The 68,340-nt window shown below is 40.9% G+C and overlaps 1 protein-coding gene and 1 long non-coding RNA gene across 2 annotated transcripts in view; one reads left to right on the top strand and one right to left on the bottom strand.

Moving 5' to 3' along the window:
• The first annotated feature begins 7,673 nt into the window (after positions 1 to 7,673).
• LOC128685004 (mitochondrial enolase superfamily member 1-like) lies at positions 7,674 to 45,043 on the top strand. The gene is made up of 11 exons (XM_070103578.1): positions 7,674 to 7,811; positions 15,442 to 15,669; positions 21,055 to 21,157; positions 22,791 to 22,906; positions 23,272 to 23,426; positions 25,518 to 25,636; positions 30,375 to 30,532; positions 34,892 to 35,026; positions 35,290 to 35,461; positions 35,735 to 35,916; positions 44,616 to 45,043. Exons 2-11 carry the CDS (start codon positions 15,568 to 15,570, stop codon positions 44,781 to 44,783), a joined length of 1,410 nt encoding a protein of 469 aa, XP_069959679.1. The 5' UTR covers positions 7,674 to 7,811; positions 15,442 to 15,567; the 3' UTR covers positions 44,784 to 45,043.
• A 14,890-nt stretch (positions 45,044 to 59,933) lies between these two features.
• Positions 59,934 to 68,340, bottom strand: part of LOC128685003 (uncharacterized) — a 12,688-nt gene continuing 4,281 nt past the window's right edge. Inside the window, exon 3 of the long non-coding RNA XR_008406460.2 lies at positions 59,934 to 67,778. This is a non-coding gene — a long non-coding RNA (uncharacterized lncRNA). The remainder of the gene's footprint in view (positions 67,779 to 68,340) is intronic.

Genomic DNA, 68,340 nt, shown 5'->3' with positions numbered 1-68,340 from the left:
TGATAATGAGGTATCCTTACAATGGATTCGTAATGGAAACAGTAAAATTGTGTACGTACAAAACAGAGTCGCTGAAATTAATCAGATGCAAGAGAAGTATAATAGTTTGGGTCAGCATGTGTTAACATTTAATCATATACCTGGTGAGGAGAATCCAGCTGATTTCTTGTCTCGAGGTTTACATTATGCTAAATTTGTAAATGCTGTATCATGGTTTAAAGGACTGAGCTGGTTGGTAAATAAAGCTAATTGACCTGTACAAAAGGCGTATATTGCTCCTGTTGAAATTACTGTGACCACCGCTCCAATAGTTTGTCCTCCCTTAGCCATTGATATAAATAGATATTCTTCTTTACCCAAACTAATCAATGTAACTAAGTTGGTGTTTAAATTTCTAAACAATATGAATATTTCATTTAAGTTTTCACATCCTCTTGAATATTGGATAAAGAGGGTGCAGGAGGAAATCTATGGAAATGAGATTAAAATGATGATGGAAAGAAAAATTGTGACAGGTTCCATAATAGAGAAATTGGGACTGTATTTAGAGAACAGTGTAATTAGGTGCAGAGGTAGGTTACAAAATGCAGAATTGGGTGATTATGCTAAACACCCTATCTTACTGCCCAAAACTCATCATCTAACAAATTTGATTGTTCTAAATGCCCATAAAAATGTAATGCATGGTGGGGTACAAGATACCTTAAATTATATTAGGGAAACTTTCTGGATTCCACAAGGACGGCAAAGTGTAAAAAGGGTGATTAAATCTTGTGTAATATGTCGCCGTGTTAATGCCAGATCCTATATGTACCCAGGTCCTCCACCATTGCCAAAGGAGCGTGTACAATTAGTGAAACCATTTGATGTAACAGGTGTAGACTATAGTGGTCCAATAATTTTAACAGGTACATCAACTGGTGTTCCACTGAAAGTGTATGTTTGTTCACCTGTACTGCTACTAGGGCAGTTCATTTAGAAGTGGCACAGGTCATGTCTGCAGAACAGTTTATACAGCTGTTTCGAAAATTTGCAGCTAGGAGATCCTGTCCGAGGTTGATGATTTCGGATAATGCCACAAATTTTGTAGCAGGTGCTCAACACTTGATAGAATTAAATAATATTAACGATGTTCAATCTCTGTTAACCCAGCGAGGAAATTTATTACTCCTAGAGCCCCTTGGCAGGGGTGCTTGTATGAAAGACTGATAGGCACAGTGAAGAGGTGTCTCCGCAAAGTACTACACCGGAAGAGAATTAATTTGGAAGAATTCCGTGCAGTGTTAGTGGAGGCAGAAAATCGTATAAATAATAGGCCTCTCTCGTACATGAGTGATACACCTGATGCAGATCTATTAACACCTCACCTAATATGTGGAAGGAAATTGGAAGCTGCCCCTGTCTATAGAGATAATCTGGAAGAAAGTGATGAAGATTACAATGATGCGGCAGTGGTGTGTAATAAATTTAAAATGTTAAATAAAGTAATTGATCATTGGTCTAATGTGTGGCGTAAGGAATATCTTCTTACACTACGTGAACACTTTTATGGTGCGACAGAGGCAGTAAATCGACAGACCATTCAAATAGGTGACATTGTGTTAATTGACACTGAACAACATCGAACATTGTGGTCTCTGGGCAAAGTATTGACATTGTACCCAGATGCACAAGGTGTTGTCAGGAATGTCAAAGTGTTGTGTCGTGGCCAGGAAAGTTTACGCACAATTAATAAATTGATTCCCTTGGAATTAGGTGTTCATTCAAACGTAAATGAAAATCTGAGGGAAAGTGACACGAGTGATATGGAAGATAACGCAGACCAAGTGATGCCGGAAGATGAAATCATTGTAAGACCTACTAGGAGAACAGCCACTCAAGCCAGAACTGGCTGGAATCATCTCCTAAAGGAAGGAGTAATTTGAATCGTTTAGCAACGAACTCCAGCCGGCTGCAGTGTGGAAAATACTGTATATATTTTCCAGAAATTCAGTATTTATATGTAAATAGATGGCCATACTGTATTTAATAATATTTATGTCATAGAAAACGGAAAGCCTGCGTCTGTGCAGATGAGACTCGCCATCTTGGTTTTGAATTTTGTACAATTGTTGGTGTAATGGGAAGAATTTTTCATGCTTTAGAGGTTAAAATTGTGTTGACACCTCTCAAATAGGAGGCGAAACTGGTGGATGTGCATTCCTCCATAACTTGAGATATCAGACGACTGGACAAGACAGCTCCAGGAACCTCAGATAAGCTCTCTAGATTTGTGTGTAATTCTGGCCAGCATTATTTTCATAGATTTAGTTAGAGGGAGGTTTTCTGAGTATGATACACATTAATCTCCAGTCAAATTGGTGAGTGATATTAAGATATATTTTCCTTCTGTTATGTAATTGTGTATATATATAACCATTTATTATTTTTAATATACAGTCCACAAATTTATATATTTACCAGTATTCCTGGTGTATGTATATTTCATTTAATTAATAGGTCCAGAGCAACTTGTGGATATGACAGTGGTAGGTATCGAAGGGGGACATTTTTGTGACCTAGGTGTCCCAAATTCCTACTTGTCTAACTGATAAATAATAATTATCATTGTTATTTACTGTTATGTATATAATGCTACATACAGATAAATGCAATTTTCCACAATTACCTCTTACCATACTTCTTTCTATACATAGTTCAATAAGAGGCCTTAATCTTAAGTTAATTTTAAGTTTGTCCGAAATACTCTGCGTATTTAAGAGTTTTCTGCATGCACACCTAAATGTCATTCATCTTTGTACAAACACTGTATCATACTGAAATAAAATATTATTATTATTATTATTAGTTACCATTATCATTTACTCCTGGCACTCCGGAGTAACTCGATCACTAGTGCACTCAGCTCACACACTGACTGCCGGAGATGGAATCCCCGGTACAGCTGGAATACATTAGAACGTGTTTCCATAAGACACTTGTTGTCCATGTTCATCTATCAGTATAAAATGGGTACCTGGGTGTTAGTCGACTGGTGTGGGTCCTATCGTTGGACAACACGATGCCCCGTGTCCTGGTGGCAAAAGCTCTTGCTTCACACGGTGAGGGCCCGGGTTCGTTTCCCGGCGAAGGGGTGGAAACATTGGACGGTTTCCTTACACCGGTTGTCTGTGTTCACTCATCAGTGAAATGGGTACCTGGGTGTTAGTCGACTGGAGTGGGTCGCATCCTCTGACAAAACTGACCTAATTTGCCCGAAATGCTCTGCATAACAAGGGGCTTTCTATATAGTAGTACGTCATTGTATACCTTGTACATGTACTTGTAGAAATAAAGATATTATTATTATTAATTTAACCACTTCGCCATCTACAACAGTTTCTCTGAACAGACTAGACAAAAGATGGTCAGCAGGGATACAACGGCAAGAAAATAAAATTATTGACCCTGTCTCTAAGTAGTATAAAGATTATAAGCCTGAAAACAAAGTAAGAAAAACAAATAAGTGATGATCTTTTAACTGAAATTCACAATATTTGTAATCTACGATATCAAATGAAAAGCTGGAAGAATAATCATAAAAGAACTGATTAAGCTCGGATCAAAAGTAAGATAAATAGGAAGTGTTTAAGGTACTCAGGACTCCGGTGTTGCGAGGGAAATAATGACTTAGTTTACACAATAAGAATTAAAAAAAAAATTGAAATGCTTTCTTTCTGATTTCCTCTTCATTGAAGTTTATTCTGTAATTTAGAAGAATGAATTTTTAAATTCAGGCGAGCAATATCAAAAGCAATGTTAGTGAGAAGGTTACAGAGATCTTGTGGAAGAGAAGCAAAGAGAGCACTGACGTCAACGTGCTCTCTTTGCTTCTCTTCCACAAGATCTCTGTAACCTTCTCACAAACATTGCTTTTGATACTGCTCGCCTAAATTTAAAAATTCATTCTTCTAAACTACAGAATGAAGTTCAACGTTCCTCTACATCCAGAGGCAACAGTGAATATTACACAGCTTTCACTCTTTAGCCAGTTGAAAAACTAATATAGAAAATTTTCAATATACGGTATACCCCAAATATATAGTAACAACAGTATCGAAAACTACTTGCATTACACAGAGAAGAATAAGGGTAAGTGAAATTACGTAGATAAGATTATCTGTCACTATGATATTACGTTATCACAGCCAATGGTAATCTGAGGACGATAAGTTGCGTCTATTGGAGAGTCTTAGCGTACACTCTACTGTACGCTAAGACTGTACTGTACTGTATCACTCTACTGAGTGATATCGTAAGTGTTCCACTCACAATTACAGCCATCTAATGATTTTAGGGGTTCCACTTATCCCACAGAGACCAAAGCATCCCAAGATACCAGTTTAGTGATTGTAGGCGTTCCAACCACTGTATAACGTTCAAATCTCCTCATACACAAGTTTGGTGGGTGTAAATGTTCCATTCTGATGTGTAGTGATGATTAGTAATGTGAAATGAATTGTGATTTGCCAAGCCCATGATTCTCTTCAAATTGCTTATTGTCTCTAGGCTGGAATATTGCTGTACACTAACAGCCCCTTTCAGTGCAGGTGAAATTGCAGACCTGGAGAGTATACAGAGAACTTTCACGCACGTATAAGTACAATAAAGCACTTTAATTATTGGGAACAGTTGAAGTCCCTTGACGTGTACTCCTTGGAACAGAGGCGAGAAAGATGCATGGAAAATACTAGAGGGACTAGTCCCAAATCTGCACACGGAAATCACTCCCTAGGAAAGCAAAAGAGTCGGCTGGCAGTGCAACATCTTAGCGCACTCATGGCACAGGGACACCATGAGTGCGCTAAGAGACAACACAGTAAGTGTCAGGGGCTCAAGACTGTTCAATTGCCCCCCAGCATACATAAGGGGGGTTAATACTAGACTCCTGACTGTCTTCAAGAGGGAGCTGGACAGGCACCTGAAATCAGTATCTGATCAGCCGGGCTGTGGTTCGGACGTCGGTTTGGGTGCGGCCAGCAGTAACAGCCTGGTTGATCAAGCCCTGATCCACCGCGAGGCCTGGTCATAGACTGGACCGCGGGGGCCTTGACCTTCGGAACACCCTTCAGGTATGGGGTAACTACCGTCCACATGACGGGTTTGCGGTGACTACCGTCCACATGACGGGTTTGCGGTGACTACCGTCCACATGACGGGTTTGCGGTGACTACCGTCCACATGACGGGTTTGCGGTGACTACCGTCCACATGACGGGTTTGCGGTGACTACCGTTCACATGACGGGTTTGCGGTGACTACCGTCCACATGACGGGTTTGCGGTGACTACCGTCCACATGACGGGTTTGCAGTGACTACCGTCCACATGACGGGTTTGCGGTGACTACCGTCCACATGACGGGTTTGCGGTGACTACCGTCCACATGACGGGTTTGCGGTGACTGCCGTCCACATGATGGGTTTGCGGTGACTACCGTCCACATGACGGGTTTGCGGTGACTACCGTCCACATGATGGGTAAGAGGAACACATTAAAGATAACCAACTGACCCAAGAAAGCTAGTGTCACCTAATTAGTGTACTTGATGGGTGTTTGAAGGGTCAACGTTCCTGCGGCCCAGGCCTGGAGGTGGATCAGGACCTGATCGACCAGGCTGTTACTGCTGGCTGCATGCAAACAGACTTACGAACCACAGTCAGGTTGGTCGGAAACTGAGTTTAGGTGTCTGTCCAGTGCTTTCTTGAAGATACCCAGGGGTCTATTGGTAATCCCCCTTATGTAAGCTAGGAGGCAGTTGAACAGTCTTGGGCTCCTGACACTTACTGTGTTATCTCTTGGTGTACTGCTGGTTCCTCTGCCGTTCACTGGGCGGGGTGTTGCATCACCTACCGAGTCTTTTGCTGTCATACCTGGAGTTTACCTGGAGAGTTCCGGGGGTCAACGCCCCCGCGGCCCGGTCTGTGACCAGGCCTCCTGGTGGATCAGAGCCTGATCATCCAGGCTGTTACTGATGGCTGCACGCAATCCAACGTACGAGCCACAGCCCGGCTGGTCAGGTACTGACTTTAGGTGCTTGTCCAGTACCTGCTTGAAGACAGCCAGGGGTCTATTAGTAATCCCCCTTATGTATGCTGGGAGCCAGTTGAACAGTCTCGGGCCCCTGACACTTATTGTTTTGTCTCTTAACGTGCTAGTGACACCCCTGCTTTTCATTGGGGGGATGTTGCATCGTCTGGCGAGTCTTTTGCTTTCGTTGTGAGTGATTTACGTGTGCAAGTTCGGTACTAGTCCCTCTAGGATTTTCCAGGTGTATATTCAAATTCAATTCAAATTCAAAGTTTATTCTCTATAAAGATTACAATGTTGAATTTACAGAATTTGGTTGTTGTGTGGTTTACATGTAGTTAAATAATGATTACAGTGTACCACTAGAACGCCTAGCATGGCTAGGCATTTCGGGCATACTTAGTTTAATTTTTTATTTTAAAATATTACAAATTATGAGGTAAGTTGGTATTATGGCTAAGTGACTAAATACTAGTTTGTGAGTTTAGCAATGTGAATGTATCTCTCCCGCCTGCGTTCCAAGGAGTACAGGTTCAGGAACCTCAAGCGCTCCCAGTAATTGAGGTGTTTTATCTCCGTTATGCGCGTCGTGAAGGTTCTCTGTACATTTTCAAGGTCAGCAATTTCACCTGCCTTGAAAGGTGCTGTTAGTGTGCAGCGTAGGGAGTGATTTTTCCACTTCCAAATTCACATTCAAATTTTTATTTCTTTGTGTAGTGTATAATGTGTGGTTTACATGTTGAAAAATATTGTTGGGATTCTTTTTGATATTAATAATAACAATAATAAAATCACTAAGGACGTCACTAACATGCCTGAGCATCTCGGGCAGAGATGAACAATTCTCGGTTTAAAAACACCATAAATTAATTTTGTTCTTTCTAACCCCTCAAGGAAGGCTCCTTGACGCTGGTGAGGGGCTCTTGATCTAGGGAATTGGATCTGTGCTCCAGTTAGATCTGTGCTCCAGTTCCCTGAATTAAGCCTGAATGCCTTCCATCCCCCCATAGGCGCTGTATAATCCTACGGGTTTAGTGCTTCCCCCTTGATTATAATAATAATGTTCTTTCTAACAACACAGAAACAAGCATGAACTATAAATATCTGATTCAGTTATTTTTGTTTAGTTTCAAAATACATCGACTATCATATATAGTTCCCCGGCTGGAGAAAGTTTTGTGCAGGATTTTATGTGACTGGGGTTTATTAACGAATAATTTATTATGTTTTTTTTTTCAAGTTAAAAAATTGTAAACTCATTATGTTGTGTATTAGTGGATATTATTCTTAAGAGTAGATGAGAAGAATAAGAAAAATAATGATTCAAATGGCAAGGGTTGTGTGCGGAGTTGTCATCTATTTCCAACTTGTATTTGTTATTACCTAATTAACAAACTTTTCGGTGCCAATATTATCATTTATATGCGTTTTATACTTGTACTAAAAGCATATAAGAATTTATTTTATTACCTTATAGAAATTAAATGACTGGCATAAACTGTGCAACGGAGGCTGTATTTTTATCAAAATTTGACTCAGCATTTACGCGGATTTTTTTTAAATTATCACGGTTGAGCATAATGGATGGTGTGTGTGTGTGTGTATGAATACATATGGCAGTATGTAGCAGCTGGAGTGAAACTGTTGGCGTGGCAACTGGTGGCGTCACTGTGGCTGTGACTCTCAGCCTGGCAGAGGTGAAAGTGACCCACCCTGGTGGCGGGCGCAGCACTGCTAGCAAGAGGTACAGTACATATTTAAGTTTTCTACCTCCCAATAGCAGGGAATAGTTCCCCCAGACATCACACTAGTCTGCATGCTGTTAATTAATCGCTGGGTTGTGTTAATAAACTGGTGATGTCTGACAATTCTTACCTCAGAAAATATATCAAAAATTAAGTGTTGTATAACAATGACGGGGGTTTACTAAGCTTATTACTGTCATCGAACCCCTCAAGGAAGGTTCCTTGATGTTGGTGAGGGGCTCTTGATTTAGGGAATTGGATCTGTGCTCCAGTTCCCCGAATTAAGCCTGAATGCCTTCCACATCCCCCCCCCCCAGGCGCTGTATAATCCTCCGGGTTTAGCGCTTCCCCCTTGATTATAATAATAATAATAATACTGTCATCGAATATTATGTATGGTAGAGGACAGTAATCAACAACATATCGCGTACACAACGAGACATTAAAGAAAATCATATAAACAAATAGTTTAAAGAGAGTATTTCGTAAATGCATAACATATACCAAAAGTAATGCTGTGTGATGTGCATCCCTGATGAATGGCTCCAGAAAGGCAGAGGAATGATTTTTATTTTTTTTTAGCTAACACGCGTGTAATTTTACCTTATTCCTAGTAATGACCCTCGTATTGTAGATAGTCTTAATGACCCTCATGTAGTAGTCTTAATAGTATGATAATAAGATATTATCTCCTTTATAGAATAATAAGATATTGTTTCTTTTATATTACAATAATATTATCTCCTTTGTTATAATAATGTAAAAGGACCCCAATGGAAATAAATCACTGTCTGATTTTTTTGGGTTATCCTTGGTACTTTACACATATGCTGTTATGTATGATAATCTGTGTAACTGTGCATACCTGAATAAACTCACAAGATATGATTACTGATGGGTGCAAATCAGTATGTCATAGAAAAAAAGTTTTGGACAGTGTACTTACTGTACTGACCTAAGTCTGCTTCCCAGCATTTGTTAGTTGTGTTGCAGCTGCTGGGCTGCAGGTATCTGTAACATACCAGTTAGTCGTGCCTGTGTGTAAATTCATGTATGAGAGGTGCAACTAGTACGCCCTTCCCTAATGAGTAGGGCTATTTTCTTACTACCAACCTACACATTGTGTGTATGTGTGTGTGTACTTGTGTATTTATATTCTTTAATTTAGGTTTGCAGAGGTCGAATGTCTGTTCCTGGCACCGCGTCTCCGCTGGGTTTATTCTAAGTTACATTAACCCTGTATTAATATGTATTGGTAGAATTACCGACAATATATATACTATCATACCTATGTATGGATCCCGCCTCTGCCACTTCGTTGTCTAGGTCGATCTCCTTCCTGACCTTTCTAAGGCTGAAGAAGTATTTCCTAACATCCCTGTGATTCATCTGTGTTTTTAACTTCCAGCTGTGCCCTCGTATTCCCGAGACCCGCCTCTCAAACAAAATACCTCTCTTCACCCTGTCAAATCATCTCAGTATTCTGTATATTATAATCATGTCATGTCTAGTCCTTCTGTCCTAGTGTCGTTAAATTTAGTTCTTGCCTCTCCTCATGGCTTATACCCCTCACCTCTGGGACTAGTCTCCTAGCAATCATTTTTGCTTTCCAGCTTCTTTACGTGATCTTTTAGATGTGGGTTCCATGTTGGCGCTGCTTACTCCAAGATGGGCCGTGTTAGGTTCGTGAACTCCTCCTTGTTGACATTCCTGAAAACTGCCTTTACTTGCCTGTCTCTCATTTACTGCAGCGGTTATCCAGTTGATGTAAACTCATCCTGAGGTCCTCTATCAGGATTTTCATAACTGCATTTACCGGGGTTACATTCTAAAAGCCACTTTTCAAATTAATCCTGTAACTTGTTCAGATCCACTTTTAGCATTTCCTGGTCTGCTCCTGTTTGTATTATCTTTATTAGTTTTATGTCATCTACGAACAGGGACACCTCTGACTCGATTTTTTCTATCGTCATTTACATTAGCAAGAAACAGTACTGATATAAGTACTGACCCTTGTGGAATCCCACTCATTACATTAGACCATTCCATTACCTCCTCCTAGACAATAACTCGTTGTTTCCTTGTTAAATATTCCTTGAACCATTATAGAGCTTTTCCTGCCTGCTCCTGTAGCTTCTGTTCTAGTCGAACGCCATTTTAGTCCCAAAAATATACAGTCCACTCATCTCTCTCTCTCCTGCCTAACTTTGTTACCTTGTTATAGAACTAGCAGATTTGTGAAACAAGATTTGCCTTCTTTAAAACTGTAATGTTTGTTGCTTATGACTCCACTCCTTCCTTGGTGCTGCACTGTGCACTACTCTTCTGATAATCTTCTCCATAACCTTACATAATATGCATGTCAGTAATAATGGCCTGTAATTTAATGCTACCCTTTTTAAAATGTCCAGACTGCCTTCGCTGTTTTTCAGACATCAAGCACCTGCCCTGTTTTATGTGACCTGTTGAATATCGCTGCTAGTAGTTCGAACATTTCTCTGTTCCTTCTTATACAACCCATGGAGAGATTAGTACCTGATCTCATTGTCATCGATGTATTTACCTTATTAGCTTCAGTGACCAAAAATTAGTAAAGAATTACTAGTTTCATTCCCCAAGTATGTTATTAACACAACCATCTCAAAGAATAATTTATATTTGCAAGACCAAATGCTGAATAACTCGACTAAATTTCCAATGACAACCAAATAGTTTATATCACAAATAATTGTTATTATCACAAGTAAATGGCTACTATCACAAGTAAATTGTTACCACGAGTAAATGGCTACTATCACAGATAACTGTTATTATCACGAGTAAATGGCTACTATCACAAGTAAACTGTTATTATCACAAGTAAAATGGCTATTATCGCAAGTAAACTGCTACTATCCAAAGAAAAATTTTATTATCACGAATAAATGGCTACTATCCCAGGTAAATTATCACAAATAAATGGCCAGTATCACAAAACCGAGAAGACTTTGAAGAAATTATTCAGTTAACACGAAAATGTGATACTTAAATGTAAATATGATTGGAGAACGAGGAGTGCAAACAGAAGTAGAAGGAGAGGAAGAAGAGTGTGATGAGATAAGAAAGGTAGAAGAGGAGGGAGAGAGGAGAACTGAGATCAGTACAAAGACTAGGCGAGAATAATTGGGAGGACAAGAGGAGGAGGAATATTGTGAGTAGGAGGAGGGTGACGACCACTAGGAGGAAGGTGACGACAACTAGGAGGGTGACGACAACTAGGAGGGTGACGACGACTAGAAGGAGGAGGAGGGTGACGACGACTAGGAGGAGGAGGGTGACGACGACTAGAAGGAGGAGGAGGAGGGTGACGACGACTAGGAGGAGGAGGAGGGTGACGACGACTAGAAGGAGGAGGGTGACGACGGCTAGGAGGAGGAGGGTGACGACGACTAGAAGGAGGAGGAGGAGGGTGACGACGACTAGAAGGAGGAGGAGGGTGACGACGACTAGGAGGAGGAGGAGGGTGACGACTAGGAGGAAGAGTGAGAGTACGGGAGGAGAGAGAGGGTGCGGAGATCCAACATAATTACGTGTTACGGTTACTGTAGATACCTTTCTGCGTCATGAAGTACGAGTTAGAAGCAATATTTTACTATATATTATACTGATACGTGACGGTATCTTTACCAGAGATGCATATACGGACATTATATGGACGTATATGTATCTCTTGCAAGTGACGCTCTAGACCACTCGGCCACAGATGCTGTTGGGATTTCCTGCGAAGTGCCTCCTAATGTGCATCTAAACTAGTTAATATTGTTGACACAAATATCCCGAGATACTAACTCGGGCACGCCAGTGGCTCATACAAGAGAAATCCACAAGAATTTTTGTTTGCTATGTTTCCTAATAGTACACGGCAATTCTACTTACTTGAAATAGAGGGAGAGCTTCACTTCCTCATTCGATACCTCAAAAGTTGACGGGCTACGATGTTACCTTTTGCCATTTATCTCCTGACCGTGGGTGTATGATCCACTTAATATTTGTATTTATAACTCATTACAATTGTGACCAGGTGTGACGTATCAGTGGTTCATTACTTTGTAATTTGTTCATGACTGTAACCATGTATAGGAGTGAAGCTGATTCATTACCTCTGTAACTTGCCATGATTGTGACCAGATCTACCTGGAGTTCATTACCTTTGTAACTAGTTCAGCTGTCATAACTTTGGGGTCCAGTCACTGGACCCATTATGTACCTTTGTAATCTTTTGACTACCGCCCACAGGATGGGTATGGGGTGCATAAAGATATTAAACTAAAGTGTGTGTGTGTGTGTGTGTGTGTGTGTGTGTGTGTGTGTGTGTGTGGGTGTGTGTGTGTGTGGTGTGTGTGACTCAACAATCAATATTTGCACCAATAACTCATTACAGTTTGACCGGGTGTGGAAGTGTGAATTGCTCATTACTCTATAATTTGTTCATGATTGTAGCCAAAGTATAAACGTAAGTAACCATTCTACAGAATTCATTACCTTTGTAACTTGTGAGCTCATTGCCTTTGTACCTAGTTCAGCTATCAAAACTTTGGGGGCCCAGTCCCTGGACCCATTACGTACCTCTGTAATCTGTAAATACCTTTGTAACTTGTCATGATTGTGACCAGACTTACCTGGAGTTCATTACCTTTGTAAATTGTGAGTTCATTACCTTTGTAAATTGTGAGTTCATTACCTTTGTAAATTGTGAGTTCATTGCCTCTGTAACTTGCTCAGCTATCAAAACTTTGGAGTCCAGTCCCTGGACCAATTATGTACCTCTGTAATCTTTTGACTACCGCCCACAGGATGGGTATGGGGTGCATAATAAACATATTAAACTAACTAACTCTCCTGACAGGGCATCCACATTCCATGTTTTAACAGTAAAACTGGCCAGTAATGCTGAATAAAACGTAGACCCGGTTTGCTGGGGCTTGAAAGGATATTAACAGTTATCCTCGGGGTTTGAGGAAGCTTCGTTGGCAAAAAGTTCCTCGTCTTTAGTAAGTATTGCCAGTGTCTGGCTACTTCTCTACCACACATCCTAACTTCTCGACGTGTAATTTTGACTAACCAGCGTCTCTCCTGATCTCAGATTGAATTTTTGAAACACTGGCTACTATCTATACTACTATTTTTAACCTATTTCTAACTATGCTAGGTCCTACAACGATGTCACTTTTTCCTAAGATTATTGTATACTCTGTGTAACTACTTAAATCTGTAAAATGTCAAATATTATATACAAGTGTTTATGTAAGCGGTTATATTAAGAGCTGCTTATGCTTACACTATAAACGATTCGTGGAATAAGTTCCCACAGATGCCTCAAAAGCTAGGCAGTTTGGTTACAACTTACAAGCCATGTTTGTTCCCAGCCCTGACACACCAGTCACCCTCAAGCATGGTTTCAAACTATGTTTTTCTCTATTTTCTGAACTCACCGTGAATTTATATTTTTCCAGTTTACTTTTCGGAGTTACATTCTATTTAAAATTATCCACAATCCTTAAAAAAAGGTATTTTGTTTTGATAAATTTAAAAATCTAATTCGATAAAATTATCAAAATATGGAAAATTGGCACCCACACCGCTCAGTATAAACACAAAAATAATTCTTTTCAAGATACACCAGTACATTTGATGTTTGAAGCTGATCAGAAGAGACATTCACTAGTTATTATATGGGGAAACAATTTACTTAATAAATTTGGCAAACTGGGACTCATGCCACCCAATAGCAGCGTGAGCCTTGTGTTCATCACAACCACACCATTGTTGAAAATTTGAAGCCAATCGGATGAATCATTCTCCAATTATGGCCATGGATTTTAAAGTTTTTACTATTTTCCGCATCGACAAATTTACCTACTTGGAAACGAAACTTAATGGGCACGTAAGTAATTTTTCCCGTATAATCTACCTTGTCCATAATTACTATCGCATTTACTTTGTTTCGTAAGGTGAAGTCCAGGATCTTTCCTTAATTCATGGTTAAGGAAAGAATGAAATAAGGAAAGATCCTGGAGTTCACCTTATGAAACAGACAAAGCAAATGCGATAGTAATTATGGACAAGATAGATTATAGGGGAAAAATAAACATGTTATTAGAAGACAAGGGAACTTACGTGTCTCTTACTGGATACTATCCTGACCCTCAGATACATTACTCATTAAATATCGCAGTCGGTGACGACGTATAATTATATTTACTTATCGTGATTTAACGGGAATAAAAATTTTACTGTTTTACACATTATGGTCAACTCTTCATCCATACATTTGAATTTGAATTTCCACCATCGTTATATTTCTTGGTATTTTTTTTTTTTTTTTTTGCATTTTTTTTAACGTCACTGAGGCTTTTGTAAGATATCCTAGCCGTTCCAGGCTGTGAATTCAACAACTTTGATCATAGATCATATGAACATACAAATTGTTCCATGAATGTAGTCCTCGTTACCGTACACTAGTGTTGAAAATTTGAAGTCAATCGGATGAGGGATTCTCGAAGGAAAAAAATAATTCAGTCAATCACTTAGTGGTTTTCCCTCTGGGATACCTAATAAATTGTCAGATGATGTTATGCAATGTTCTCTACGACTTATAATTACGATTAGCTCAAATGGCAAAAGTTTTTAACTTTTATTATTTGATTCCTGGCTCTCTATAAGCTAGTATAGTGTATCAGTATACCAGAATGTGATGTAAGTCTGAGTACGTTGAGCTCTGTGCTCGAACTGCTGAACACGCGTTAAGAACAGAACACCTGCGTCAAGAACAGAACACTTGCGTTAAGAACTGAACACTTGTGTAAAGAACTGAACACTTGCGTAAAGAACAGAACACCTGCTAGGTAAAAAACACGATTTTCCGTCATTCGAGAGCACACGCATGCGCGAGACCTCAATATTAGTGTGACCACATTCATGGTGTTAACCAGTGTAACTATGATTTTTTTATTTTGTTTTAAATTCAACTTTATACATTTTCGTAATTAGACTTTTCTTGTATTTATAGCCATGATGAGAATCGATATTTATTGAAAGGCTGTCCCAATGACTGTGCTTACCATCCCATTAATTATACTGATCATTTAGTAGAATAAACGAAACATTTATACTATCATACCAGAGGAGGCTCGAACCTATGAATCTTGGAACAAAATATGCAGTAGTATCCACACCAAGACTGGCTGCACCTGACTAGACTTATACACCAGGGATGTTTTGAATTATTTACCTATACACCAGGGTGCACCTGAGTGTACACTTGTGGTGCAACACTTGTCTTGTAACACCATGTCATGTTTCCCACACCAACATAATACAGTCGACAAGCAGCTGGGATGTTTCCTCCCCCCCACCCCAAACACACACACACACAAGGCTTCGTCGTTTTCAATAAAATATCAGATGATGTACTTTGCAGGTGTGTGTGTGTGCATGTGTGTGTGTGTGTAGTGTAGTATAGTGTAACGTAGTGTTGTAGATTTAAATGTTTGTTGTTATTCAGCTACTTGCTACTGCTTTTGATATTTCCATAATTTAAACTCAGCCATGGATGAGGGACGAAGCGTCTCATGTATTTAATGATTTCAGGAGTGTGCAGCATCACCAGTCGTCCCACTTACCAGACGAAGGACGTATAGGAACCCATTCACCCTACGACACACAATTTAATGGTAACTCTTGCAATAGCATCAGGAGACACCTAAGCAACACAAGATGTCATCTCAAGGTGCCTACAGTGCCACTCGTATCAGAGGTTTGTCAGTGAGGGACATCCGCTTTCCTACCTCACTAAAATCAGATGGATCAGATGCTATTGTGAGTACCATACCAAGTTTAATATATATATATATATATATATATATATATATATATATATATATATATATATATATATATATATATATATATATATATATGCAATAAGATCACAGTAAACAGGTGGTTTTAAAATATGCAAAACAACCACTGTGAAAGAGTAGTGAAATTCCAAGCGCTTTTGTGACTACTCACATTGTCAAGGAACTATGACATTGTGAGTAGTCACGAAAGCGCTTGGAATTTCACTACTCTTTCACAGTGGTTGTTTTGCATATATATATATATATATATATATATATATATATATATATATATATATATATATATATATATATATATATATATATATATATATATATATATATATATATATATAATTATAGTGTGAAAATAAATGGTATAAAATACCATCCGATTGACTTCATTAAACTACATATGTGTTTATGTTTCCATAATTATAGTGTGTGCAGGTTCAAATCCTGTTGTGGCCTGCGAGATAATGTTTGTTAAAAATTTCGCCCGTGTGTGTGTGTGTGTGTGTGTTCATCAAGTTACGCTCATTAATTTGTATTTGAGGGGGCGTCGAGACTCGCCTCCTGATTCTGCCTCGCTCTGATCTTCATCATTGATGTCTGGCCTCTTTGGCCTTATCATATCTACTCCTGAAGTCGTGTATTGAGTTTGCCTCCACCTCTGTCTCATCCACGTCATTCTACCTTTCAACTACATGGATACTAAACAAATGCTTCCTTATCTGTTTCGTCCCCTTGATTCTGGTTCTCTTAATTCAAACTGTTTGTCCCTGTCTGCCTATCAGATCCCTTTAAGATTTTGTATGTTGTTATCATGCCTTTCCTTGTCTCTACCAGTTTCGCCAGGTTCATTTTCTTCAGTTCAGTTCCTCCCTGTAATTCAGGTATTAGTCTGGTTGTTCCGTTCCTCCTTGTAATTTAGGTATAAGTCTGGTTGTTCAGTTCCTCCTTGTAATTCAGGTCTGGTTGCTACTCTTTGCTCCTTCTCAACCTTTCCACGTTCATGTCCGAGTGTGGACTCCATGCTGAGGCTATATACTCAAGGATTTGCCAGACATACATTATAAATAAGGTTCTGAAGGTTTCTTTATTTACGACCCTGAATGCTGCTCTATGATTTACTTGCGTATGTCGCTCATGCCATACAATTCATATGTACTTCAGGCAATATGGTGGGTGTTGTATTCACCCTCGGTTCCTTTGTGTCTATTTGATATCTGCTGCTTCTCTCCTCCCATGCTCTGTGCCTGGTCTTTCCTCACCTCCAGTTCGCAAGACCTTGTATTTGTTTGGGTCGAATTCGAGAAGCCACTTGCTTGACATCCTTAGCCTGTCGAGGTCTTCCTGGAGTTTATCACTGTCCTCTCCTGCTTGTTATTCTTCACATTACTTTTACATCATCTACAAACAGTGACCCATGGCACTCGATTCCCTCTGGTGGGTCGTTCATGTATATCAGAAACAGTGGCAGTCTTAAAATTGATCCTTGTAGGAACGCACTCGCTACTCTCCTTCTCCATTTGTTTTTGACCTCTTCTACATTTGTTGGTGACCCCTTTTACAATTCTTGGTGACCCCCTCTACATTTGTTGATGACCCCCTCTACATTTCTTGATGACCTCCTCTACATTTGTTGGTGATCTCTACATTTGTTGGTGACCCCCCTCTACATTTGTTGATAGTCCCCTCTACATTTGTTGTTGACCCCCTCTACATTTGTTGTTGACCCCCTCTACATTTGTTGTTGACCCCCTCTACATTTGTTGGTGACCCCCTCTACATTTGTTGGTGACTCCCTCTACATTTGTTGGTGGCTCCCTCTACATTTGTTGGTGGCTCCCTCTACATTTGTTGGTGGCTCCCTCTACATTTGTTGGTGACCCCCTCTACATTTGTTGGTGACTCCCTCTACATTTGTTGGTGGCTCCCTCTACATTTGTTGGTGACTCCCTCTACATTTGTTGGTGACCCCCCTCTACATTTGTTGATAGTCCCCTCTACATTTGTTGGTGACTCCCTCTACATTTGTTGGTGGCTCCCTCTACATTTGTTGGTGGCTCCCTCTACATTTGTTGGTGGCTCCCTCTACATTTGTTGGTGACCCCCTCTACATTTGTTGGTGACTCCCTCTACATTTGTTGGTGGCTCCCTCTACATTTGTTGGTGGCTCCCTCTACATTTGTTGGTGGCTCCCTCTACATTTGTTGGTGACCCCCCTCTACATTTGTTGATAGTCCCCTCTACATTTGTTGGTGACCCCCCTCTACATTTGTTGATAGTCCCCTCTACATTTGTTGGTGACCCCCCTCTACATTTGTTGGTGACCCCCCTCTACATTTGTTGATAGTCCCCTCTACATTTGTTGGTGACTCCCTCTACATTTGTTGGTGACCCCCTCTACATTTGTTGGTGACCCCCCTCTACATTTGTTGGTGACTCCCTCTACATTTGTTGGTGGCTCCCTCTACATTTGTTGGTGGCTCCCTCTACATTTGTTGGTGGCTCCCTCTACATTTGTTGGTGACCCCCTCTACATTTGTTGGTGACTCCCTCTACATTTGTTGGTGGCTCCCTCTACATTTGTTGGTGGCTCCCTCTACATTTGTTGGTGGCTCCCTCTACATTTGTTGGTGACCCCCCTCTACATTTGTTGATAGTCCCCTCTACATTTGTTGGTGACCCCCCTCTACATTTGTTGATAGTCCCCTCTACATTTGTTGGTGACCCCCCTCTACATTTGTTGGTGACCCCCCTCTACATTTGTTGATAGTCCCCTCTACATTTGTTGGTGACTCCCTCTACATTTGTTGGTGACCCCCTCTACATTTGTTGGTGACCCCCCTCTACATTTGTTGGTGACTCCCTCTACATTTGTTGGTGGCTCCCTCTACATTTGTTGTTGACCCCCTCTACATTTGTTGGTGACTCCCTCTACATTTGTTGGTGACCCCCCTCTACATTTGTTGGTGGCTCCCTCTACATTTGTTGGTGACCCCCCTCTACATTTGTTGATAGTCCCCTCTACATTTGTTGGTGACCCCCTCTACATTTGTTGGTGACTCCCTCTACATTTGTTGGTGGCTCCCTCTACATTTGTTGGTGGCTCCCTCTACATTTGTTGGTGGCTCCCTCTACATTTGTTGGTGGCTCCCTCTACATTTGTTGGTGACTCCCTCTACATTTGTTGGTGGCTCCCTCTACATTTGTTGGTGGCTCCCTCTACATTTGTTGGTGGCTCCCTCTACATTTGTTGGTGGCTCCCTCTACATTTGTTGGTGGCTCCCTCTACATTTGTTGGTGGCTCCCTCTACATTTGTTGGTGGCTCCCTCTACATTTGTTGGTGGCTCCCTCTACATTTGTTGGTGGCTCCCTCTACATTTGTTGGTGGCTCCCTCTACATTTGTTGGTGGCTCCCTCTACATTTGTTGGTGGCTCCCTCTACATTTGTTGGTGGCTCCCTCTACATTTGTTGGTGGCTCCCTCTACATTTGTTGGTGGCTCCCTCTACATTTGTTGGTGACCCCCTCTACATTTGTTGGTGGCTCCCTCTACATTTGTTGGTGGCTCCCTCTACATTTGTTGGTGACCCCCTCTACATTTGTTGGTGACTCCCTCTACATTTGTTGGTGACCCCCTCTACATTTGTTGGTGACCCCCTCTACATTTGTTGGTGACTCCCTCTACATTTGTTGGTGACTCCCTCTACATTTGTTGGTGACCCCCTCTACATTTGTTGGTGACTCCCTCTACATTTGTTGGTGACTCCCTCTACATTTGTTGGTGACCCCCTCTACATTTGTTGGTGGCTCCCTCTACATTTGTTGGTGACTCCCTCTACATTTGTTGGTGACTCCCTCTACATTTGTTGGTGGCTCCCTCTACATTTGTTGGTGACTCCCTCTACATTTGTTGGTGACCCCCTCTACATTTGTTGGTGGCTCCCTCTACATTTGTTGGTGACTCCCTCTACATTTGTTGGTGGCTCCCTCTACATTTGTTGGTGACTCCCTCTACATTTGTTGGTGGCTCCCTCTACATTTGTTGGTGACTCCCTCTACATTTGTTGGTGGCTCCCTCTACATTTGTTGGTGACCCCTCTTTACATTTGTTGGTGTTCCCCTCTACATTTTTTGATGATCCCCTCTACATTTGTTGGTATTCCCCTCTACATTTGTTGGTGACTCCCTCTACATTTGTTGGTGACTCCCTCTACATTTGTTGGTGACCAAATCCCTCTATATTTGAGTACCAGACGCTGGTTGTCGCGTGTTGTTTTCTGGTCAAGCAGTTTTCTTGCTTCAAGATAAGGAGTCTCTGGATTTTTAGAGTATTTTTTAAACTTCTCCCTGCTGGTCCCTCTGTTCTTCAGCAGGTGTTTTGTTCCCTGTTCCAGTTCTCTGCTGCTTCCTTCTTCCTTCCCATGTCTCCCTTTCTGCCTTTGTTTTCCTTCGTACAGTCTTCTTAGTGTGTATATTCACCTAATTGTGGTTGCAGGGGTCGAGTCACAGCTCCTCTGTGTGTGTGTCCTGAAAATTCATAATAAATGGATATATTCATTCAGTTGAGTGCTTAGCCTTGAAGCTGTTGTCTAAAAAGTGTTTTACCGGCAGTATCACTGCACTTCATCTCAAAGTACTCTAGCTAAACAAGCAGCTGTAAAAATCTATTGTTTACACGAGCAGTGCATTCAGTCTCAAAATCAATAACGAGAACAATGAACGAGATATCTTCAGAGTCTAAGCATTTATAGAGTATTATCAAGTGCATTATGGTGTATTACGAAGTGTGAACTGAATTGTGCATGTTAAGTCGTGGTGTGGCCAGTGATCGCCCTCCTCCCTCACTTTGACTCAGTCATACATGGCTCAAGTGAGTCTTCTTTTGTTTTGTCTTACTCACGAGCTCCTTTAACTCAAGCTTTTTTTTTAATATTTCTTATAAATCTTCTTGCCTGCTGTTCAGTCTCTGTTCACTGCTTCTTATTCCCAATTTCTTCTTTGTCCTACATTAATTTTCGGTCTCATTACCTGCACTCATTCTATTTACTTTGGTCTTCCTTGTATTTACTGTTTTATGTAGTCCATTTGTTTTTCATCTTCGTTCTCTACCTCCTTGGAGTGTGTCAAAGAGGACTTCTCCTTCAAGAATATTAAAATATATTCTTCATTCTGCTCCTCTACTAATTTCTTAATTAGTTTCCTACCTTTTCTATTTATCATCTAATACACCCTTTCCTCCATTTCTATCGCCTTCTTTTCATCCAATTCTACCTTCATCACTTATTTCCATTTTTACCTCCATCTTTCTTTTAAATACCCATAATAAATCCTTGTCTCTCGTGGTGGGCAGCACACTGACCCTGACTACTCGTGCACCTACGTCGTCCTCTACACAGATACCAACTTCAAGGGCTTTGGCCTCTCATTCACCATCGGCCGAGGCAACGAGCTGGGTAAGTCTCCTTGAAAAATCTGAATACTATTTCTCAGGCAAGAAAATTTAAATTATAGCTCTAGAAACAATTATTTCTTATAGTTAGTTTAATATCTTTATTATGCACCCCATACCCATCCTGTGGGCGGTAGTCAAAAGATTACAAAGTTACATAATGGGTCCAGGGACTGGACCCCAAAGTTATGATAGCTGAACTAGTTACAAAGGTAATGAACTATATTAAGTCAATTATCTACTAAAGAAAATTTTTTTGTGTGTGTATAAATGTTCATTTCTTTACCGAGAATTGTTAAGCCAGTCAGATCAAACATTTCAAGCCAGGTCATTGCAGCTAATACCTTGATTATCTTTTGAAAATTCATTAGAAAAATATATGAGTCAAATTGGACAGGTGTAAATAGGACCTGCAAGCATTGCATGGGCCAGTAGGCATACTTCAGTGTTCCACTTTTCTTATGTTTTTAGGCTAACCAACCTTTTCAAGGCCTCATTGGTATTGCTGTTTTACCTTGTGAACGTAATAACCAGTGATGTCTCCCACAACCGTGACATTATTTGGTTCAGGTTTCACTGTTGGGTTATATTTCCCTTAATAAATCATGTTCACTACTTAATCCTCTATATCATCGTTTGACTGATGTTTGAGTAGTAAAGTTGACTGGTGATATGAAGGAAAAATTAACAGAGGTTAGTAGTGAAGATGAATCCACCTGTGAAATTGAAATGAGTTGGGTTAAACAGATTATTGGTGTTGTGAAACAGATGAAGATCTGTCCCTCGGTCTGACTCGGGTAACTCGGGTTACGACAGAGAAGCATCAATAATATGTACTAGAATTCAACAAAGCTAAACACTGTCGCTAGCATCGCCTTTTCCTTCAGCTAATTTTACTATAAGTGATATAGGTAAGAGATGGTTCCTATGTGATGCCGTAAATGCTATTTCTCATTATCTCTTGGGAGATAGATGAGCTGCTGATACTCATTTATGAGTTGCTACATGAGAGCAACATACTGTACAAGATATAGAAACAAAATAAACTGACTCCCTTATCCTGAAGGTAACTCATAGATTTAACAGACGAGCATTACCTCCACTGGTTATTTAGTTTATGTGTGGCCTCCAGTGATATGTTTACCTCTGTGCATATCCTTAGGTGAAGTCTACACCTTCTGTCCGAGTCTATACTCAGTGTCCTCATTGGTCTTTATTATTCTCGTTAATTTTACGTCACCAGTAAACAGAGGATATATCTGACCCAATCATATCTGGTATGCCATTCACGTATACCAGTCAGAAACAGTATTGGTCTTAATACGGATCCTTGTGGAACCTTTCTTGTTACTCCTCCCCATTCCGACATCTTAGACAATCACTCTTCATCTCTTTCCACTAAGCTACTCTTTGAAGTACTAGAATACATACCCTGTTATTCCTGCCTGCACCTCAAGGTTTTATCCCAATCTCGTGTAAGATACAGTGTCAAAGACCTATCACTCCAAGATTATGCAGTTCACTCTGTCCTGTTTCATTTGTCTCTGTTCTGTCGTACTTCAACATATAGTGAACCGGAAACTCTTCTTAAAGATCATTTTTACAACTGTTATGCTAAGTGTGTGGTTCCCTGACAGTGGTGGAAGCTGTGAAGTCCCTTTCGTACCTGGTGGTCGGCAAGAACCTCAGTGATATATATGATGACTTCGCGGCCACCTGGAGGTCTCTCACCTCGGAATCGCAGCTAAGATGGGTCAGTCTCCTTTAGTTGTAATGATATTACTAGAGGCAATATTATTTTTGTTATAAAATGTTCATAACAATAATAATATTTGTACTGAACAACAAATATTAAATTAAAATTTAATTTGAGTATTTCAGTCCTCTAACGAATATCACCTCTTAACGTCCACTTTGTACCTTTGATTCTCTCCTCGTTTCAAATCAACCTTGACTTCATAAGGATCAAAGATGAACCAAAACGGTAACCAACTTCCACTTACATTTTAAACCTGTGGACTAGCTGTGATCACATTAAAGTACTCTCTCTTGTTATGCAGTCTTTACCATTATGAGGTTTTTGTAACTTATAGTAAGCTCATAACGTGAGTTTGTTAGGTTGGGCCAGAGAAGGGAGTAGTGCACCTGGGAGTGGCTGCGCTGGTCAACGCTCTCTGGGACCTCTGGGCACGTATTCAACACAAACCTCTCTGGAAGCTGCTTGTGGACATGGAGCCAGAGCAACTCGTCTCCACCATAGATTTTAGATACATGTGAGTCTATGGGCTGTGCTGTGTATATCATGGTGACATGGGTGATGATACCAGGACTAGAATTCAGAATTATAATAGTTAACAATTAGAAGTAATTTATTCTTTATCTTTTTAATTATATTGTGTTTTTCTTTTTTTACCTTTTCTAGTTTTATTTTTATTGCAAGAGTGTCGAATATGCATGACAGTGTCCTCCATCGAAGACACTGCAAGACTCCAAGGGGACATCAACCAAATCTTTCAATGGGCCGCAGAAAATAGTACGAAGTTCAATGAAGACAAATTTTAATTACTCCGATATGGAAAACTTGAGGAAATTAAAACTATATCAACCACACAACAGAGCGAAAAACTAATGGGAGTGATTAATGTCAGAGGATCTCACTTATAAATATCACAACAATTTATCTACCTCATCTGCTAGAAAAATGATAGGATAGATAATGATAATCAAAACTAGGGATGCCAAGCCCATGATAATTCTCTTCAAATCGTTTGTTCTCTCTAGGCTGGAATACTGCTGTGCACTAACGGCCCCTTTCAAGGCAGGCGAAATTGCAGACCTGGAGAATGTATAGAAAGCCTTCACGGCGCACATAAGTACGATAAAGCGCCTAAATATTACTGGGAACGGTTGAAGCCCCATGACTTGTATTCCCTGGAAGGTAGGCGAGAAAGATATATGAGGGATTAGTACCAAATTGGCACACGAAAATCACTCGCTACGAAAGCAAAAGACTCGACAGGAGATGGAACATTCCCTTAATAAAAAGCAAGGGCACCACGAGTACACTAAGAGACAACACAATAAGTGTCGGGGACCCAAGATTGTTCATCTGCTTCCCAGCATACATAGGGGTATTACCAATAGACCCATGGCTGTCTTCAAGAAGGCGCTGGACAGATACCTAAAATCAGTACCTGACCAGCCGGGCTGTGGTTCGTACGTCGCTTTACGTGCGGCCAGCAGTAACAGCCTGGTTGATCAGGTCCTGATCCACCACTAGGCCTGGTCCCAGACCGGGCCGCGGGGGCTTTGACCCCCGAAACCCTCTCCAAGTAGGAGGGTTAGAGCCTGTTTATCAGGAGAAATCTTTGAATTTATCTGATTCTCTATCCTTCACCCCCCCCCCCCCCACATCTGAAGTTGACACCTTAATATTGTCATTACCTTTGATCCACAAATGCTCTAAACTCAATGAGTATCATGTGTCATGTGTCACGCGCTTGTGTTTGAACCCGGACACAGGTATGGTAGAAATGTAAGCAGCAACTGGCCAGTAACTGCATAATAAAACTGGTGGACTGGTTAAGGGAGGGAGTATATTAACGATTCTGAGCTGTCCACATGCAAACTGAGGACAATAATACGAAAAGGATTTCAACTGAACTTCATTAACTTGGAACAGAATGGAACTGACACTAGTAAGTCTTATCTTTCTATCATTCTAGAGTTGCCACATGTCTGTGGCGCATTCAACAAAATGAACATACTTTCGGATATCATTACAGCCCAGCTCCGGCTGGAATACAAGTATACCCCTGGAAGTTTGCACTACGACTAAATGTAACCATTGCCAGAGGAACCATGATTACATCCTGTGTCGTCATGTGCTGGAATGCGAAAAAATTATGAATTCAGAGGCAATTCACTCACAAATGTTCAAGAAATGTCAATGTATTTTATCCACAATGGCATATTACCAGCCATTCAGGGAAAATACCCTGACTTTGCCCTCTGAAAATATCCACTTCAACTTGTTTAAATTCAACCATACCTTGCTAAAATAATTTATAGTGTGTAAGCTACATTGTAATTTTTGGGGACTGAATTCATGTCTGCATAAACAACTCATTACAATTGTTACCAGATCATTAATTTGTAAATAGTTCATTACCACTGTAACTTGCTAAGTTATCTAAACCTTAGGCCCTGTTATATGCGTCTTAATCTTTTGAGTGGGTCTAAACTAAACCACGTAGCTAGTAACAAAACATTATGGGTAATGAGAACCATATAATATACCATATACCATGGAAATTTGTTAATGGTAAAAGTATGACACTGTTGAAGTTGACCGGACTTGACAGAGAGGATGTGCTGACGAGGGAGGAGGCGGTGCAAATGCTGAATGAGATGCAGAAGGGTAAGGAGGCGCGAGAGGAGAGGATGCTGAACCGCGGCTACCCAGCATACACCACTGGCGCAGGTGAAGCTAAAGTATTATTATTATGTAGGGTATATCATTATCTTATGACCCTCTCTTTCACGTAGGGTATCTTTATACTAATCAGTAGTTATTGATCCGAGGCATTGGAGCTATTCCCTTCCCTACTTTATAATCCAGTCTGATGACTTCAAAATCACCAGGCGCTGTATGACCCTAAGGAATTATAGATCAGATGTGACTCAGACACAAGGTACGCCACAGTCATGCTACTGTGCATTTGTAGTTACAGTGTGGTCCATGCTAATATTCTCATGGTATATATAAATATACGTAGTTGGATGAATCTTGTTAGGCCGGCATGGTCCAGTGGTTAACACATTGCCTGCCATGGGTTCGATTCCCAACCGTTCTATGATTTTTTTTTTTTTTGCAAGCATGTAATTACGATTTCGCGAGACTAACGAATTTAGCTCTTCGGTACTATTGTAATAATTATAATAATTGTCAATGATTCCGTCTTTGCATATTAAATCATACTATATCCATTGTAATATTCTTAAATATTTAGAAATTTCTTCACATAATCATCTTATTTTTATGAGTTGTATTATAGTTCTACTTATTCCATTTCTATTTGTTTTAACTGAGATGAGGTTCTCAACCCGTGAGCCGCGGACTCCTAAGAGGTCTTTGAGTTATTCCAAGGGTTCGGAAGCGTATACCTCGAGTATAACTGGAGAGGGTTCCGGGGGATCAACACCCCATCGGCCCGGTCTGTGATCAGGCCTCGCGGTGGATCAGGGCCTGATTAAGAAGGCTGTTGCTGCTGGCCGCAGGCAAGTCAACGTACGAACCACAGCCCGGCTGGTCAGGTACTGACTTTAGGTGCCTGTCCAGCTCCTTTTTGAAGACAGTCAGGGGTCTGTTGGTAATCCCCCTTATGTATGCTGGGAGGCAGCTGAGCAGTCTTGGGTCTCTGACACTTATTGCGTTGTCTCAGCTTTCTCGTGGTGCCCCTGCTTTTCATTGGAGGGATGTTGCCTCGCCTGCCCAGTCTTTTGCTTTCGTAGGGTGTGATTTTCGTGTGCAGATTTGGGACTAGTCCCTCTAGGACTTTCCAATTGTATATTATCATGTATCTTTCTCGCCTGCATTCCAGAGAGTACAAATCAAGGTATTTAACCGTTCCCAGTAATTTAGGTGCTTTTTCGTATTTATACGTGCCGTGAAAGTTTTCTGTACATTCTCCAGGTCTGCAATTTCACTTCCTTGAAAGGGGCCTTTAGTGTACAGCGATTTGAAAAGAATCGTCATGGGCCTGGCATCCCTAATTTTGAAGGTTCTCATTATCCATTGTTGTTGACATGTTTAAGTCACCCGCTCCTCTCCTACTATCCTCACTCTGCCTATATATTCCCACGTTTATACACTATAGACTCAAAACAAGTTTGGAGATCAAGTTTGGCTTCGAAGCTTTGCCTTGAAGCTTGGTCTCAAAGCTAGGTTTTGAAGCTTGATCTCAAAGCTTGGTCTCCGTGACTGTCCTCTAAGCTTAGTCTCCATGCGTGTTCTCCAAGTTTAGTCTTAAAGCTTGGAAACCTTGAATACGTGTGGGGTGGGCGAGGGTAGGATGCATTAAGTGGGTCCTATCCAACTCTACCCTCACAGGGTACCTGTGAGGGTAGACGTGGATAGGATCCATGTAGGAGTGGGCATGGGTGGGGTGATTGTGGAGGTGGGGTATCAACCTCTATGGTCAACGTGTCAGATGAATGAATGGATAAGTTTACTGGTGTATTGGAGTGGGAATGGATGGATAGGAATGTGTGTGGTCTGACAGTGGCGGGTATGAGGCTGTAAGAGTATTGGCTTTATGGGAAGGTGAGAGGGAATGATGGAGAGTGAGATTGTGAGGGAGGGTGGGGGGGGAGAATAGTTCGATTGGTACGTTGGAGGGGGAGACTGATGGAGGGTTGGCTAGCGAATTGTTTGTGTGAGGATGTGATCCTGATGAGTATAAGGGGTTAGAGATGACGTTTGGAATAATTGTGTACATGGGAACGAATGGTCAGGGTAGATTAGTGGTGGGTTAGGCAGAGAGATGTAGTGCTGGTGGGCAGAGTGGGTGGCCGGATAAAGGCTTCCTCTGGCACATAGTGTAGAACGAAGATGAGCAGAGAATGGCGAGTCGTGCTATTTCGTTGGTATATTTGTTTTTAAGCTGGTCTTCCCCTCAAAGGGACGTTCCTAGATGCAGGTGAGGGGCTCTTGATCTGGAAAATTGGATCTGTGCTCCAATTCCCCGAATTAAGCCTGAATGCCTTCCATTCTCCCCCTACAAGCGCTGTATAATCACTACAGTTTAGCGCTCCCCCATGATAATAATTTAAGATAATCTCGGCTCTTTCGAAAGCATTCATTTCTTGAAGATTGTATCAAGCATTATATGTGAATGGAAATTAATTTTATTTTTGAATGTCCAGCCCATTCTTGCACCACGAGTGAAAAGCTTGCTTATTTGAGCATTTCCTTGTTGCTTTACGCCGCCACCTCATTCCCAGATGTACAGTAGCTTGTAATTAAGTAAACCTGTAAGTATTCTAGAGAGTAATAGAAAATAATCAAACCCAATTTAATCCCTACTAACCTAACTTAAAATTAAGAAAATAGCATTTGGAAGTTTAGAGAAACCATTAAAAATTAACACTGGGAACAAGTGATAGTAAAATGAAGATAGTTTGCATTTTCTCAGGTTGCCATAGACAGCAACCACCCAGGGAGGTACTACCGTCCTGCCAAGTGAGTGTAAAACGAAAGCCTGTAATTGTTTTACATGTTGGTAGGATTGCTGGTGTCCTGTTTTCTGTCTCATAAACATGCAAGATTTCAGGTACGTCTTGCTACTTCTTCTTACACTTAGGTCACACTACACATACATGTACAAGCATATATATACACACACACCCCTCTGGGTTTTCTGCTATTTTCTTTCTAGTTCTTGTTCTTTTTTATTTCCTCTTATCTCCATGGGAAAGTGGAACAAAATTCTTCCTCCGTAAGCCATGCGTGTTGTAAGAGGCGACTAAAATGCCAGGAGCAAGGGGCTAGTAACCCCTTCTCCTGTATATATTACTAAATGTAAAAGGAGAAACTTTCGTTTTTCATTTTGGGCCACCCCGCCTCGGTGGGATACTGCCGGTGTGTTGAAAGAAAGAATAATAATAATACATATCTAGATATAAACGTAATACAAATAATCACTGATAATAAATGTACATATATATTATTACAACAGTGTTTATACACATAAACAAAACTGCCTAGCCTTGCTGCATACTTCTTCATGGCACTTTAACTCCCAGTACCAAAATAATCAGGTCTCATGTCAGTCTTGTAGTCAGATATACCTCAACATTCCGCCATAATTCTACTAGTCTATAGTAATAATTGTTACGGACTAAAAGTATAATACTTGTACATAAATAAACTAGTCCCCCTCTCCAGAATATTGCTGATAATCCTTGAGTATACCTGCATGGCATTACTGCTGATAATCCTGGAGTATACCTGCATGGCATTACTGCTGATAATCCTGGAGTATACCTGCATGGCATTACTGCTGATAATCCTGGAGTATACCTGCATGGCATTACTGCTGATAATCCTAGAGTATACCTGCACGGCATTACTGCTGATAATCCTGGAGTATACCTGCATGGCATTACTGCTGATAATCCTCGAGTATACCTGCACGGCATTACTGCTGATAATCCTCGAGTATACCTGCACGGCATTACTGCTGATAATCCTCGAGTATACCTGCACGGCATTACTGCTGATAATCCTCGAGTATACCTGCACGGCATTACTGCTGATAATCCTCGAGTATACCTGCACGGCATTACTGCTGATAATCCTCGAGTATACCTGCACGGCATTACTGCTGATAATCCTCGAGTATACCTGCATGGCATTACTGCTGATAATCCTGGAGTATACCTGCATGGCATTACTGCTGATAATCCTGGAGTATACCTGCATGGCATTACTGCTGATAATCCTCGAGTATACCTGCATGGCATTACTGCTGATAATCCTGGAGTATACCTGCATGGCATTACTGCTGATAATCCTCGAGTATACCTGCACGGCATTACTGCTGATAATCCTCGAGTATACCTGCATGGCATTACTGCTGATAATCCTCGAGTATACCTGCACGGCATTACTGCAGTTTGCGCTGTGTCTGAAGTTAGAAGTACAGAGTTCACTATTATATCAAGAATTTTCCTTCAAGTCTTGAAGGGGCCTGGAGATGCCAACTGTTTATTTTGTGGTTGTACACGTAGTTTATTCCACTGGTATTTATAGTAGCCAAGATGACGACCGTGAAGACTGACACTCGCCAATACTAAGACTATCGTTAGTAGAATATTTTATACCGTATATAGTGGAAAATTGAACTTAAAGTATATCCCAGATGCAGAAATGGTCATTTATTTTTTCTTCCCTGAAAGGCATTGATGTAGGATGGCCTTTCTGTATTATAAGAATATGTAAGTGCAGAAAATAGGTGTTTTGCATCATGTCTGAAAATGTGTCCTGGTTTGAGAATGTGTTCCGTTTTATATCCAATAATTATTGGATGTAATTATTGGATATAAACCAGAACACAAATTAAATTTTGTGTTCTGGTTTGAGAATGAGTGTTTTGCACTGTGTCTAGTAATGCCCATTTTATTCTCAGAATGAGTGTGCTGTTTCTCACTACCTACAGGATGGCTAGGGTACTCGCAGGAGAGGACTCAGACGCTCCTCAAGCAGTATTTGTCCCAGGGCTGGACGCATTTCAAGATCAAGGTGGGACAAAATCTGGAGGATGACAAAAGAAGATGCCAGTTAGTCAGGGATATCATTGGCGAAGATAAAACACTGGTCAGTATTGAGATTAGGAAGGTATGAACGTGGTGCTGTGGTAGTGCCTTCGGCTCACAACTAATGAATCCATGTTCGATCTCGGGGAGGGTGAAAATGCTGAACATGTTACCCCTGTTCACCTAACTGCAAATAGATATTCGGGGGCTAGCCAACTGCTGAGGCTTGCACAGCGATGGAGAGTGGTGTTGTGCATGTCATAGTGGGCTGGGCGGTTCTGACAGCAGAAGCGACAGTAAAATAGTTCCTAGCTTGAAAATTCAACAGAGTATAAAAAAATATACCTCGCTACTGAACCTAGAGGGTAGTTCAAGAGCATGTAGATACACACATGATCTACGAACTAGTCACTTAGTTTTTCTGCTACAATACAATTTATTTTCATTAATAAGATACCTTAACATATATAGGTTAGTGTGCTGCCTTTCTCCATATTTCTCAATAATTAGACACTTAAGCACGTGGCGTTCAAAAAAGTGACTACAAGTCTGACTATATACTCTCCATTCAGTTGGATCATCATCCGGGCATATGCTAAGCTGCCAGAAATACTTGTAAACAAGCCTGGCTACAACAATATTGGTCCATCTGTTTACATTGCAAATTTCTCTGTAAATATATTTACACAAATATGTTATAATGGGTCATATATATGCTCAGGCTTCTAATTGTATTTCCTTGACATTTAAATTCGTTATTACACTCTCCTTATACAGACCTTCATTGGTCATATTAAACTTTATATATATATATATATATATATATATATATATATATATATATATATATATATATATATATATTGGCTATTTTATCAGATCCAGAGTTTTGGAATTATTGCGTGAAATGGAATCCATATGAGTTGTACTAGAATTTATATATATAATTTTTTTTTTTTTTTTCAACAAGTCGGCCGTCTCCCACCGAGGCAGGGTGACCCAAAAAAGAAAGAAAATCCCCAAAAAGAAAATACTTTCATCATCATTCAACACTTTCACCACACTCGCACATTATCACTGTTTTTGCAGAGGTGCTCAGAATACAACAGTCTAGAAGCATACACATATAAAGATACACAACATATCCCTCCAAACTGCCAATATCCCAAACCCCTCCTTTAAAGTGCAGGCATTGTACTTCCCATTTCCAGGACTCAAGTCCGACTATATGAAAATAACCGGTTTCCCTGAATCCCTTCACTAAATATTACCCTGCTCACACTCCAACAGATCGTCAGGTCCCAAGTACCATTCGTCTCCATTCACTCCTATCTAACACGCTCACGCACGCTTGCTGGAAGTCCAAGCCCCTCGCCCACAAAACCTCCTTTACCCCCTCTCTCCATAATATATAATATATATATATTATATATATATATATTATATATATATATATATTATATATATATATATATATATATATATATATATATATATATATATATATATATATATATATATATATATATATATATATATATATAATATATATATATATATATATATATATATATATATATTATATAATATATTATATATATATATGTATATATTATATATATATATATATATTATTATATATATATATATATATATATATATATATATATATATATATATATATATATATATATATATATATGTCGTGCCGAATATGTAAAACTGGTCAATTAGCAAGAACTTATTTAAAATTAAGTCCTTTCTAAAATTTTCTCTTATACGTTTAAAGATATATTTTTTTCATTAATGTTGATGTAAAAATTTATAATTTTGCACCAAAAGGAACTTAGAAAACTTACCTAACCTTATTATAACAAGCGCAATTTATTTTAGCCTAACCCAACTAAATATATTTTAATTTGTTTACAATAATTTAATACTAAACAAACACAGTGAAATATATTTTTTTCGTTAGGTTCAGAATGATTTTGGCGAAATTATTGCATACACAAATTTTCACTTGTCCTATATGGCAAGATGAACGTTGCTATTTAAGCCAAGATCGCAAGTTCTGCCTATTCGGCACGACATATATATATATACACACACACACACTTTGTTTTTAGAGCGAGTATGTTATTAGTCATTATGTGAGTCGAGTGCATTCAGTAATGACAACAGATAATGATGGAGTTCATTGTCATGAATAAGCTTTAGTGTCATTACGATGACAAACAAATTAGTTTGTGATATTAATTCTTATACCTGACTCGGCAGTGGCAGCAAGAGCAGATGCAGCCCTACCAGTGGACTGGTTTAAATGTTATTATTTTAACTTTCATTTCCTTAAAATCATTTAGGTAAGAAATTTCTTGTTAATAAATATCTGCAACTGATTTAAGCAAGGAGTTACTGGTGATAGGCTTCTTGTGAGGGCTTTATTATACGTCATATTTAATGACTACGTCATCCATGGAGGGATGCAGTACTTTTGTCGTCAGTAATGACAGTCGTCCCACAGTTACTAAAAACAACAGACATAGCCCCACTCCACAAAGGGGGGCAGTAAAGCAATAGCAAGGAACTACAGACCGATAGCATTAACATCCCATATCATAAAAATCTTTGAAAGGGTCCTAAGAAGCAAGATCACCACCCATCTAGATACCCATCAGTTACACAACCCAGGGCAACATGGGTTTAGAGCAGGTCGCTCCTGTCTGTCTCAACTATTGGATCACTACAACAAGGTCCTAGATGCACTAGAAGACAAAAAGAATGCAGATGTAATATATACAGACTTTGCAAAAGCCTTCGACAAGTGTGGCCATGGCGTAATAGCGCACAAAATGCGTGCTGAAGGAATAACAGGAAAAGTTGGTAGATGGATCTATAATTTCCTCACAAACAGAACACAAAGAGTAGTAGTCAACAGAGTAAAGTCTGAGACGGCTACGGTGAAAAGCTGTTCCGCAAGGCACAGTACTCGCTCCCATCTTGTTTCTCATCCTCATATCTGACATCGACAAGGATGTCAGCCACAGCACCGTGTCTTCCTTTGCCGATGACACCCGAATCTGCATGAAAGTGTCTTCCATTGTAGACACTGCAAGACTCTAGGCGGACATCAACCAAATCTTTCAATGGGCTACAGAAAACAATATGTTCAACGATGAGAAATTTCAATTACTCCGATATGGTAAACATGATGAAATTAAAACTTCATCAGAGTATACAACAAATTCCAGCCACAAAATAGAGCGAAAAACTAACGTCAAAGACCTGGGAGTGATCATGTCGGAGGATCTCGCCTTCAAGGACCATAACATTGTATCAATCGCATCTGCTAGAAAAATGGCAGGATGGATAATGAGAACCTTCAAAACTAGGGATGCCAAGCCCATGATGACACTTCAGGTCGCTTGTTCTATCTAGGCTGGAATATTGCGGCACACTAACAGCACCTTTCAAGGCAGGTGAAATTGCTGACCTAGAAAATGTACAAATAACCTTCACGGCGCGCATAACGGAGATAAAACACCTCAATTACTGGGAGCGCTTGAAGTTCCTGAATCTGTACTCCCTGGAACGCAGGAGGGAGATATACATGATTATATACACCTGGAAAATCCTAGAGGGACTAGTACCGAACTTGCACGCGAAAAATCACTCACTACGAAAGCAAAATACTCGACAGACGATGCAACATCCCCCCAATGAAAAGCAGGGGTGTCACTAGCACGTTAAGAGACAACACAATAAGTGTCAGGGTCCCAAGACTGTTCAACTGCCTCCCAGCATACATAAGGGGGATTACTAATAGACCCCTGGCTGTCTTCAAGCAGGGACTGGACAAGCACCTAAAGCCGGTACCTGACCAGCCGGGCTGTGGCTCGTACGTTGGATTGCGTGCAGGCAGCAGTAACAGCCTGGTTGATCAGGCCCTGATCCACCATGAGGCCTGGTCACAGACCGGGGCGTGGACCCCCGGAACTCTCTCCAGTCCATGTAGGTTATAGAATATAATACCAGTGCAAGTTTTTTTTATTAATTTGTATTTGTGTTGACTTGTTTCTGAGCATTTAGCAAGATTTATCAGGATAGCCCTTGGATAATTCCTCAAAATTTTAATAACAAGTAGTACTTTGTAAAGTATTACTGATACTGAGAATACCAAGCTTCTTCACTGTCTCAAGGAACTTGCTAGTTTTAGGACACTCGGGAATATTCATAATTAGTTTAGGATAAAATATAGGCTACATACAATCATTCTCGCTATTTTTACAATTACTCTAGAAGTGGGGTTGAAGCCAGCAACAACTCTTTAAGCATTCAGATTATTTTTCTATTGTCTATTTAATGTCCGATTATTTTTAATAAGATTTCCTGTTTGATAAACTTTCTAGTGATTCAATTTCAGATGGTGGATGCTAACCAGAAGTGGAATGTGAATGAAGCCATCGACTGGATGAAAGAACTTGCTCCATATAAACCACTATGGATCGAGGAACCCACCAGCCCTGACGATGTTCTGGGTCACGCCGCCATAGCCAAGGTAATGTAATGAAACAAGAGCTAACCTCAAGTCAAGCGTCACGTTGCCATGGCTGTGGTCAAGTCAAGCGTTACATGACTAATTCAGAATTTTATAATTCACTTTAAAATGAAATTCATCATGTGAAGTACAAAACCCGTCTAGGGCTTTTAGCACAGGAAATGGTAGTAGATTGATCCTTCGCCCACTAACATTACTGAGCCCATATCTCTGACCAATGAGGCTGTTAGTGAAGACTTCTGAAGCATTCTTACTCTCCTCAGGCGCTGAATCCTTTGGGAATCGGGGTTGCCACTGGGGAGGTGTGTCAGAACAGGGTGATATTCAAGCAGATGTTGCAAGCGGGAGCCATGCAGTACTGCCAGATTGACGCCTGCAGGGTGGGAGGTGTCAACGAGGTCCTTTCTATCTATTTAATGGCCAAGAAGTTTAAAGGTATGTGCATGAGTATAGAAAATGGAAATGATACCACCTCTTCAATACAAGGGAAATTAGAATTGGATAATGAAATGGGGTGGAAGGCAGGCAAATAATAGATAGCCAAGGACCATTGCGATAATAAATAAAAGAGTGAAATTTAATCTTGCTAAATCTGATTTTGTCGCAAATTTCTACTACTTGAAGTACAAATTTATTATACGGTTGCAGTGGTGACAAGTTATGAAGACTTGGCTTAGATTAACTATTGTTGTTTTTGTGTGTGGTCAGTTCCTGTGTGTCCCCACGCTGGTGGTGTGGGCCTGTGTGAGATGGTTCAACACCTGCAGATATGGGACTACATCAGTGTGTCGGGGACCAGCAAGGACCGCATCGTCGAGCATGCTGACCAACTATCGGAGCACTTTAAGACGCCTATTAAGATCATCCGCTGCCACTACCTGGCACCCAAAGTTAGTCAATATGCTGTGCACATTCATTCTACATGCTATTTTACTCCACATACTATTTATACTTACGCTTTCTTGGCATCTATAACACTTCTGTTGCAATTATTTTTCTTATCTGTATTGGTCTTTTGTTATTATTCATTTAATTATTATTTTTCTTCTCTTTCTTCACATTCTCATTCTCCTCCTCCTTCTTTGTATCTTTATCATCATTCCTCATAAATCATTATTAATATCATATAACATTGCTGTCGTAATGATAGTGAGGAGCCAACAGTGTCACATATACCAGAAGACCAGCCAGTGACGCCATCTTGGACACTCCTCCCCCAGGTAATAACCTGTCACCTCTCACTATGGTCACTGACCTTCATATTATCATTATATAACTGGTTTAGAATACCGACAAGCTGATGAATGAGACACTTGTGCAACACTTGGCTATCTTTACCGTGGAAATGTATCGCCAATCAGTGGCTTCATCAGTCCAGTACAGTGAAAATCGGTGGAAGATGAGGAGTTTGAGGTAATCAGTCCCTCAGAATGAAGACGATGTGTTCAGTCATTAGTCAGATCACATGGAAACATGACAAAATATTACAAAGTAAGTGAAAAATGTCATCTTCACAAAATTTGTGTTTCATAACACGAGTGGTAACTTATACTCCTATGTTCTTATGTAACCAAACACCGAGGAACATGTATGCAACATTGAAGGGGTTGTCGCGCCTCTCTTCTCTATCTCTCTTTCTGTCTACCTATGCTTAGGCTAGCCCATTCAAACCCCTGCACAGAAGCCCTCCAAACTTTCCTCATCACTGGTGAACATCCTTCCAGATAAATCGAAAAAACTGGAACCGACCTCCGCATGAACCAGCTACATGATCTATATCAAGTTAGACAACAGAGACATTTCCCTGCCATGGGATATTACCCCATTCCAAACTACCATTCCTCCATTTCCCCCCAAAACTCTTCTTAAATCACAACCAAAGCTTCGTCTTGAAGCCAAACATGATGCCTTAAGCTGTATTGATAACTTAGTCACACAGAACAATCTTTCACAAATTATTTACGTTGATAGTTCTGTTCACCAGTCCACTGGTGCAGCTGGTAGTGCTGCTGTTGTCACACAGAGTGATGGTTCTCATAAAGAAATTGGAGCACGCATCAATAACTGGGCCTCTACCCTTCAAGCAGAACTGTTTGCCATACTCCTTGCACTCAAATGTGTCCATGTATCTAAGGTTGACACTTTAATTGTAACTGATTCTCTGTCATCCATAAATGCTCTCAACTCAGAAGCCAGACACAGGTATGGTAAGATTGTGGACAGTGGAGTCAGAGTGCACATGCTGTGGATTCCATCTCACATTGGTCTTCAGATGCATGATAGAACTGATAAATTGGCTAAGCTGTATGCTTTCAAAGAGGGGGTAGATTACAATCTTGGGTTGTCAGTTAGCAGTTTGAGAACAATAATACGAAAAGAACTTGAAATGAACTTGATTGACTTAAGACTTAGGGAGATTGACACAAGTCAGTCCATCTATCATCATTCCATCATGCAGGAGGAACCACATGTCTATGGTGCATCCAACAAGATAAGCAGACTCTTGGATGTCACTACTGCCCGGCTCCGGCTGGGTTACAAGTATCTATGGCAGGTTAAATCACCACCACCAGATGTAGACCAAACGAAATGTAAACTTTGCCAGATGGACTATTGTCACACCTTGCATCATTATGTACTGGAGTGTGATCAAATTAATGAATTTAGAAACAACTCACTCAGAAATGTTCAAGAAATGGCAAAGTATTTTATCCACAGTGGTATATTACAGACCATTCTGGAGAAATACCCTGACTTTGCTAGCTGTAAATAATGCATTACCATGTGTGTGTGTGTACTCACCTAATTGTGCTCACCTAATTGTGGTTGCAGGGGTCGAGACTCAGCTCCTGGCCCCGCCTCTTCACTGATCGCTACTGGATCCTCTCTCTCTCTGCTTCCTGAGCTTTGTCATACCTCTTCTTAAAACTATGTATGGTTCCTGCCTCCACTACTTCACTTGCTAGGCTATTCCACTTGCTGACAACTCTATGACTGAAGAAATACTTCCTAACGTCCCTGTGATTCGTCTGAGTCTTCAGCTTCCAGTTGTGACCCCTTGTCCCTGTGTCCCCTCTCTGGAACATCCTATCTCTGTCCACCTTGTCTATTCCCCGCAGTATCTTGTATGTCGTTATCATGTCTCCCCTGACCCTTCTGTCCTCCAGTGTCGTCAGTCCGATTTCCCTTAACCTTTCCTCGTACGACATTCCCTTGTGTGTGTGTGTGTGTGTGTGTGTGTGTGTGGGTGGGTGGGTGGGTGGGTGTGTGTGAGGGTGTGTGTGAGGGTGTGTGGTTGGGTGTGGGTGTGTGTGTGTGTGTGTGTGGGTGTGCGTCCTTGTGTGTATGCATATATTTGTACGCTCGTGTGCACATGTCCGTGCGTGCGCCCTCGTGTGTGTATGTGTGTGTGCGCGCGCTAGTGTGGGTGTATGATCCACTTAATATTTGTATTTATAACTCATTACAATTGTGACCAGGTGTGGACGTATCAGTGGTTCATTACTTTGTAATTTGTTCATGACTGTAACTATGTATAGGAGTGAGACTGATTCATTACTTCTGTAACTTGCCATGATTGTGACCAGATCTACCTGGAGTTCATTACCATTGTAACTAGTTCAGCTATCATAACTTTGGGGTCCAGTCACTGGACCCATTATGTACCTTTGTAATCTTTTGACTACCGCCCACAGGATGGGTATGGGGTGCATAATAAAGATATTAAACTAAACTGTGTGTGTGTGTGTGTGTACTCACCTATTTGTGGTTTTGTGTGTGTGTGTGTACTCACCTATTTGTGGTTGTGTGTGTGTGTACTCACCTATTTGTGGTTGCAGGGGTCGAGTCACAGCTCCTGGCCCCGCCTCTTCGCTGATTGCTACTAGGTTCTCTCTCTCCCTGCCCCATGAGCTCTATCATACCTCGCCTTAAAACTATGTATGGTTCCTGCCTCCACTACATCACTTTCTAGGCTATTCCATGGCCTGACTACTCTATGACTGAAGAAATACTTCCTAACATCCCTTTGATTCATCTGAGTCTTCAACTTCCAATTGTGACCTCTTGTGTCTGTGTCCCATCTCTGGAACATCCCGTCTTTGTCCACCTCGTCTATTCCGCGCAGTATTTTATATGTCGTTATCATGTCTCCCCTGACCCTCCTGTCCTCCAGTGTCGTCAGGCCGATTTCCCTCAACCTTTCTTCATAGGACAATCCCCGTAGCTCTGGGACTAGTCTTGTTGCAAACCTTTGCACTTTCTCTAATTTCTTGACGTGCTTGACTAGGTGTGGATTCCAAACTGGTGCTGCATACTCCAGTATGGGCCTGACGTAGATGGTATACAGAGTCTTAAACGAATCCTTACTGAGGTATCGGAACGCTATCCGTAGGTTTGCCAGGCGCCCGTATGCTGCAGCAGTTATCTGACTGATGTGCGCCTCAGGAGATATGCTCGGTGTTATACTCACCCCCAGATCTTTTTCCTTGAGTGAGGTTTGCAGTCTTTGGCCATCTAAACTATATTGTGTCTGCGGTCTTCTTTGCCCTTCCCCAATCTTTATGACTTTGCATTTGGCAGGGTTAAATTCAAGGAGCCAGTTACTGGACCAGGCTTGTAGCCTGTCCAGGTCTCTTTGTAGTCCTGCCTGATCCTCGTCCGATTTGATTCTTCTCATTAACTTCACATCATCTGCAAACAAGGACACTTCTGAGTCTATCCCTTCCGTTATGTCGCTCACATATACCAAGAACAGCACAGGTCCTAGGACTGACCCCTGTGGAACCCCGCTTGTCACAGGCACCCACTCTGACATCTCGTCGCGTACCATGACTCGTTGTTGCCTCCTTGTCAGATATTCTCTGATCCATTGCAGTGCCTTTCCTGTTATGTGTGCCTGGTCCTCTAGCTTTGGCAGTAACCTCTTGTGAGGAACTGTGTCGAAGGCCTTCTTGCAGTCCAAAAATATGCAGTCGATCCACCCCTCTCTCTCTTGTCTTACTTCTGTCACCTTGTCATAAAACTCTAGTAGGTTTGTGACACAGGATTTTCCTTCCCTGAAACCGTGCTGGTTATCAATTATACACTTGTTTCTTTCCAGGTGCCCCACCACTCTCCTCCTGATGATCTTCTCCATGACCTTGCATACTATACACTTTAGTGATACAGGTCTGTAGTTTAGTGCCTCATGTCTGTCTCCCTTTTTAAAAATTGGGACTACATTTGCCATTTTCCATACCTCAGGGAGTTGCCCAGTTTCAAATGATGTGTTGAAGATCTTTGTTAATGGCTCACACAATATTTCTGCTCCCTCTTTAAGGACCCATGGAGAGATGTTGTCTGGTCCCACCGCCTTTGAGGTGTCAAGTTCGCATAGCAGCTTCTTCACCTCCTCCTTGGTTATATGTACCTCATCCAGCACTTGCTGGCGTGCCCCCCTGTTCTGATTTCTTGGAGTCCTACTGGTTTCCACTGTAAATACCTCTTTAAATCTTGTGTTGAGCTCCTGACAAACCTCTCGGTCGTTTCTTGTGAATTCCCCATCACCCTTCCTCAGTCTGATTACCTGGTCCTTGACTGTTGTTTTCCTCCTGATGTGGCTGTACAACAGCTTCGGGTCAGTCTTTACTTTTGATGCTATGTCATTTTCATATTGTCTCTGAGCCTCCCTTCTTATCTGTGCATATTCGTTTCTGGCTCTTCGGCTGATTTCTTTATTTTCCTGAGTTCTCTGTCTTCTGTACCTTTTCCATTCTCTAGTACACCTAGTTTTTGCCTCCCTACACCTTTAGGTGAACCAAGGACTCATTCTGTTCTTCCCATTATTTCTGTTTCCCTTGGGAACAAACCTCTCCTCTGCCTCCTTGCATTTTGTTGCTACATAGTCCATCATTTCTTGTACTGGTTTTCCTGTCAGTTCCCTCTCCCACTGAATGTCTTGAAGGAAGTTCCTCATGCCTGATTAGTTCCCCCTTTTGTAGTTTGGTTTTTCCCAGCCTATTCCTGCTACTCTCTCCACTTGGAGCTCAACTATGTAGTCGAATCACAGAACCACATGATCACTAGCTCCCAGGGGCCTTTCATACATGATACCCTCGATGTCCGAACTACTCATGGTGAATACAAGGTCCAACCTTGCTGGTTCATCCTCTCCTCTCTCTCTGGTAGTGTCTCTAACATGTTGATGCATGAGGTTTTCCAGTACCACATCCATCATCTTGGCTCTCCATGTTTCGGGACCCCCATGGAGCTCCAGGTTTTCCCAGTCAATCTCCTTGTGATTGAAATCACCCATAACTAGTAACTTTGCTCCCCCCATGTGTGCTCTCCTGGCCACCTCGGCTAGTGTGTCGATCATTGCTCTGTTGCTCTCATCGTATTCTTCTCTTGGCCTCCTGCAGTTCTGTGGTGGGTTGTACATTACTGCAATTATCACCTTATGTCCCTCAGACTGGATTGTTCCTACTAAGTAGTCCCTTTTGCCTGTGCCATCCATTCCTTCCATTTTCTCAAAACCCCACTGGTTTTTAATGAGCAGTGCAACTCCTCCTCCCCCTCTCCTCCCTCTGTCTTTCCTGAGGATTTGATATCTGGATGGAAAGATTGAATCTGTTATTATTCTGGTGAGTTTTGTTTCTGTGAGTGCTATTATGTCTGGGGATGTCTCTTTGATTCTTTCGTGCCACTCCTCATACTTGTTTGTTATTCCATCTGCATTTGTATACCACACCTTCAACTTCTTTTCTAAGACTGTGGTCTGGGAGGTATATTGGGGTTGGGGAAGTGGGAGACCTGGTAAGGAACTATGGGTTGTTGCTGTGGGGGTGGAGTTTGTAATGTAGTGGGTGGGGGCATTGGATGTGGCATGGGTGTTTTGATTTAGAGTGTTTGGTTGCACTGGGGTTGACCTGGTTGGGAGGCTTCTATAGGAAGTTGTGAGGGAGGCTGTATTTGATCTTCTTCCTGGGTCTGGGATCTCCTGTCTGTCTTCTCCATCCCCTCTCTTTCCTCCTTTCGCCTTTGTATCATCTCTCTCAGTTTCTGCCTTTCTTCTTGTGTTCTGTCGCGGTCGAGATACACCTTCCTGTATGCCGTCATGTCCCTTAATCGTGCTTTCTCCTGCAGGATCCTGGTCCGAGTCGCTTCTGCCTTGAAGGTCACTCTCACTGGCTGGGTTCTTTTTTTTTACAAACCCCCCTATTCTCCGAAAATTTTCCAGCTGGGTCATATCGTCTTCTCCTATTGCTTTCATGATGCTTTCAATTGCTTTTTTTTCCCCTTGTTTTCTTGCTTCATATGTTTCCCCTTCGACTTCCTGGAGCCCATACACAAAGACTGACCTCACCCTTTCATTCTCCCACTGCATATCCCTGTGTATCCCCTCATTTAATTTGGTTTCCTCCACTGCAGCTTTCCTTTCATCAGATTTACTGGCTAATGTGCTTGGGCTCAGTGGCCTGTCATTTTCCCTTCTCGGCTTTCCTTGGGCTCTGTTGTTGTCTGTTAGGGCCTCCACATAAAGCTTAGCTCTTTCATTTGCTACAGTCTCCTCTGATAGAGCTTCTCCATGCAGTTGTGCCCCTTCTTTCCCTACAGTCCCCTTGTTTGTGGCTGAGGTAGCAGTCTCTGTTGTCAATCCCAAAATGTTCTTTAGTTCTTTAGGCTGTTTCAGATTTTTCAATTCCTCTTCTAAACTCTGTATCCTAGCTTCTGCTGCTTTGACATGCACCTCCCACTTCCTGCTTTCCATATCTATCCTCTCTTCCATCCTCATGCTAAGTTCTTCTAGTTTCTTTTCCCATTCATGATCCCTTTTTATGAGCTCTGCTGCCCAATCTTCCTTTGCAGTTTCCTCCTCCTGTCCCTTGGTTTTTCTTGTTGCTCTCTGGCAACCCATTTTTGTTTTATCCTGATTGCCTCAGAGTGGGAAACCTATGTAGTTCTGTATGTTAGGTTAGTAGTGTGTATGTCAGAGTGTGGGGGGGGAAGTAGTGGAGGAACTGTGGCTATGTGGGAGCGGAGTGGGGAGGGTTTAGGGTGAACGGGGGAGGGGAGGGTGATCGAGGGAGGGGAGGGATCAGGGGAAGTAGTGAGATGTCGGTGGTGAGGGGGGAGTGTATGTGTGTCTGGATATGTGTGTGTGTGTGTGTGTGTGTTGTGTGTTGTGTGTTGTGTGTGTGTGTGTGTGTGTGTGTGTGTGTGTGTGTGTGTGTGTGTAATTTTGTGTGTAATTTTGTGTGGAATTATATGTGGGTTTATTATGTACTGAAAGGTAGGTGGCTTGTGCGTTGTAATGTAAGTCTCAGTGGTCCTTGGCTGCCCACACCTTCTTGTGACCTGACCCCCAACCTCCTGGGACTTACCAGCACTTACAGTGTGTGTGTGTGTGTGTGTGTATGTGTGTATGTATGTGTGTATGTATGTGTGTGTGTGTGTGTGTGTGTGTGTGTTTGTGTGTGTTTGTGTATGTGTGTATATATATATATGTGTGTGTGTGTGTGTGTGTGTGTGTGTGTGTGTGCATGTGTGTGTGTGTGTGTAATTATGTGTCGAATTATGTGTGGGTTTATTATGTGTCTGAAAAGTAGGTGGCTTGTGCTTGGAGTGTAATGTAGATTCTCAGTTGTCGCTTGTGTCCACAACCTCTTGTGACCTGACTCCCACCCTTACAGTGTTGCCTATGCTCGACCTGCTTATAGTGAGTTAATCCTTGTTCAGTGGATTACCATTTGCTAAACCTTATTGAATACTTGAGTGCCTATTCTTTATCGTGCTATGAGAGTTAGACCATTCACATTCAGCTTCGCGGTTAATTGGAACCTGGAACCCTACACCCAAACAACCACTCATAGGTGATACAGTACTTGTAGTGCAGTTGTAGCACTGTAGATTGTCCAGGTCGATGTGATGTCCTGGCGTAGATCCAGCTCGATGTACGTCCTGGCGTAGATCCACCTCAATTTCTTTTCGTTAATAATTACCCTATTCACTGTATTTCTTTCACTGGTCACACGATTGTTTCACTTTATTATCTTTCTTGGGTGACACTTGACAACGTCGCCTTACACACCAGCCTGCCCACTCTGCGCCACAACGTTTTTATTTTCTAGATCACTTACAAAATTGTGGCTCTCCCCACACTTATGTGGCTCAGGCAGATTAAAAATCACTTCTAGGATTGTTCACTGCCCTGACACACTTAGCAACCCTTGCAGAACACTTAGGTAGCCCTCAAAAACACTTATATTCCCGGAGCATGGAAGCGTGACTAGCGCGCTCGCTGTCCCCTGTAATCTGTAAATACCTTTGTAACTTGTCATGATTGTTACCAGACCTACCTGGTGTTCATTACCTTCGTAAATTGTGAGTTCATTACCTCTGTAACTTGCTCAGCTATCAAAACTTTGGAGTCCAGTCCCTGGACCAATTATGTACCTCTGTAATCTTTTGACTACCGCCCACAGGATGGGTATGGGGTGCATAATAAACATATTAAACTAACTTTCTGTCTACCTCCTCCCTGATGCTGGCAACCGTGTAGCGATGTGGGAGATCTAATTTACCCTACCTCTCTCTTCTCTCTCTCCAGGTGCCCGGCTACAGTGTGGAGATGTGGGAGAAGACCTTGATGGAATATGAATATCCTTATGGGTCAGAGTGGAACAAAATGTTTACAGAGGGAAAGTTCTTGGACCCCCGCACCCGTCCCCCGCCCTATGTAGAGCACAGGGCCAAGGCCGACATCACCCTACGATAAATCACTCCAGAATTTAAGTGATGTGCTTGAGGGCTGCTGATGCTAATGACGTGCCAGAGTACTGCTGGTGCCAGTGATGTGCCAGAGTAGTAATGATGCCCGTGATATACCACAGTGTATCTGATGCCATTGATGTTCTAAGGTGCTACTTGAACCAGTCATGTGCCACGGTATATATATATATATATATATATATATATATATATATATATATATATATATATATATATATATATATATATATATATATATATATATATGTGTGTGTGTGTGTGTGTGTGTCATGCCGAATAGGTAAAATTGGTCAATTAGCAAGAACCCATTTAAAATTAAGTCGTTTCTAAAATTTTCTCTTCTACGTTCAAATATATATATATTTTTTCATTTATTAATAATTTTATACCTTAGAAAACTTATCTAACCTTATTATAACAAGCTCAATTTAATTTGGCCTAATCCAGCTAAATATATTTTTAGATAAGTTTACATTAATTTAATAATAAAGAAACACAGTGAAATATATTTTTTTCGTTAGGTTCAGAATGATTTTTGCGAAATTATGGCATACACAAATTTTCGCTTGCCTTATTCGGCAAGAAGATCGTTGTTCCTATTTAAACCAAAATCGCAAGTTTTATCTATTTGGCACGACACACACACACACACACACACATATATATATATATATATATATATATATATATATATATATATATATATATATATATATATATATATATATATATATATATATATATATATATATATATATATATACTATAATCACCATAAAGCATGAATTTATAGAATTCCTTATAAAAATCACGCAATAAATAATTTAGTTTGTAATTTGTCATGAGGGACTAATATCTACCTCGCTACAAAGTTATTTTAATATAGGTTTCATGAACTCAGTTCATATGTAACCTAACTTACACAGAATTTAATTTAATGTAACATTAAAAGAATTAAACCTATTAAGGGAACTATTAATTTTCAAGACTTTTATATAAAAGTATAATGTTAAACTTGGCATAAGAAGCATACATGACATGGCAGCCTCACCACCATACCCGGAGTATACCAGTTACAGTATACTCCAGGTATACCACTACAGCCGTCCATCTGCATTAATATTCAGGGGATGGGGGGGGGGGAAGGAGCTCTAAACCCGTCCTCTTCAAGGGGGGCTCCTTGGCGTGGTGAAGAGGCTCTTGGTCTGAGGAATTAGCCCTGTCGGTCTTCTTCCTCAGACCGAACCTAATTACCCCCCATTCTCCCCTCCCCTATCCCATCCTCCCCATCCTCCCCTTTTTCCATTCCTCCTCCTCCTCCTCACCCCTCCCTTTTGCCCTTCCTCTTTTTAGCCTTCGTGATTTCTCCCACAGGCGCGCTAGTTCCTAGGTAGGGGAAAGGACACCGGGGTCCATCCCATTCCGTTGAGGTTTCTTGGCGGTGGCGTAGTTTGCCGTGGAATCTGGATTGCCTGGGGATGTCCCGATCCCTCTCCGGTATCCCGGAGTAGCTTTGGGTGTCTTTTGGGCGACGGGTGTATCTCTGGAAGCCACCTTTCGGATTCCGGGGGTGGTGGCTGAAGGAGGTATGCTTTGTGGCGGATATCCGGCCGCCCTCTCTTTTGTCCACCGAGGTAGCTCGGCAGATGTGAGGTTGCTATCCCAGATTGCTGGTTTACTGGCATGAAGGGTAGGGTATGGCACGGGTTCCATGCTGCATCTGCGCTACTAGCGGTGTCGAGTCCTCTTGGGTGCGGAGGGAGATTTCTGGCCCTTTCATTCCTCCTAGGAACTATCCCTCCCCGGTCCCCCCTTTTTTTTTCTTTTTTTTGTTTTTATTTTCTTTTCTTCTTTCTTTTTTTTTCTTAAAAACAAAAAGAAAGAAGTAACCTAACCATGGCAGCCCTAGTCCATGAACCTAGTACCCCCGGGCCCCTTCTTGATACCGCACCCCGTTCTGACCCCGCCTCGTCTTTGGACCACTCTTCAGACATTCCTCATGCCTCTGTACCTATTGCCGGTGCTGTTTCCTCACCCGCTTCAGGTACTGAGGCCTCGACTGACTCCTTCGATTTATCAGACCTTCGCTCTCCTCTGACTATGCTTCCGGCCTCTCCCTCTACGGTGCGGCAATTTTCAAATCGCCGACCCGTTCCACGTCGGACCAACTCTGGTCCCACGCCTAAACGTCAACGACAATTACCTGCTGATGATACTTCTCCACCTTCACCTTCTCGTTCTTCTCAGAAACGATTGACACGTCCTTCACTACCTTTCCACGCTCAGTTTCAGACTGAACAGTGGACTAAATTCTTCACTTTACGACCAACTTCCTCTACTGCCTATCTTTCTGACCATAGTATTGGCAAGGCACTCCTACGCCATGTTGGTAAAGATATTTCTTTTCATGCTCTTAAGAGCGGTACGCGCATCATTACCGTACAGAATGCTACCCAGGCTCGTGAGCTCTCTCGTCTTTCCCATATAGATACTGTTCCTGTCACCCTTGAAAAACATCATTCCCTCAATTCTTGTAGTGGTACCGTTATTCTGCCCCATACCATAGTTCAACAAAATTTCCAGACATGTGGCACCGACATTCTCGAACAGCTGGAACTCCAAGATCTCCCAATCCTCAAGGTAGACACTTACGTTCTTCCTGCCCGTGGGCGGAGACGATACCCTAGCAATGTGGCTCGTTTAACTTTTGACAGCCGAGAACTCCCATCCTCCGTTTATATAGCAGGACATCGGTTACAAGTTCGAAAGGTGATCCCTACACCACAACAGTGTAGAAATTGCTGGCGATTTGGCCATCCAGCGAAATATTGCAGATCTATCGCCGAATGCCCAGTCTGTGGTGCCGATGACCATTCTAATACGTCTTGCAATCGATCTCCCTCTTGCCTTAACTGTCATGAGGCTCACCCTTCGTACTCTCGCCGTTGTCAGGTCTATTTAAACGAGCGGGAAATCCGTTACCTCAAAGAGACAGAAGGTCTCCCTTATGCCATGGCAGTTTCTCATCTCCGCCTCCAAGGGAGACTCCCACGTGTTTCTTATTCCCGTGTTTCAAAACGTCCCCCCACTTCTGGTATCCCATCTTCTACACCCACCTCTGTGGTTACCTCTCCCATAATCACTCCTGTATCTAATCCTTTTGCTGTCCTCGGCTCAGACGTCCCTACTTCAACGCCTCAGTCTAATCTCGCTTCTTCGAGTTCTCTCTTACAAGCCTCAGTATCGACGAGACCTCGTACGACACCTCTTCCCAATCGTCCCTCTACTTCTCAAAAGTCAAAAAAAGGTCCGGTAACACCTCCTACCCATCTTCCACCTCCTCATTTTACCCTCCCTGTCTCTGTCCCTAGTTCTTCCCCTCTCACTGGCTCGGTTACAAGTGCAGAGGTTCACCCTCCTCCTCGTAATGTACCTTCCTCCCCTGTTCCCTCCCAAGTTTCTTCCTCTTCTGCCACCTCCCAGGTTCCTGTCTCTTCTGTCCCCTGCCACGCTTCTCCAGTTCCCTCCACCCTTTCGCCCCCCCCTACCTTGGTACAGTCCAATACAGTTCCAATCTTTACTCATCCTCCCCCTACCATTCCCAATATTGTCTCCCATACGACATCTCTGAATTCCGAAACACTTGAAGCAATCTCTGAATATATTGCAGAGACCAAACCATCAATGGACACTGATCCACCTTCCGCTCTTTCTCTCTCCTCTGCTCCATCTGCGCAACTCCTTTCTTCACAGCGCACCGTTCCTTCGCTGCTTGAACATTTTCCACTGCCTCCGCATGTGGACTTTTCTAACCCTTCTAGTCCGTAGGAACCCTTACCTGCGGATTTCAAGTATCTTTATCATTGCCAATCATGGCCTTTTTACAGTGGAATATACGCGGCCTCAGGGGTAATCGGGGTGAGCTTCAGATGTTACTCTCCCAGTTTGCCCCTGTTGGTGTTTGCTTACAGGAACCAAAATTACACTCTGCTGTTATTTCTCACATCTCAGGCTATAATTTGTTGTATTCTTCAGATCCTTTTCCTGATGGGACCTTTAATGAAAGTGCCCTTCTTCTCCGCACTGATATTCCGTACCATCAACTATTTATTCATACTTCGCTGCATTACACAGCAGCCCGTATCCACTTACATAGGTGGTATACGCTCTGTTCTCTATATCTCTCTCCTTCTCGGGCATTATCTATTCCGGATTTTGCCTTCCTTGTTTCGTCATTACCGCCACCGATTCTGTTACTTGGTGATTTTAATGCCCACCATTTCCTCTGGGGAGGGTCTCACTGTGATTCCCGTGGAATTCAGTTAGAGGCTTTTCTTGCCACCCACCCCCTCCATGTTTTAAATACAGGTACTCACACCCATTTTGATCCTCGGACTCATACTCTCTCTTGCATCGATCTCTCAGTTTGCTCTTCCTCCGCCGCATTAGACTTTACTTGGTCTGTTCTCCCGGACTTACATGACAGTGATCATTTCCCAATCATTCTTTCTTCCCCTTCATATTCGCCACCTCTTCGCACCCCACGCTGGCAATTTAATCGGGCAAATTGGAACCTTTACTCACACCTGACTGTTTTTAAAGAGGTTCCTTCTTCGTCCTCCATCGATGAGCTTTTACACCTCTTCTCGTCCTCCGTTTTCACCGCAGCTTCTCATTCTATACCCCAAACTTCGGGCAGGCATTCTCAGAAATGCGTGCCTTGGTGGTCTCCTGCTTGTGCTCGTGCAGTACGTTTGAAACGCGCTGCATGGGGCAGGTACCGGTACAATAGAACCACAGAGCGACTCCTTGATTTTAAACAGAAGCGTGCGATCGCTCGCCGTGTCATCCGTGACGCTAAACGCACTTGCTGGCGAGATTATGTCTCCACCATCACCTCTGCTTCCTCTATGAGTGCAGTCTGGAAAAAAGTACGAAAACTGAGTGGTAAATATTCTCCTGACCCGGCTCCTGTTCTGCGAGTTGCCGGTGTTGATATAGCAAACCCACTAGATGTTGCCAATGAAATTGGCAATCATCTGGTCCGTATTTCTCAGGGACTCCATCTATGCCCCTCATTTCTTTCCTCAAAGTCTGCCAGAGAGTTAGCACCCTTGGACTTTTCTTCTCTCAGAGAAGAACAGTATAATGTGCCTTTTACACTTCAAGAACTGGAGGCAACACTCTCAGCTTGTCGATCATCGGCAGCTGGGCCCGACGACATTCATATTCGTATGCTACAACATTTACATCAGTCAGCCCTTGCAGTCCTATTACGCCTTTACAATCTTATTTGGTCACAAGGAGTTCTTCCACAGCTGTGGAAATCCGCCATTGTTCTCCCTTTCCGCAAACCAGGCACTACGGGACATGAAACCTCTCACTATCGTCCCATTGCTCTTACCAGTGCAGTTTGCAAAGTAATGGAACGTCTAGTAAATAGACGTTTAGTGTGGTATTTAGAGACACACAACAGTCTCTCCACTCGTCAATATGGCTTTCGTAAGGGACGTTCTACCATAGACCCCTTACTGCGCTTGGATACGTATGTTCGTAATGCCTTTGCGAATAACCACTCAGTTATTGCCATATTTTTTGACCTTGAGAAGGCATATGACACAACTTGGAGGTATAATATTTTAGCCCAAGTCCACTCCTTAGGCCTTCGAGGCAATCTACCATCCTTCCTTAAGAACTTTTTAACTGACAGGCATTTCCGTGTTCGGGTTAATAATGTGCTCTCCCCGGACTTTGTCCAAGCTGAAGGTGTCCCCCAGGGATGTGTTCTGAGCACAACACTTTTTCTCCTTGCTATTAATGATTTGGCCTCTAGTCTTCCATCAAATATTTGGTCATCACTCTATGTTGATGACTTCGCTATTGCCTGTGCAGGCGCTGACTGTCACCTCCTTACAGTTTCTCTCCAGCATGCAGTCGACCGTGTTTCCAATTGGGCCACCACACATGGGTTTAAATTTTCCAGCACTAAAACCCACCAAATCACTTTCACTAGACGCTCTGTCATCTCTGATCATCCTTTGTACCTCTATGGCTCACGTATCCCTGAACGTGATACAGTCAAGTTTCTGGGCCTCCTCTTTGATCGTAGGTTATCCTGGAAACCTCACATTACCTCTCTGAAGGCAACTTGTCACAGCCGGCTGAACCTTCTTAAAACCCTTGCTCATCTTTCGTGGGGAGCTGATCGTCGAACCCTCCTTCACCTACATTCCACCCTTATTTTATCGAAACTTGATTATGGTGACCAGATCTATTCAGCGGCATCTCCTGCTACTCTCTCTAGCCTTAACCCCATTCATCACCAAGGATTACGTTTATGCCTTGGTGCTTTTCGCTCTTCCCCTGTCGAAAGCCTCTATGCAGAAGCGAACGTTCCATCCTTATCCGATCGCCGTGATGCCCATTGCCTGCGCTACTATGTACGCTCTCATGATCTCCGCAATCCTTCCATTTATAGAATGGTCACTGATATTAGTAGACATTCTTTATTTGTTCGCCGCCCCTGCTTACTCCGTCCCTTCTCTCTTCGCCTTCATTCGCTCTTGTCTTCTCTTCAACTACCACCTTTCTATGTACATGTAGCATCTCACTTTTCCCTACCCCCCTGGGAAGTTCCAGCTGTTCGAGTCTGTTCTTTCTCCCTCCCTTGCTCGAAAGCCCAACTGTCTACGGTCGCTTCCCGCTCTCTTTTTCTTGACCACTTTCACTCTCATTCTCATGCCATTGCTGTGTACACAGATGGCTCTAAGTCTTCTGACGGCGTAGGATTCGCAGCAGTGTTTCCGGACAGCGTCGTACAAGGGCATTTACTATCTTCAGCTAGTATTTTTACTGCTGAATTATATGCCATCCTTACAGCACTTATCCGTATTGCATCTATGCCTGTGTCATCATTTGTGGTTGTCTCAGACTCCCTTAGTGCTTTACAGGCTATACAAAAATTTGATACACCTCACCCCTTAGTCCTCCGTATCCAACTTTGGCTACGCCGCATCTTTACTAAGCATAAAGATATTGTTTTTTGTTGGGTCCCTGGTCATGTTGACGTACAGGGCAATGAACAGGCAGACACTGCTGCGCGGTCAGCAGTACATGACCTACCAGTTTCTTATAGAGGTATTCCATGTACGGACTATTTTGCTGTAATATCTTCCCACCTTCACACCCGTTGGCAACAACGTTGGTCTACTATGCTCGGCAACAAACTTCAGTCTATTAAACCGAGTATAGGTTACTGGCCGTCTTCTTATCACCAGTGTCGAGGTTGGGAGACTACTCTCTCCCGTCTTCGCATTGGCCATACTCGTCTTACTCATGGATATCTCATGGAGAGGCGTCTTGCTCCTCTCTGTGAGAATTGCCAAGCTCCATTATCAGTCAGCCACATTCTGTTGGACTGCCCACTTTATCAACGAGCACGCAGAATTTACCTCTGTCGTCGTCTTCGCCCCGCTGCTCTCTCTTTACCTTCCCTTCTCGCTGATGGACCCACCTTTCATCCGGACTCTCTCATTGACTTTTTGACAACGACTGACTTACTTCACAAATTCTGATACTTTCAGCCCTTTCTACTTGTATCTCTTGCTACCCTCTACCCCCGTACTATCCCCTGCCCCGCTGTTTTCTGTAACCTGCTGATCATCCCCCCTCCCTTCTGCCATCCAATTCCCTTGCTTCCTTCCCTACCCTGCAGCGCTGTATAGCCCTTGTGGCTTAGCGCTTCTTTTTGATTATAATAATAATAATAATAATATGCTCTCCTTTTCCTTGAATCAAATGCGATTGCTTCCCATTCCCAAGGCGCTATATAACCCATATGGTTTTAGCTCTTTCCCGTGATTATAATAATTTTTCTCCAACACTCCTAGGATTTCTTGGATGAAACTTTTATTATTCAGACTTTGACTTTTCCATTCGGGTTTGGCACTTTTGTGTGACTATTACAACAAAATAATAGAAACTGGAGCATGTGTAGCAGAAACTGATGCCTGATACAACTGGTCATTACAATTAATAATGGTGTTTTACAGGTGGCAGTATTTGGTAACCGGGTGAAATTCTACGTTTTCGTCTTTAAATTTGCATATAAATTTGAGTACTTAAAATATAAAAAAATCAGTATTTTGACTTTTATTGTGCCTTACAAAAAATAAAAGTACAACAATGTCAATAAGGCATATATTATTATTATAATCAAATAAAGCGCTAAACCGAGAAGGGTTATGCAAGGTAAGACACATAACTCCCCATTTTCCCTATCAATTAAACCTGTATCTCTCTCGTTACAATAGTAACAATAAGACACACAGCTCCCCATTTTCACTATCAGTTGAGCATATATATGCCTGTCTAGTTGTTCTTAACATTGTAACACAAACTGGAGTCTACCTCCCCTCAAGGAAGGTTCCTTGATGTTGGTGAGGGGCTCTTGATTTAGGGAATTAGATCTGTGCTCCAATTCCCTGAATTAAGCCTGAATGCCTTCCACATCCCCCCCCCAGGCGCTGTATAATCCTCCGGGTTTAGCGCTTCCCCCTTGATTATAATAATAATGGAGTCTACCTGGAGGGTATTCCAGGGATAAACGCCCCCGCGGCCCGGTCCACGACCAGGCCTCCCGGCTGATCAGGACCTGATCAATCTGGCTGTTACTGCTGGCCGCACGTAGTCCAATGTACGAACCACAGCCCGGCTGATCCGGCGCCGACTTTATCTGTCCATCTCCCTCTTGAAGGCAGTCAGGGGCCTATTGATAATTTCCCTTATGCATAGTGGGAGGCTGTTGAACAGTCTTGGGCCCCAGACACTATGGTGTTTTTTCTCTTAGTGTACCAGTGGCGACCCTACTTTCATTGGGGGTATTTTGCACCGCCTGCCCAGTCTTTTACTTTCGTAGGGAGTGATTTCTGTGTGCAGATTCGGGACCATTCCTTCTAGGATTTTCCAAGTGTAGATTATGATATACGTATCCCTCGCCTGCTTTCCAGTGAGTACAAGTCAAGTGCTTCTAAGCGTTCCCAGTAGTTGAGGTGTTTGATAGAATATATATGTGCCGTAAAGGTTCCCTATACACTCTCTAGATCTGCAATTTCACCTGCTTTGAACGGAGATGTTAATGTACAGTAGTATTCCAGCCTAGAGAGAACAAGTGATTTGAAAAGGATCATCACTGGCTTGGTATCTCTTGTTTTGAACGTTCTCATTAACCGTCCTATCATTTTCTTTGCAGTTGTGATCCTTAAAAGTGAGATCCTCAGAGGTTAGTCTAATTATCATTTAGAAAAATCACTAAGAAAATCTATAATTCGTCATAAAATTCTTTCGGCAAATAATGTGCTGTAACATCCGTAGAAAAATATTTGCTTCTGGGACACAGCGACCATTGCAAAATGCAGCTTGTACTCGTAACTATAGACAACTTGACACTGTGTAAAGAAGTAGGTAGATGGATCTATAATTTCCTAACAAATAGAACACAAAAAGGAATAGTGAACAGAGTAAAGACAAATGCGGCTACAATGAGAAGCTCTGTTCCAAAAGGTACAGTACTCGCTCTCATCCTGTTCCTCGTCTTCATATCTGACACAGAGATGTAAGCCACAGCACCGTGTCCTCCTTTGCTGACGATACCAGAATTTGCATGACAGTGTCATCCATTGAGGATACTGCAGATCTCCAAGAGGACATTACCCAAGTCTTTAAATGGGCCTCGGAAAACAGTGTGAAGTTCAATAAAGACAAATTTCAATTATTCCGCTATGGAAAACTTGAGGAAATAAGAACTGGATCGGAGTATAAAACAAAGTCCACTCACGCAATTGAGAGAAAAACTCATGTGTATTGCCTGCGAATGATAATGTCAGAGAATCTCATTTTCAAAGATCACAACAATGTCTCTACTGTATATACTAGGAAAATGAGAGGATGGATAATGAGAACCTACAAAACTTATTCTCTCTAGGCTGGAGTATTCTTGCACACTAATGGCCCCTTTCAAGAGAGGCGAAAGTACAGACCTGGAGAATATACAGAGAACTTTCATTGCATGTATAAGTAAAATAAAGTACCTACATGACTAGGAACAGTTTAAGTCCCTTGACCTGTACTTTTTGCAACGCAAGCGAGAAAGATACATGATAATATACACTTGGAAAATCCTAAAGCAACTTAGTCCCAAGTCTGCACACGGAAATCACTCCCTACAAAAGAAGACGGTGCAACTCCCCCCCCCCCCTTCCATTGAAAAGCAGGGGCGTCTGAATCAGTACGCTAAGGGACAACACGATAAACGTCAGGGGCCCATCATACATAAGGAATAGACCCCTGGCTGTCTGCAAGCGGGAGATGGACAGGCAACTTAAGTCAGTACCTGACCAACTGGGCTTGGTCTTAGCAAATACGTCGCCCTACCTGATAGGGAAGAGCAATGCTAGAACCTTGCCATAACAGACAGAGGAGAGCAATGCTGGACCAGCCAACTGATTCAGTGGGGTCAGCACTGAGAATTTATGGGTCGATGTGCACAAAAACAGTGCAGTGTCCAGTCAGGCCTCTACATGCCATGACCATCCTGAAGAAGCTGAAGCCAGCCCAGTACTGCCACGCCAATGAAGATCATAATCTCTCTAAACAAGAGGACTTGCCATCAGGGGAATGAAAGCAATGGGGGTCAGTACGAGAGCAAAATTGAAGTCACGGTTGATGCAGTTCATTAGTTTCCATTTAAATGTTGTAGTGACCAGATTTTGGAAGACCTTTTTGTTTTATACTTCATTGAAGCATTAAACCCTTGTGGGTAATTCAACACATCTTTGGGGAAATTATTATAATTACAATCATAACTAAACGCTAAACCCACTAGGGTCATACATGGCTGCAGAGTAGGGTGTGCTAAAGATTAGAGACAAGGGGGGGGGTGAAGAATATGATTGATGGCAGAGTTAGGAAGGGTAGTGACGGGTGCTAAAGGTAAGTATATATATAATCCAAGTTAGTGTAATAAAACTGTTGCTGACAAAAAGTTAAACAGGAAGTCTGTCAAAGGTGGGGCAGTCAGTGTCCAGGAAGCTTTGGGCAAAGATTTGCATTATTACCATATATATTCTAAACCCGTATGAGTCATCCAACACTTTGGGGAAAGATGGTTTTACTAAGAGGTGTCCTAGGAGGGGTGCTTTAATGACTTGCCTTTACTATTTCTTACAGTTTGCTTCCAGATATCTCAATTATTATAATCATGGGGAGCGCTAAACCCGTAGGATTATACAGCGCATGTAGGGAGGTGGAAGGTATTCATGCTCAATTCAGGGAACTGGAGCACAGATCCAATTCCTTAGATCAAGAGCCCCTCACCAGCATCAAGGAACCTCCCTTGAGAGGTCAGATATCTTAAGAAAGCCATTTGCATTAAATTGAAATTTGCATCTTTTGTAAATGAAACCATACCACGGGCGGGATTTGAACCCGCGGTCAGAGAGTCTCAAAACTCCAGACCGTCGCGTTAGCCACTGGACCAGCAAGCCACAAAATGAAAGCTTCACACTAAACAATGAGAACAAGTTCTCAAAACCATTTTTTTTTTTTTGCTTTCACTTAATGTCTTCATCTCTGCTTGATATATTATTACAATCCAGTATTATACAAATTCACAAACAGCACTAAACCCATATGGGTTATACAGTGCAAACATATTGAGGTACTCATCTCTGCTTACTGTTCATTAGGAAGAGTTTAAACCCGTAAGGGTCATAAGTCTGGAAAATGAAAGGCAATCGAGTTTGATTCGGGGAAGGAGAGTGGAACTACAATTCCTTGGATTAAGAGCCTTTTACCAGCATGAAGTGTATGCTATTTTAAACTTTGCAAATGAAGCATGTGAGTTTCATTGCATTATAAAATTTCCTAATGTAAAATTTTGAAATTCCTCTAGCACATGGTTTTGATACTTTATCACAGTCTATATCTGTCATGAAACCTATTGTCACTTTTCCTGTTTCCATTACATGATACTTATCTACACTATATTCCATCATCCATCAACCACTTTGTACAGTAATCACAAGACTGCCATCTTGTGATTACTATACATATTTGTAACTTCAGGCTTAAAGACAATAGTTAGTCGGAATATGTATTGGTGTATAAAAGGTTGATTGGTAGACTTCTGGATGTACATGTTTACATATAGAAGGGCAACAGATATGTCAGATTATTATTTAGTTGTAGCTACAGTAAGAGGTACATGGGATAGAAGAAAAATGACATCAGTGAATAAGAGACGTGAAAATGTATAAATTATAGGTAGTTAAGGAAAGATACAAGCAATTATTGGGAGAAAGATAGGCTAGTGAGGATATAGGTAATGAAACTGAAGAGGTATAGGGTATATTTAAGAATGCGGTGTGAGAATGTGCGGCAAAAGTTTGTGGATACAGGAGGGTGGGTATGGGAGGGAAGGAAAGCAATTGGTGGAATGATGAGGTAAAGGGAGTGGTAGGGAAGAAAAAGTTAGCATATAAGAGGTTTTCACAAAGCATAAGTGTTATAAGGAGGGTGGAGTATAAGGTTAGTAAAAAAGAGGTTAAGAGTGGTGAGGGAGTATAAAAGGAGAGCAAATGAGAGAGTGGGTGAGATTCGGTCAACAAATTTTGCTGAGAATAAGAAAAAGTTTTGGAACGAGATTAACAAATTGAGAAAGCCTAGGAACAAATGAATTTGACAGTTAAAAACATAAGAGGGAAGTTATTAGATGGGGAGTTGGAGGTATTTTGAAGATGGCAGGAATATTTTGAGCCATTAAGGAAAGGGAGGCAGTGATTTCATGCACTGGCCAGGAAAGTATAATATTTTTTGGGAATGAGGAAGAGCCAGATGTGAATGTGGAGGAGGTACATAAGGCAGTGATTAAAATGAAAGTGGGTAAAGCAGCTGGGATTGATGGGATTATAACAAAAATGTTAAAAGCAGGTGGGGATAAGTTTTAGAGTGGTTGGTACTTTTGTTCAATAAATGTATGAAAGAGGGGAAGGTACCTAGGGACTAGCAGAGAGCATGCATATTTTCTTTGTAAAACATTATAGTGCTATAAGGCTTTTAAGTATAACAGGTAAAGTATATAACAGAGTTGTTATTGAAAGAATTAAGGGTAAGCAGATGAACAAGGAGGCTTTAGGAAGGGTAGGAGATGTGTAGACCAAATGTTTACAGTGAAGCATATAAGTGAACAAAAAGCATTATCCATGGAGGCAAAGGGAATGGACCAGAATATAGTGGTACCAACACTCTTACATGGGTGTTCAGCATGGGTTGTAAATGCTGCAGCGAGGAGGAGGCTGGAAGCAGTGGAGATGTCATATCTATGGGCAATGTGTGGTGTAAATATTATGCAGAGAATTCTTAGTGTGGAAATTAGGAGGTGTGGAGTTACTAAAAGTATTAGTCAGAGGGCTGAAGAGGGTTTGTTGAGGTGGTTTGGTCATTTAGAGAGAATGGAACAAAGTAGAATGACTTGGAGAGCGTATAAATCTGTAGGGGAAGGAAGGCGGGGTAGGGGTCATCCTCAAAAAAATTGAAGGGAGTAAAGGAGGTTTTGTATGAGAGGGGCTTGGACTTCCAGCAAACGTGCGTGAGCGTGTTAGATAGAGTGAATAGAGCAAATGGTTTTTGGGACCTGACGAGCTTTTGGAGTGTGAGCAGGGTAATATTTTGTGAAGGGATTCAGTGAGGCTCAAGTTAGAGTATGTAGGAAAGAGGGAAATTTTTTCCCAGTAAAAGTAGGCCTTAGACAAGGATGTGTGATGTCACCGTGGTTGTTTAATATATTTATAGATGGGGTTGTAAGAGAAGTAAATGCGAGGGTCTTGGCAAGAGGCGTGGAGTTAAAAGATAAAGAATCACACACAAAGTGGGAGTTGTCACAGCTGCTCTTTGCTGATGACACTGTGCTCTTGGGAGATTCTGAAGAGAAGTTGCAGAGATTGGTGGATGAATTTGGTAGGGTGTGCAAAAGAAGGAAATTAAAGGTGAATACAGGAAAGAGTAAGGTTATGAGGATAACAAAAAGATTAGGTGATGAAAGATTGAATATCAGATTGGAGGGAGAGAGTATGGAGGAGGTGAACGTATTCAGATATTTGGGAGTGGACGTGTCAGCGGATGGGTCTATGAAAGATGAGGTGAATCATAGAATTGATGAGGGAAAAAGAGTGAGTGGTGCACTTAGGAGTCTGTGGAGACAAAGAACTTTGTCCTTGGAGGCAAAGAGGGGAATGTATGAGAGTATAGTTTTACCAACGCTCTTATATGGGTGTGAAGCGTGGGTGATGAATGTTGCAGCGAGGAGAAGGCTGGAGGCAGTGGAGATGTCATGTCTGAGGGCAATGTGTGGTGTGAATATAATGCAGAGAATTCGTAGTTTGGAAGTTAGGAGGAGGTGCGGGATTACCAAAACTGTTGTCCAGAGGGCTGAGGAAGGGTTGTTGAGGTGGTTCGGACATGTAGAGAGAATGGAGCGAAACAGAATGACTTCAAGAGTGTATCAGTCTGTAGTGGAAGGAAGGCGGGGTAGGGGTCGGCCTAGGAAGGGTTGGAGGGAGGGGGTAAAGGAGGTTTTGTGTGCGAGGGGCTTGGACTTCCAGCAGGCATGCGTGAGCGTGTTTGATAGGAGTGAATGGAGACAAATGGTTTTTAATACTTGACGTGCTGTTGGAGTGTGAGCAAAGTAACATTTATGAAGGGATTCAGGGAAACCGGCAGGCCGGACTTGAGTCCTGGAGATGGGAAGTACAGTGCCTGCACTCTGAAGGAGGGGTGTTCATGTTGCAGTTTAAAAACTGTAGTGTAAAGCACCCTTCTGGCAAGACAGTGATGGAGTGAATGATGGTGAAAGTTTTTCTTTTTCGGGCCACCCTGCCTTGGTGGGAATCGGCCGGTGTGATAATATATATAATATATATTCAGGGAAACTGGTTAGGTAGACTAGAGTCCTGGAAATGGGAAGTAGAATGCCTGGACTTGAAAGGAGGGGTTTGGGATATCGGCAGTTTGGAAGGACATCTAAACTGTCATATCTGATTATTATTATTATTATTGTAATCATGGGGGAGAGCTAAACCTGTAGGATTATACAGTGCATGTGGGGGGAGGGAGTGGAAGGTATTCAGGTTTCAATTCAGGGAACTGGAGCACAGATTCAGTTCCCTAGATCAAGAGTCTCTCACCAGCATCAAGGAATCTCCCTTGAGGAGACTGTCATATCTGAGAGCCTCTGCAAAGACAGTGATTATGTATGAGTGATGGTGAAAGTGTTGAATGATGATGAGTTTTTTTTTTCTTTTTGGGTTTTTCTTTCTTTTTGGGTCACCCTGCCTTAGTGGGAAACAACTGACGTCTTAAAAAAATGTGTGGTATAATGAGTAAGAGTAGTATTGGAGGAAAGCAATGGATGTTGTAAGGCAACTATTATTATTATATTAATGGGAAGCACTAAATCTGTAAGGGCCATACAGCACCTGGGACACAATAGGCAACTGCATTTGATCCAAGGAAGAAGTGGCTAGTTCTAATTCCTTGATTCAAGAGCTATTTACCAGCATCAAAGCACCCCTTTAAATGGAGTAATGATCAAAAGAGTGAAAGCATAGGGAGAAAATACAAAGATTTCTGTGTAAGAAGGATGTGATAAATCTTGTTACTAACAGATGCATACTGACACAACAGTTATTTAACAAATACTGTATTACACTTGTTTCTATATCTCTAGTTGCTCTTGCTTCCATCTTTGACAATGATTCTTCTGGGACCGGTTCAACCATATGTAGTATCTGGTTGTCAAGCACTACTGTAATTTGGTGTATGGAGAAAAATAAAACAATATGTCTACAGGTACAATTGTATTGATAGGATTATAGTACTCATGATAGGAAAACAGTATTAATTCTAGTAATTAAAGCTTTAGGAATAGAAACTGGCTAAATTTCACATTAAATTTAAAGTTGCAAGATAATAAATATTAATAATGGACAAACAAAAAGTTATGTCAAAAATTGTTACAATGTCTACTGGAAACCTACTCAGTCAATATTTTATATATGAAGAGAATACCAGTAGACCCAGTACAGCTTTGGAAAGACATCTTTCATCCATCAAAGTTGGGCTTTAATGTACTCTGTTAAGAATGGCAATGCTCCAATGTTAAAAAAAAAGTAGTTCTATACACTATATTATTTAAGAGTCCTATATCTCAAATTTACAGACCATAATTAATATTTACAAATATTAATCTTCCTGCAGGTGGGGTTTAACACATGCAAGATTGTCACCAAAGTCATCACTGAAATGTCATTAAAACATGGTACCTTGATCCAATTTGCAATAACAAGGTATAGTTTGTCCACTTTACTGTAACACAACAGACAATTGCCTGTCTAGTTTACTTTGACAAACTATAGCATATCCACTTTGCTGCAACAAGCTATAACCTGTCCACTTTGCCATAACAAGCCATACCCTGATCTCTTTGCTATAAGCTATAGTTGTTCCACTGGGCAATGATAAGCTATAATTTACTCATTTTGCTACAAGCTAGATAGCTGGTCCACTTTGCTACTAGCAAAAGCTTGGACTAAGGCACCTTAATTCAACGGTATCTCTGTGATGTGTGGTGTGGTAATCTTGCAGTGCTTTGGACCTCATCAGTAGGAAGGTTACTTGTAAATTATTTTTTTATTGTAACTAAGAACAAATTTTAAAATTATAATCTTTAATGATAATGAAAAAAATCCCTAGCATAAAACAAATATAAAGATGATCTAATGGGTACACATATGCTACACTCCAAAATTTAATGCACTTCGGTAAACCCTCGATGTAATGAACCCCTATGTAATGGATTTTGGATACAACAGACAAAACCTCGATACAATGGACTAAATCTGTTGCATGGGGCACTTGTCAGTTAGTGGTATTATAGTGTGTATGGTAGACTTTCCATTTAATGAATCAGGTCTGCTGCATCCGGGCATTTGTCCATTAATGTTACAATCATGGAAAATCAATTTCATAATTTTGATCCACTAGACATTTAACTCAAAGGACACCCCCTTCTCTCTATTAGTCTGTTACACGGAGGATTTACTGTATCAACAAGAAAAGCAGGTTCAACATGTTGCATACTCATCTATATAGCATAGGGAAATCTCTTAATATGCAATGACAATGGACAATGATGAACTAAATAACTTATACAGTATATAAATTATCAAAAAGTAAAAAAGTAATAATTTCATATCCTGACTAACAAATTACAGTATAAGAGTCTATAGACTCTACAGTCAAGCACACAGTAAGAAGTTTGGGTGATAAAAATTGTCTATGATTTAAGAAAAACCTACAAAGTATACAGAAATTTGAAAACATAATTTTCAGGATATAATGCAAAAGAATACTTTCATTAAACACATACAGCAACCTATAGTATTAGATACACCAATATACACTCTTTATAGACACTGAACAGTGGGTTCCCAATTAATGGACAAGATATGTTCCTGGTGTTCCAACTTAGAAACTTGGAACTTATATTCCTACAGAAAATAATTCAGTAGTACAACAAAAATGGTTGTGTTACACATTCATAACTGCAGATTGGCATAAATATTTTTTATATTTCTTACAGACCTTATTTGAAGGTGTGGTCACTTGTAACTTTGGTGTAGTTAAGTTTGGGACCTCATGTACCCTAGTTTTCTTAACATAAAATCTTATCAAGGGGTGAGGCATGAAAACTTAAAATAGTCCAAGATCTAGAATGACGAACAATGAATGCCACATATAATCCTACATAAAGTAAATCATAATTTTATGCTCTCGCACAACATACAACCATATGAAATGAAGTGTAAATCTCAGTAAAATGCTAAAATATCCTATCATTATATTTACTACAACATATAGTACTGTATATGCTCCTATGTTAGGTTGGTTTCAGGGAATGTAAAAAGGAATCTTTCATTCTAAAGTCTAAACTTAATGACATAGTAGTTTCATACATAAATTATCAAGGTATGATATACCTGGAGAGAGTTCTGGGGGTCAACGCCCCTGTGGCCCGGTCTGTGACCAGGCCTCATAGTGGATCAGGGCCTGATCAACCAGGCTGTTACTGCTGGCTGCATGCAATCCAATGTACAAACCACAGCCCGGCTGGTCAGGTACCAACTTTAGGTGCTTGTCTAGTGCCTGATTGAAAACAGTCAGAGGTCTATTGGTAATCCCCCTTATGTATGCTGGGAGGCAGTTGAACAGTCTTGGGCCCCTGACACTTATCGTGTTGTCTCTTAACCCTTAAACTGTCCAAATGTAGATCTACGTTTTTTCAACATTTGAAAGTATGTAAAAAAGTAGATCTTTTTTTTTTTACATTTGAATACGCGTAAAAAACTTTGATCTACTTTTTTTTTTGTTATATTTGAAAATACGTAAAATAAACGTAGATCTACTTTTAGAGCACTACGCATGTGAATGTAGATCTGCTTGGACAGTTTAAGGGTTAACATGCTAGTGACACCCCTGCTTTTCATTGGGGATGATGTTGCATTGTCTGCTGAGTCTTTTGCTTTCATAGGGAGTGATTTTCATGTGCAAGTTTGGTACTAGTCCCTCTAGGGTTTACCAGGTGTATATAATCATGTATCTCTCCCGCCTGCATTCCAGGGAGTACAGGTTCAGAATTACCAAGAATAATGGTAATTACTTCTGGTAAATGGTGATTCAACTTCCAACATTATACAATGGTGTTGCTCAGTCTGGTACCTATACATATAATACACACACACAGATAAGTAATGTGCAAAACAAAGGAACCAAAAAAAATGTGATCATCTGGTATGGGTATAAAGACACAATATGTAAAACAAGCCTTTATTGAGATTACATTTCTCTCAATCTCAAGCACAACAATAAAAGCTGGTTCTGCATATTGTGTCCTTATACCCATATCAATTAGCATTACACCTTTGCAACCTACCTACTGGGTCTTGGTGAAAATCCAGTTCACCCTTCCCTTAGAAGGGGCTGTATAATCAATGATTGTTATATTTGTAAAAATGGCATAGTAACTTTTGCACACACACCAGTGAATTTAATAAGAAGTAATTCAAAATTATTTAAATTACAATTACAGTACAATAACTCCTTGCCTCTCATGAATTTATTATATGATTCAGTGTGTTTACAAGTATGTATTTATGATTATACGACATTCAGGACATAAGCCCTTGAGTACTTTTAAATTCATTCATCAAAACACATAGACTACAAAAATACTAAAACTTTTAATAATAAAGTTGAAGGCTACAAATCTACTGAAGTTGCTAATAATAAATAAGACTAATTACAGTACATTTTAAAGTTGACTCCCTTTGAATCATGTAAAACTATGTCATTGATGCCAGGGTCACTGATGTAGATCTACGCCTAAATTCTAGCTGCTTTAAATTTAGCACGAAAGGCCTGGTAGGCCTACATGAGAATGGGTCTGAGTGGTCACTGCACAGTATACAAAAAATTGGGACCCCCACAGTGCATTGTGGGAATACTATACAGTGGTACTTTGGGATACGAACTTAATTTGTTCCAGAAGGCTGCTCGAGTGCCGATACCAAACGAATTTGTTCCCATAAGGAATAATGTAAATTAGATTAATCCATTTCAGACCCTAAAAAATACACTTACAAAAGCACTTACATAAATACACTCACATAATTGTTTGAGTTTTGAGCTGTTCGTATCCCGAGGTACCACTGTATATAGTGCACCTTGTTGACCATGGCAGGACGATGCAAAAACCTCACTGCCAGGCAAAATGAACAAGTTTTATGCCCCAATGACTGCTCCAACAATGATAATTATGGAACTGATAAGGTCTTTGGTTTTGAACAAACAGGGTGCCAGAAATACAGAATGAGAAATGATGATTATCAAATACAGTACCCTCTCTTTTGAAGTTTGATGATCACTTCCTAACAACACTGAAATGGGCTCATAAGAGATGCTATGTTGACAAGTGGCAACCAAAGTAAAAACACATTTTATGTGTAGAGATGTGTAGAACACAGCTATGTATGGAGAAGTGCTTCAAGGACTTCTACAAACTATAACAGCTCTAGGTACATGACCAATATATGATAGTGTGAATGATGGTGAAAGTGTTTTTTTTTTTTGGGGGGGGGGGAGGGGAGGGGTCACCCTGTCTCAGTGGGAGACGGCCAGCATGTTAAAAAAAAATAGAACAGTAGTAATGTGAAATATTTGTACCTGTGTGTGTTTAAATTGTTGTGTAAACATGTTTTCTAAACAATGTACTCATGACACCATTAATGTGGGTATTGTGTTGCAAACAACAGGTGGATATATGTATATTGTACTTCATATGGGTCTATAAGATTACTTTTTTTTAAATTTGTACACTGAGAGCAATTTTAATTTTGGGGTCTGGACAGTGAAAGGGTTAACAACCTAGATAGGGGCTGAAAAAATGGTTTGTTAACCAACAAAAACATTAAGGAAATCTAATATTCCCACAGAAATCTGTTATAACTGGTTCCTATTATTTTTTCATTCCTGATGAATGTTTACAAATACACGTATTACATTTTTTTAACACGTCAGCCATTTCCCACCAAAGCAGGGGGCCCCAAAAGAAAGAAAAACCCAAAAAGAAAGAAAAACTTTCATTATCAGTCAACACTTTTACCATCACTCATATATAATCATTGTCTTTGCAGAGGCACCCAGATATGACAGTTTAAATAATCACTCCAAACTGCCAATATCCCAAACCCCTCCATACCATATGATAATACACAATGAATGAATCTGATCCAAAAATAGCTGAGAAAAAATATAATACAAAATTCTGTCTGGTCAAGCCTCCATTTTCTTATGATTCTGTGTATGACACTCAAATTGAAAACAAATCATAGGATTTCACTCAAAATAGGTTCACTCCCAATCCCATACCTGAACTTCTTTTCTTATAATCAAGTTTTACTTACGAATGTCAATATATACTAGCTTAGAGTGATATTTATTAAAAGTTCAACAGTGTGCTTTTTATGATCATTTAGTACTTGATGCTCAAACTGAAAATAAAACATAGGATTTTGAACAAATTATGTTCACTGAATTCCTTTTGAGTGTCAATATAAAACAGCTTAGAGTAATATTTAGAGACAGTGTTAAAAATTAAGCGATATATCCTTATGACTGTTGATTTCACATTTCTTGACAAATGTTTCCCCAAAAAATATGAGTTTACAATACACATACCATATAAAAAATGAATGTAGTTCACAAACAACCAATAAAAAAGCACAAAATTCAGTCATATTTTGTCTGGCTGTGTCTTCCTTTACTTTTGACTTGGTGTATGACATTCAAGTTGAAAACAAACCACCTAAGTCTCTTCTTTTGGTTCAGTCAAAGTGAATCAGTTGAACAAAATTTAAGAAGAGATTGTTAAAAAATCAAGTGAAACTGTGAATATTACCCTGGGCTCTGGTTGTTGTATGAGCCAGAGAGTGATAATTCTGAAAGGGGTCTGCCACTGGGAATTTGGTCAATGTAAGAGTGAGAGGTAGTTATTAAACAGGGAAACAATCCTAAGTGTTTTTTTGGGTCATTAACTGAAAATATATTAAGCAATTGGTCATTAAAAGAAGGGCTATAAAAGATTAACATACATCATTGATTAGAAATGTATCATTCAACTGCTAAAAATATATAAATACAGGAGTGTGGGCAAGTGGTGATACAAGCTGAATTTACTGTGTGGTGGTGCACCAAGTATACTGATGCCTCAGAAACACACTGTTAATCATGTGGAGATGATATTTAGTTAAAAAGTCTTATCCACAATCTCCTACAAACAAATTTTAGGGATTTATTGCAAATTTATAAGCAAATACACTTTTCTCCTCCTAAACATATTCAGCAGTCTTTTAATGCAAAAGAAAAAACAGCTCGGTAGAACTAATCAGAACAAAGTAATTGCATGTACACTTGTTTACTTGTTACCTCACTGTTTCTTCCCTAAATATACTACACACACCTTCCCTGACTGACTACCCCTCACCATTCAAATGAAACCATCTTCCTAAGCAAATATTGCATTGTTTGCTGTGGTTCAAGACTGTTAGTAATGCAGCTGTGACAAATGTGAAAACTGATTTTGTGAGTCTTCATGCTTCCTCATTCTCAGTGATTCCTTGTATTCTGTTTACACATCAAGGCACAGTCTTACCTTTTTGATTATATTCCATTTATTCTAATGTTAATGAATACTAAAAAATTTTAAATTTGGTTTATATTAAAATACCTTAAACTAACTTAAATAGCATATGTGGAAAAATTTGCCTAAACATAAATATGTCAATGTATAGCAAAAGGACAAACCATTCATGCTCTATCTCTTGTGTTCATATACTAGTTGTTATCAGTCTTGTAATTCAATTACTGATATTTTTTATGTTTACAGGGTTTTCAGGGAACATAATCCTAACACAGGGCAAGAGTTTACTATACTGGTATTTGCTAAATGTAAAATATAAATACATTAATTTCTCATATATTCACATAATATAGTTTATGAAAACAAAAATTCAGCCACAAGTATTATGAAACATTATAGGTCAAAAGCATGAGGAATGATAAACTTAATGTAGCACCTTTTAAGCAGCTGAGGTACATGTCAAGACTGCCTGCATCAGGAATTATTCTAACTCTGAAGATGCATAGTTTTAGTAGCAACCAATGATTAATAAGCTCTGCTTAAAGACAAAGAAATCCTTTGGGACATAGCTGATTAATACTGACTTGAAACTCAGCAGAACTTCCAACGTTTACCACAATAATTGCACAACACTGACGTAGTAATAGGCTCCTCAGAATTTTTCGACTGCGTCTGTTTAGAGACACAAGCATTTATTAGTCTACAGAGTCTTGTTCCATACAAATTTTAATACTTCTTTGATACCCTCCTTTAAATCAATCTTTCAACATTAGCAAATAATCTCAGCAACCCATCTTCCACTCTTTGAACTTTACCTTTCATTTCTCCATTGTTTGCATCATATTTACATCACACTAATCTCGGACAAGACATTTCTACATCCTGTAATCTTATTGTAACATTAAATATTAGGCTTCACACCAGTATTAAAGCATTAGGTATAGCTTTACCCTGATATATTCCCAAACTATGCTCTGATATATTTTTCCACGATTTCTAAGTGCTTATGCACCTGGAGAAGAGAGGAGTGTAGACAGAAAGGATTTTGGGAGAAGTCAAGCTAGTGTTTAGGGAATTTTGAAAAAAATTTCTTATCTATTTTATGATTTGCTCAATTCTTTGTGGGACCATCCCCTGATATATATATTCATTCTATGTACTGGAACATGTTCAACTTCTTTCTTTCTGTCTGCTTGGCCTAAAGTCATTTATTCCTTACGTACACTTTTTTTTT

Source organism: Cherax quadricarinatus, chromosome 5 (assembly GCF_038502225.1).
Source record: "Cherax quadricarinatus isolate ZL_2023a chromosome 5, ASM3850222v1, whole genome shotgun sequence".
In the NCBI taxonomy this organism is placed as follows: domain Eukaryota; kingdom Metazoa; phylum Arthropoda; class Malacostraca; order Decapoda; family Parastacidae; genus Cherax; species Cherax quadricarinatus.
The sequence above is the reverse complement of the archived record's forward strand: the minus strand, read 5'-3'. Positions and strand labels throughout refer to the sequence as shown.

What these genes read in the sequence shown, in the direction of transcription:
- LOC128685004 (XM_070103578.1), top strand. Translation starts at nt 15,568, where the DNA reads ATGTCATCTCAAGGTGCCTACAGTGCCACTCGTATCAGAGGTTTGTCA. An exon ending in ACCATAGATTTTAGATACAT is followed by an intron (nt 23,427 to 25,517) that starts GTGAGTCTATGG and finishes CGGACTTGACAG; the next exon opens with AGAGGATGTGCTGACGAGGG. An exon ending in AGCATACACCACTGGCGCAG is followed by an intron (nt 25,637 to 30,374) that starts GTGAAGCTAAAG and finishes CACTACCTACAG; the next exon opens with GATGGCTAGGGTACTCGCAG.